Here is a 71,417-nt window from a genome sequence, read left to right as displayed (position 1 = left end):
ACTTTGTTTTAATTTGACCAATATCAACAAAGATTCTTTTAATGGTTTATTGTTTAATGTATTATATTTGTGTGTTGAAGACTATTTAATCAGCAATATATATATATATATATCCAAGTTCCAAAATTAGGTGCTTAATTACTGTTCCATTTATAAGAACTTCCTTTGAATATTGATTTAGCTAGGGACCCTGAACGATAACGTCTAAGGGCCTATTTGGTTCGTGGGAATAGGGATTTGGAATCGGCATTGGAATGGCCCATTCCGATTCTAATTGTTTGGTTGAGTAGAATTAGAATCTTATTCCATTCCAGTTGATTTCAAGTCTCATTCTGATTCCTATCTGAACCAAATAGATTATGAGAATATATCATTCTGATTCAGATTCCAATTATAAACGAACACAGACCCTGAGTTCTAATCGTCTCGTGCTGTGTTTGGGTATTTTGTGACCAACCTTGAACACAAATATATCCTTGTGGGGCAAGCATGGAGATATCTATGGATGCAATTAGTCAACAAGTTTAGTTGCAAAATCTTATGCTTTGTTTTTTTGGAGAGAGCAAATCTACACTGGATACAAATTTTGCACTCGGTTCAGTTTTGCACTCATTTGCTTATAACTATGGCTGTGTTTGGTAAGAAAGCAAAAGAAAGATATAAATTAACAATGTTACTAAGATATAAATTTTTTGGTGATCTGCACAAAAGCTAAGGCAAGTATCCACTTTGTAATTGTATAGATAAATTTTATATTCTTACTAAAAGTATTTGGTTGTGATGGATATAAACATAAATTCCAAGTCTGAAATCTAACTTTTTATATTGATCAACTTTGAGAGCAAAGTTTGACTCTAATTTGAATGCAATGCAAACATATCAAGAACAAAAAACAAATTTGCTACCATTTTTAATAGAAAAACATGTTCTTGCCAAATGCCTGAAAAACTAAACCACAGTACAAATTTGCTTTGGTTTAGCATATGAACTCTTAGCAAACACAGCCTATGGTTTGAATTCCTATGTGATGCAAAATTTGCACCTTTTTGTCTTATTTGTAGTTATTGGAAGTACAATTTGCATCTAAAAAACTGATGCAAATTTTGCACCATCTTAGTCCTGCCTTGAGCCACTCTCATATATTATTATTCATGTAAAGCAGGGGTCACATTTTTTACTTCTCATAATAAAGTTAACAAGATAAAGTCAAATTTGAAGCAAAGATATACCCGAATTTGCACTCCCTTACATTTACCCCGAATAAACTGAACCTTAAGCAAATAAATCCAGTTGGACAAGAGCTCTTCATTGTGTATTATAAAAGGGACTCAATATCAACACATGAATATGTTGTGTTAACGAGTTCGGATCAGCTGTACAAGACACTATAGCTGCACATTGGAAATATCTCAGTTTACATTCATAGGGAGATGTCTCTGATTTGTGGCTGTAGTGTCTTGTGGGTACATATGGATAATGTCTTTGTGGATAGCAAATCCAAGTTGGGTTTAATACTTAAACTGTTCATGGACTGGGTTGATGTTTAGGCCATGTTTGGTTCACTACTCTGGGCCTCATTCTTTAAATTCTTGTTCATTTTGGGCAAGAATGAATAACATAGGTCACATTCCTTTTAGAATGAAAAATCAGTTCATAGCACAAAAATTGAGGTAGCCTTCAGCATGAAAAATAATTATGCCCCATCTTGCTGATCATTTTCATTCTTTAAGGAAACTCTGCCTAAAAAACTATTGCCATAGATGTTTATTAGCGGACTACCATGAAAGTATTTTTATGAAAGCACTTTAATAAAAGTACTTTTACATGAAGGCACTTTAATAAAAGTACTTTTACATGAAAGCACTTTAATAAAAATACTTTTATAAAAGTACTTTTGTGAAAGAACTTTTACAAAAGGCACTTTTATGAAAGCATTTTTGTAAAAGCACTTTCATGCTTTTACAAAACAAAAGCACTTTTACAAAAGTACTTTTATAAAAATATTTTTACAAAAGTACTTTTATGAAAGTACTTTAATCAAAGTATTTTTATGAAAGCACTTTTACAAAAATACTTTTATATAGGACACTTGTCAGTGTGAAAAGAATTCATTTTTAGGAAAAAAAAGAATTCAAAAACCCTCACCGACAGCTTCCAAGGGTCTGATCCATTTTAGAATTCCATCTTGGGTAAGAATAAAAAAAATGAGAATTGAATCAAATATGGCCTTAGCTTTTGGCCAAAATTTGAATAAATACATCTCAAAGCCTGAGTCCAAAATAGTGTAAAATGTTCATGGGCTGAGTCCAAAACCCAGCCCGTGAACAAGTCTAGTAACACCCTCTCCCTTCTGGTCCGCTAAATAGCGCTACCAACTCATACCCTTGCAATCCGGAAAAAAAAAAAAAGGCTCTTACTCCACCAATTAAATTAGTACAATGGTCCATGGAAATGCATGAATAAAAATAGTGTGATATAATCGCGTTCACTGAAAGGGCATTGTTCAATATGTATAATTTTGTTTTAATAAAAACAAAGTTATCGCTTATGATTGAGTCAAATTTTATTGGCCATGGATGAAAGTTAGATGGGCTTGGGCTAGTTGACTAGTAGGCCCACAAAAATTGAGTTTGGTATCGACTTGTGAATTGAGATGAACAAAGGTCATGAAAAGAATCAAAAGCTACACGAAAGACATGTAAGGTCAAGACTTTCTTCATCACAAAATAGGCTCGTGTAGCCCAGGCCAAGCTAACTTGGGTCATTGGTAGCTTTGCTAAGGGTGCAATTTGGGCCAAATTGGATCCGGTTTTGGTCTAGCAAGCCCAACACAAGATAAGGGTAAATTCTCAACCTGACATTAAAATATGTAACCTTAGTAATAAAAATGGGGTCCGGTATCGATGCTGTTATTAGAGACCACCACGGCAAGATTGTTTTGGCTCGTGCTCTCAGTGGTGTTTTCTTGCTGATTTGCTTCTTACTCATGGGTTGGGCCTAGGGCCCATTATTCTTGAAGGATATACGCATCGACACTTTGATAGTTAATTACAGGAGCCTTTCTGTTTGAGTTCCCCTCTCATATTGTTGTTCCCTTCACACCCTGTACAAGGAATCATACTGCCCATATTCTTGCTAGATTTGGTTGTTCAGTTTTCCTTCAGTCCTGTTAATTTATTTGGGTTTTATTGGTCAAATAATTTTCAGTATCATCTCTTATTTTCTCTTTATTTTATTATATTTTATCTTATACTTATGAACCATCACAACCTCAAAAAATTTTAAATACTACCCTTGATCAAAGCTCTTTCGGTATCATGTCTTTCCGGCAGCATATATTCATACAAAATCGAGATGCAAATGATGCCAATCCAACAGCAACATCATGGGGTCTAGTGATTTGCACCAGCCACCAGAAGAGACACAAATACAATTTGGTGGATCCTCAATCCATACCGTTTAATATTGAAAATACAAAATATTGTCGTAAAATGGATTCGTTGTCTTTCCCTTGGGACACGTCTCCCTTTATTATTCTCTGCTCTACCTAAAACCAGAACCGAACACTCTTTACCCCCGTTTAGTCTACAGACTTTCAGACTTTATTTCGACTTCTCTGCTTGCTTCGGGTTTAAAGTGAGTGGCGAGGGCAGCCGCCGCAGAGGACAAATGGAAACCTGATGAAAAATAGGTTTCATTTGTTTTTGATTAGACCCTTCGAAGCCGTCGGTGAGGGTTTCCTCTCTTCTTCTCCTTTTTCCCGATTTTTTTTTCTTTATCCTTCGTGGCGTGGGCGTCCTCTGTTGAATTCATCATCTCCATGATCTTTTAACTTTTATAGCTGAAAGTGTAATATGTTTCTGGCCTCGAAAGAGAAACTTTGAAACAGAAGAGAAGATATGGCAGTTGCCGCACATGGGTTGTCTTCCCTAATGGAATTGGGCTTTCCCTTGTATCCTTCTCGTTCATTTCCAGGTTATCGTTCCGTTGTTTCTCGCTTCAGCTCAAGTGATTTTTTCTGGAATTCAGTTTCTTCTAGGGTCTCAATTAGCATCTGCAACCGTAAAAATTCTACCTTTATTGCTCCCAGAAGGAGTAGACTTGAGGAATTCAGGTTGTTTGGGTCGGTTGAATTGGACCGTTTTGTGACGAGTAACGACGAAGATAAAATGAGTGAGGGATTCTTTGAAGCAATTGAAGAATTGGAACGCATGGTAAGAGAACCTGCCGATGTTCTTGAGGATATGAATGACCGGCTCTCTTCCCGGGAATTCCAATTGGTGTTGGTGTACTTCTCTCAAGAGGGGAGGGATTCCTGGTGTGCACTGGAGGTGTTTGAGTGGCTTCGCAAGGAAAACAGGGTCGATAAGGAGACTATGGAGCTTATGGTTTCGATTATGTGCGATTGGGTTAAGAAGCTCATCGAGGGTGAACATGTTGTTGGCGATGTAGTCGACCTTCTTGTGGAAATGGATTGTGTCGGTCTTAAGCCAAGCTTTAGTATGATAGAGAAAGTCATTTCTTTGTATTGGGAGACAGGGAGGAAGGAGGAAGCGATTTCGTTCGTGAAAGAGGTTCTGAGGCGGGGAATCTCTTGTACCAAGGACGACGGGGAGAATCAAAAAGGAGGCCCAACTGGGTATCTTGCTTGGAGGATGATGGTAGGTTCCTGTTTTAAAAAAATTTGTTTTTCTTGTTTGTTCACTTTGTTGATTCGTTTATTAATAATTGCATAAGTTTTCCTACTTGTGTGCCAATTCGAATAAAATTTCGAATACTAAGTTCTATTTTTAATGTTTAGGTAATTAGATACCGGGGTATATGTTCTTGTTCTTTCATGCCTAGGGTAAAGGTGGGGATTCTTGTGGTGAAATTGGTTTGGCTTTAGTATTCTCTTTTTGTTACGATTAGCTGCTCATTTTCTTTTGAGTTTGTTGGAAATTTGGAGATTGCTTGAGGTTTGTTTTGCTTAGACTGTTGTGAGGTTTTATGCGATAATGTTCTAATTCCCTTCCGTCACTTCATGGTAAGCATTAATTTTATTACTTTTTTCTCCTGATGGCACTGAACCACAACCAAGAGGGTGCTGTGCAGAATTTCTTATCATTTTGGCTACAGTTTCCAACATTCATCAGAGAGATTTGTTAGTCTGGAAAAGTTTCTCTCTTCATTTTGATACATTGAGGGTTTTAGGGATTTGTATTATATTTTCAAATAGAATAATTTATTACAAGGGAATTAAATCGAACACTGTACCATTAAGGATAACATACTGGTATCTTTGGGTTCTGTTCGGCGGATTTTAAATACTCACACAAAACAAGTAATCTAACAAAAAGCAACAAGGATTACCAATGCAAGTATCAATTATATAAGTAAATATTAATTTGTGAGAGAGAACAAATGTTGGTGCTTTTTTTTTGTTGCTAGGTTCTAAACTCTTCCTCTCTTATACTTAGGTTGTATGGGTTTCCCTGTTTTTCCCTACCTTTTCTTTCAAACCAAACACAGCCTTTGTTCTTCAATTTTGGAAACAAAAAGGCAGTCTAGTTGGTTGTTAGATAGATTTGTGGAGGAAGACTGAATTTTCTCTTTGAGCAAAGAAGGTTGGAAGATGCTTGGGGGGGGGGGGGTCATCAAAGTCAAGGATTTAAATGTCATCTGAAGATTCAAAATGTTAACATCTGTCCCAGTTACAGGGCTGGAGGGGAATATGAAATCTCTAAAATTTAATATTAAAAAGCTAAAAAAGGGTAAATCTTGGTGAGGATGAGAGATGTGATATATAAGATTTTAAGTTCTGAGGGAATAGGCAAAATGAGAAAAAAAAGGAAGAAATAGCAATGAAAACATCTAATTATTTTGTTAGGTTCTTTCAAAAAATTCTTGAAACTAATGGGATCTCAAAAAGAAATTGAAGTTTCTACAGAAATGTCAGGTTTTGGATCAGGTAAAAAAATGTGGCCCAAAATCAAAATTTGAATCCTTGAGCAAAGTAGGTTAGAAGCTGTTTTATGCATGATTCTGACAGGGAGCTGAATTGGCAGCCCAAGATGGACATATATTCTAGGTATATGTGAAATGTTTTGTTTTGTGGTTTTCTCATCCTGGTTCATGATGTGAAATGTTTTGTTTTGTTTTTTTTTTTAAGATATATATACCATTTAAGTATAAGGGAAAAAAATGCCATGCATGGTAAGTTGTAGTCTCTCATGAAAAAGGTGTGAAAAGTGGCTCCATATGAATTGAAGCCTTATATATTTAGGGTGTATAAATACATATATATATATGGAATGTATCCTGTGACACTGCATTCTCGAAGCCTTACTGATTTGGTTGTTTCAATGATGAATTATTGTGGTTTAGCTGTCCAGGTTTTCTGTTAAATGGTATTTTATTATTTTTTCTATGGTCTTTCAGGTGGAGGGAAACTACTGGGATGCTGTTAAATTGGTGATTAACTTCAGGGAATGTGGATTGAAGCCTGAGATTTACAGCTACTTTATAGCAATGACAGCAGTGGTTAAAGAGCTGAATGAGTTCTCAAAAGCTTTACGCAAATTAAAAGGTTTCATGACAGCCGGTTTGGTAGCTGAACTTGATATAGAAAATGTGAGGCTTGTTGAGGAGTATCAGTCAGATCTTCTAGAGGATGGAGTCCTCTTGTCCAATTGGGTATTGCAAGAAGGAAATTCTACACATTCTGGGCTTGTTCATGAGAGGCTTCTCGCCATGTATGTCTGTGCTGGTCGAGGACTTGAGGCAGAACAACAATTGTGGGAAATGAAGCTTGTGGGCAAGGAGGCAGACAAAGAGCTTTGTGACATTGTGTTAGCTATCTGTGCTTCCCAAAAAGAAGAAGGTTCCATTACACGTTTGCTTACTAGGATGGAAGTTGCAAGTTCATTGAGTAGAAAGAGAACTTTATCATGGCTGTTGAGAGGATACATCAAAGGCGGACATTTTGAGGATGCCTCTGAAACAATCATAAAAATGCTCAACTTTAACCTGTATCCTGAGTATTTGGACAGGGCAGCCGTGCTGCAGGGATTGAGAAAAGGGATTCAACAATCTGGAAATATTGAGCCTTATCTCAAGCTTTGCAAGTGCCTCTCTGATGCAGATCTCATTGGACCTTGTCTTGTTTATCTGTATATGAACGGCTATAAACTTTGGATTATAAAAACGCTGTGAAAAGTCTAATGGAATTAGACTTGTCTTGTTTATCTCTCATACACAGATTTTCTCCTGGCATTTCTCTGTAAACTTGTATAGATGAGGATGAATGCAGAGTGGCAGTAAACATCGAGCATATCAGTTTGAACATAGTCTGGGAATTAGACTTCTCTGGATATGCTATTGTTCGGTTTATATATACATTTATAGACTGGAAGCTTGTAATACATAATAATAAGTTCCCAATATACTTGTAAACATAATAAAGCTCCTCTTTAATCAATGTAATTGGATCGTTTGGTGCATATATTTCAATATGTCAAATGTCAACTTTTTGGTTTTTCCTTTAAATAATTTTCTATTTCTTCTGCATCTCTACTCTTCATTTTTAACATTAAGAAGGAAGAAGTTTTCCTGCTTCATCATCATAGCTTTTATAAATAAACAAAGGAGTCTTTGAGTCAGCTCTCCATTTAGGGGTTTATGCTCTATATGCTCCAGAAGGCTTAGCAGCCATGGCAGAATTCTTTGACATTTATTCCAAAATTACTGTTCTTTTCTTTTTTTTTCCCAGAAATTATGCGCAATGCGTTACAATTAACCAGCTTGCAGTACTGTTTCTTATCTACACAATTAAACCAAATCTGCAGCTGCCGGACTATTACTACCGTATGCATATTTAACCCTTTAGCTAACAAAGAGCTGTTGCATTCTCTAGCTAACACTGACAGGGTCATAGGATCCCGCAGCGGCGTGGTAGGTGGAATTGTCTAGCCAGCTTCCTTACTTGGTCGCGTAACAGATCGAACGCTTTCCTCCAGTTTTGATGGGAAAAAAAAAGACTAAGTGATATGTATGGCTTTGTCAAAAGAAGGAACAAGCAGTTAAAGGATCAAGCACAATGTCAACCATACACACTATGATTTAAGTTTTTTGTTTGGTTTAATTAAACAAATCTAAGAAATTAAAGGAGCAATAGGTACAAAAAGAAAAGCAAGACAGTCCTTAACTCCTAAGTTATCTCTGTAAATATTTATGGTCCTACACTGAATCATGGGCTATATGAATAATTTGATTTCTAATCTGCGCTAACTTCATAATAATATATAAGAATCTAATTGACAAGATGGGGAATAACAGTGGCTGTAAAGATGTTGGCGAGGATCTGGTAAGTGGTTTGAGTTGGATGAACGGCATCCCAGAACACGAATTTTGAGGGATCTGGACACACCGGCGTAGCAGCGTTGCACATACCACCCATCTCCACCAGTCCCGTACCGCAGCAGCCTCGCCTTGTTTCCACAAACCCTACAAAATTTTGAACCATATATAATTGTTAGAAAACAAAATCAATAACACTGGGGTCACGACGTTCGTCAAAACAGTACGTAGTGTGTCCTCAGAACTCACCATATTTCCCAGGGTTGGTGATCATGTCCAGCAATGGATTGTAGATGTCTACGTACGCGAACCGGGTGCCAGGGAGCGTAGCTTGCAACCTCAACACTAGGGCCTGGAGCTTGGCATTGTAAGCCTGTGAGTCTTGATTCTCTGCATCATTACAAACCCTTTGCAGCATATGGCCCCCGGGGATTGGCAGGATGCTTCCAGCCGTCTCTTGCACCGGCAGACACCCGATCGGCGGCAGTCCTGATATTGAGAACCTTCGTGCTCCCATGCTGTAAAGCCGCTGCAATAATACAAATTAATCAATTTGGACCATTCTCATACATTGGGGGGGATATTATGAACAGGTTGATCAATCAATAATTCAACGTATTTCTGCCTAGTAACTAGATATATAGTTGCAGTCACTTACCATAACGAAAGACTCCAAGTTATGGAGCAGAAAATCATGGTATGCCGGTAGCGAGAACTGACCCCTCCTCGTTGGTAGATCGTAGAAGTTAAATATCATGTCATTAGTTCCGATACCGATAGCAAACAAAGCGTCTTCCACTATGCGACTGGCAGCCTCCCTCCCGACGGTACTCTGCATCCGAGCCAAGCATTGCTCGAAGTAGTGCAACTGGGTCGACATGTGAGCCACATTGGAGATGGTCGCTGTCAAGTCATCTATTCCGGTGCCGGCCGATGCAAAGCTAACGCCTGTGAGCAAGTCTAGATTGGACACTCGGGGATCCAAGTAGGCCGGTAAGAGGTCCTTGATTCCCAAGGAAGAGACCGTGAAATCAGTCATAAGCCTTCCATCAGTGAACCTCCCGGTTGCGATCTGACCGGGGAAGTCACGTCCATAGGGAGGATGATCACCTCGGAAGAGTGTTCCGAGATGGTTGTTGTTGCCGGGGTCAAGGGTTGAGTCGCCGAAAGCATAAACGGCTGATATTTTACTTGGAGCGGCATTGAGAGGAACAACCAGAAAGAGAAAGGATGCAGAGAAGATCAAGAAGATGGAGAAAGCAGCAGAACTCGTCCTCTTCAAAGTCATGATTAACGCTGTTTCTCTGTTGCCTCTTGGTTTGCCAAATTGTTACTAAGCCTTGGCTTGTTTCGAATTCGATGAATAATATGATCATAATCTTTTGAGGTCATCTATATAAAGAGGTTAAGCTTTTAGAGTTTGTGTTGGATTACCACCCATGATATTGTATTTTTGTATTACGTACGATTGGTAGTTCCTTGTTAGACTCGGATATGGAGTTGGAGTTATAAAAAGATTGAAAGCTCCTGGTTTCACAATTTAAATAGTATTCTTATTAGAAGTTTAATCGAAGGCAAAAACATTATCAACTTTTGTTTGCTAACCGGTTAATGTTAACATCTGAATCGGTTACTCCGATCCACTTTTTCTTGCACTTCACACAACTGTTACAGAGTGAATAGATTAGTAATCTACAAACAAGGCGCGTATAATGGCTACGTAATTCTTAGTGCTTATTTGAAAAATAAGTGATTAAAAATATTTGTTTATTTTGATGAAGCTTATTTCAGATAAGGTAGTATAGAATGACATGGCGGGCCAAGAAAGTCTAGAAAAAATACTTAAAAATTTAATAAACTCAAAATTTTAGCTTCACAAACACAAATAAGTGATTATTGATGTAGCCCTAACCCAAAATAAGTGATTATCTTATTGAAATAAGCAATTGTTTTTAAACACTCCCAAACTTAACCATAAGTCCTAACCTAGTCCGATTTAGGATATACTACAAACAACACGTATACAATTGGCAACCTTATCTCATAATTGGGCATGGTTTTTAAAACCGAACCAGTTAGGGGTCCGATTACTGGGTTGAAACGTCCGACCGTTCGAACTGAACGCTCAACCAGTTCTGATAGAAAAATAAAAAAATAAAAATTTTCAAAAAAAAATAAAAAAACGGTCAAAACCGTTCGAACGGTTAACTGCCCGGTTCAGTGGTTTGCTGGCCAAAATCAACAATTTTAGGGGGAAATCCGATTTTTGGGGAAAACGGGACCGGTCCTGGTTTTTCCGGTCCGGTCCGGTTTTGAAAACCATGTAATTGGGTGATTTAGCCCGTAATATACATATATATAGCTAGGGGTGAGAAAGAAAAACCAAAAAAATTGAACCGGTCGAAATTGAACAAAAAATTCAGTTAATCAAACCGGTCAATTCAGTTTCGATTAACCAAAATAGAAAACCGACGGTTAACCGAACCAACCAGTATACATATATTTATATATTTTATGTATATTATTTATATTTTTTATTTTTTATACATTATAAATTAATAAATATGCATTATATATATTTATAATATATAATATATTAATTATTATTAATACATAATATATTATTTATTATTTAAAATATAATATTTTATATATATTTCTAGTGTTTATTATATATTTATATATGTATATATTATAATATATTATAAATAATAAAAAACCGACAAACCAACAAATCGACAAACTGAACTGATGGTTAACCAAACCGGTCAACCAATTAACCGGTCGGTTTCGGTAACCCCAATTCGTTTTTAAAAATAAGCCCACAATTCGGTTAAGCACCCCTATATATAACTTACGCTGCATGGCCAATCAAGAGTTTATAATCCGTTACAACACCCAATCAGAAGTCAGCACGTCATCGGGATTTCTAACGTGTTCCACTCTTGATTGGGTTTATTGGCCGGCCCATTATACATGTCTGGTTTGTGGTATATCTTGTCTATAATGCATGGTTTGAAGTATTGATAATTTGATACTCATTAATTGATACCAGTTTTTCATTTGGTTTAATTTTTATTGTTTAATTATGACATCAAGAGATATCCATTTGATTCACTAACCTTACCACCTGAATGAAAAAACAAAGAGTTTACTTTTAGGTTGGGTTAAAAAAACATTCTTTTTTTACTTCATTAAATTATGGAATAGAGAGTTAAATAGTGGAATCAAATTGTGAGAAATAAAAATTTACGACTGTGTTTGGTTTGTCTACCTTTTCATTCAAACCAAATATAACCTAAAAGACAAAGAAAAAGAATGGGAATCAATACTTTAAGGGGGCTGAGAGGGGGGAAAGTTGGTCAATGGGATTTTGGTTCCCATTGACCAAGAATTCTATGTTCTTTTTTCAGATTTATATGTGTAATAGGAAAAGTTTATTTTCCTGGGTATCACTTGTCCGGATAAATGATACCCATCTCTTAGGTGGATAAATAACTTTTCCACCTAGGAAAAAATTGTCAACACTTAAATGGGACAAAAATAATAATGGATTTTTATAGCTAAAATGGTCATTACCTTATTTACATGAGAAATAAAAGAACATGGGTAAATACACTTAGTTGGGTAAGTGTTCCACGGGAAAAAAATTACCCAGTTAGCTGCATTTACCCAGACAAATAACTTATCAAAAAGCAAATGGAGCCCATTCGGGAGTTAACAAGAGAGAGTGGAATAAATTAAAAAGTGAGTTCAAATTATGGTTTTTTGCCTTTACAATAAAGAGACCAAATTCTAAAATAAGGATATTATCTTAAATGTAACCAAAAAGAGCATTAATTTGGTCAAAAGATTGAGTTGATTTCCTCTAGGTCCAGGGACATTTACTAGATACTTGAAGCACCAACCTTGATTAATGGGGCTCGGGTCCACAAATATTATGAGGTTCAATATGTGGCCTCTGTTTCAAAGTCCTTAGTAAGAGGGTTTAGATCTTTTTGGCCAGAATTTCACAAAGGCATCAAGGCATGAATTCCGAAATTTATAGAGGGCTAATAAGTGAATCATCTCCTTCTTTGGATTTTTTTTTTTTTCTCTTTTCCAAGTTGTCATATTCCCGATTAGTTCTAAATATTTGACTGACTAGGTACTGAAATCTCATTTCTTGTCATATCCAGATTCCAACCGAAAACTAGCTAGGGTTGATCATGGGCCGGGGCAGGCCAGGCGTAGCACTTATGGTAAGGGCTATACCCTGAGCCTAAGCTGGGCTTTGGTCCTATGTCATAAATAGGTTATAATTGATGTATAATATTATAAACTATATGACATATAATATATGCTATAATTTATACAAGTATAAACTATCATATACATGATAAATTATATGTATCCTTTTATAATATTTTATATAAATATATCATATAATAATAGACTAAAACTTCTTGTCCCGGTGTAAATTTTCAAGCCTGTTGTAGGCCTGGGCCTGAGCATAAAAGCCAGGCCCTAGCCCGGAAATTTGCAGGCTGGGCTGGGCCGGACTAGAAATTATCATCTCTTGAATACCTATTTTAAAGCACGTATCAACACAGCTTTTTCTTCCCCGCCAAAATGCGAACACGTAGCAAATAATATTCTCCAACGGTTGTGGAATCTTTTTGTAATTATTCCTCATGTGTCACGATGGCTTCGCTCGCATATGTGCATGCGTTGTTGAATAGTCAGGATCTGATCATGGTTGATGGATCTGCCACATCATCCAACGAGGATTAAGCCCGTTAAGGGGGAGAGGCAGCCAATACGGTTTCGGATATGCGTGCCAACAGATGAGGTTTCAAGACAAACGCACATCCTCTCTCTATCAGAGCCAGACACCGTGAAAGGAAGAGAGAACGAGGATCCTACTTCGTTCGACCCTCTCTCTCTCTCGTGTTGCCACAAAGTCTGAGAGTATATGCTATCAGCATCTCCTGTTATCTGATTTTAAATAAAAAACATAAAAAGGGAATTGAAATCTCCGCTTCGTCTCTGCTCCTCCTCCCCAATCTCTCGCAGAGATTCTGAGTCTCTCTGTCAATATCTACCTATCCCTCACCATTCCGCACATCTCTGCAACTAGCGCATGGCGCGCGCCACATCCATCCTACTTCACCCCTATCAACAACCTTTCCTTTCCTCTCAACCCACCACTTCCCAATCTCTTCTCCCATTAATCTCCTTCAGCACTCTTACCACCAACAAACGACTTCATTTCAGACGACCTTTCAACACTTTTTATTTGTCCTCCAATTCTTCTTCTATTTGTTGTTGTCAAATAACGCGCGTATCCACAGCTCCGGTCGAATCCGCGCCTCTCCCAGATTGTGATTTCCAGGATGAAATTGCACGTCTGCAGAGTCTCCTCTCCAGACTTTCGAGTTCCAAGAACCTGAAAGATAAGATTCGGGTGCTTGACTGTGATTCCAGAGTGAGACAACTCTTCTCTGCTCGGAAAATTGGCTTTTCTAGGGTTGTAACTTCTCTTAATCTCGATATCTATGATCTCTTTTTGCTCAAGTGTCTCGTTGCCGCCGGGCAAGAGCATGTCCTCTACTCTGAGTTTGACTCCTTTGATACTAAATACGAGTTCCACAGAAGCTCGTTGAAGAGTGCATTGTATATGTTAGTCGAGATGATTGAGAATTTGGATGCCAATAATGTTGGTAAGGTGATTAAGAAGAAGGACGCTAAAGATGGGAAGAACAGGGTCCTTGCGCCACTGAAAAAGCTCTTACGGACTTTGCGAGAGATAGAACAGTTCTATGACTGCATTGGGGGAATTATTGGGTTTGTTCTTTTCTCTTTCAATGATCGATATGGGTTAATTTTTTTATCGTTCTTCTTAACTTGGGCCTGCTTGTTGTTCTAGTGGTGTTTCATGGAAATTGTTCATGCTACTGCTGAACTCCCCTGCTTATTGTTCTAACTAGGGCCTCTGTCTAGAATCTTGGTGAATGCTTTCCTGTAATGAGATAGCTTGTAAGATTATTCTCCTACTTTCAAGTTTCAACAAGGATTTGGTAGATTATCTTGCTTTGAGGAATACAACTACTTTTTCTTTCATTCTTTTTTTAAACATTTCGGTAAGTAGGAAAGTTTGAGTTGCAACCTTATATTTTACAGTGAAGAAACTAAAGAACTTCATAGCTTTTTATCCACTTTCTCAAATTCTTTTTTCCCCCACTGGAATGTATTACTTACCAAAACAAGAGGGTGAACATTCTTTATAGCTACTTCCGAACTATTTCATTTTTGTGGAAGCAGGTTTTCTGTACATTTTGTATTTATATTGTATGCATCCATTGCAGATATCAGGTAATGGTGTTAGAGCTTATTTCCCCATCAACATCTGAAAGGCATACATTGAATTGGTCTCACCACTTGGATGAGACAATGAAATGCCAATTTCTTGAAATTCATGTTCCTAAGGGACTCGATCTTGCTCAAAATACAGAATATGCATCTCAAGCAGCTTTGTGGGGAATTGAGGTTAGCTTGATAATGATTATTTCTTGATAGCAAATACTGGGAGCTTTCGGTTAGGGTTAAAACTCAAGATGCTTCTAGCAATGCTAGTACTACTACTGCTAATATTTCATTGTTTCATTGTTTAAAGGGTTTGCCAGAAATGGGTGAAATTTATCCTTTGGGAGGCTCTGGGGATAGGCTTGGTTTAGTTGATCCTCATACTGGAGAATGTCTTCCTGCAGCCATGCTTCCTTATTGTGGACGAACCTTATTGGAAGGTCTTATTAGGGATCTTCAGGTACAAGACCTCCATTCCATTTTTTAAGTCTGTTACTCAATTTCCTTTCAATGAGATGATGAGCCTACAAAAATTGGGACTGCTCATTGTGGATGCCGAATACACAAGTTTATACTTTCAAGTAATCATATGCATGGACCTTTTTCACTATTGCAGGCTAGAGAGTTCCTCTATTTCAAAATCTATGGGAAGCAATGCATAACCCCTGTTGCAATCATGACAAGTTCAGCAAAGAACAACCATGAGCTTGTCACTTCACTATGTGAAAGGCTGAAGTGGTTTGGAAGAGGTCAATCAAGTTTTCAACTTTTTGAGCAGGTTTGATGTGGATATGAGAATTTCTTTTACTCTTCCTCCTTTCTAAACTGTAACTTATTTTCTTTGTCATATCTCATATAGTTAAGAATATGCCTCAATATATTGGCTTGTTTACTGCCAGCCTCTCGTTCCCACTGTTGGTGCAGAGGATGGCCAGTGGTTGATTACTGGACCATATACTCCAGTATGCAAACCTGGAGGCCATGGCGTGATATGGAAACTTGCACACAGCAAAGGAGTTTTCAAATGGTTTTATGGACATGGAAGAAAAGGTGCAACTGTTCGACAAGTCAGGTTAACTTCAGTTGATCCTTCTCTAATATGGCAGTCTTTTTTATTTTCTTGTTTGGCAATGCTGAAATATCCATACTTCCTTAATTGGTTTGGGGTGGCTGTGCAGTAATGTTGTAGCTGCTACAGATGTGACTCTTTTAGCATTGGCAGGGCTAGGTCTCCGCCATAGAAAGGTATGCTTTTTTATTCCAAAATTTCTTGGTCCCCAACTGTATGAAATCAATGTTTTTTGTGTGGTAAAACTTCTTAAGGCACACTGCTCTAATGAACTGTATGGAGTGTGTCAGTTTTTATTGTTGTCATTTTATTAGTTAAGCTATAACTCTGGAAGTGTTAGAATGTTGGTAGAGAAAAAGACGGAAGAGTGATCAAACTACATTGCATTCAGCTGCCCAAAAATTTCTTATTTGTTAAAGTTTAATTTTCCTATATAGGTACTTTACACCTTATTAATTGAAATAGGAGACTTAGTGGGATTTGGGAAGATATTAGATTGATGGATGTAAAAGCAAAATGGACCCAATTTCAGAGTACTCTTTAATTTATTGAGTTGACAATTACAAGTTGTGAGGTTGGATGCTATTGAGCATGAGTCATTAAGCATGTGACTTTTTTCTTTCAAAGTTTTTGTATGTGTTTAACTGACATGATAAGTCCTATGAAGTGGTGGATCATAACCATTACATAAAGAATTCTAAGTTGCCAATCTCAAATTATTGGCATGAGTGGTGTTTAAGTGTCATATGCTTTGAGATATCCATGCTGTTTTCTTTTGCTTGCAAATTTCTACTTTCCTCTAGCAAAGATAATATCCAATTATTTCTTGTTCAAATCACTTATCCTGTACTTTTGTCTAGTAAATGGACTAATCCATGAAATTTATGTCTATGGATATCAACAAGGGGAATTAACCATTTTCAGCAAGGAAGGCAATCTTGCTGCCAGCCCTCAGAATCAAATCAATAAATTTTCAAGAGCCACTGCTTCAGTTTTTACCAAAATGAAGAGCTGTTTTTTCAGACATTAGGTTTTCTTTGATGTATTAGAGCTAGATATGGAACACAGCTTTCATGTAATACTAGGGCCATTGGCTTCAGAAATAAATTATTCCTATTATTTTAATCTTGAGGGTCTTGTTTCTTGGCAGTTATTTTTGACTTTTTATATTTCATAATAATAATTTTGTTGACAAGGCAAACATAACTATTTTTGGTGCATTTCAGTCTTCATAATTGGGATTTTTTTAGTGAACTAATGATTAATTGATTATCATTATTAATTCCACCCTATTACTGATCCACTATCTATTCTTTATTAATTTATTGCAGAAATTAGGATTTGCTTCTTGTACGCGGAAATCGGGAGCTACAGAAGGCATTAATGTTCTCATTGAGAAGAAGAATCTGGATGGGAAATGGGCATATGGTTTATCATGTATTGAATATACTGAGTTTGATAAGTTTGGCATCACAGATGGTCCATTTTATCCTCATAGGTATAAAATTTACTAGCCACTTTATGTTGGAGAACTTTATAGTACAAGTATCAAATAGTTTTTGCAGATTAGGGCTTTTTGTTGGGGGTCTACTATTTCAAAATTTACACTTGTGGAAACCTCCAAAAGCGGAGATGAAAATGGTGCCTTTATCCCTGTGTTTGTTTCTTTAATGGAGAGTCTAATCACCATTTACGAATCTCTTATTGGTTTTCTCTCTAGGATTGCAGATAGAATCCTCCAACTGATGTAGCAGAGTTGTTTGAACCTTCGTTCTATAGAATTCCAACAGGGAGAGTAAAGGCATTATGGAGATCTACTAGGACAGCTATTTTATGAGATTTATGGGGGAAAGAAATGATAGGATTTTAAAGAAAAATCAAGAACGAAAGAGATGCTTATGGAAATACAACCTAGAGCTCAAAAGCATTGGAGGCCACCAACAAGAAGTCAGCTTATGCTTGTGATGGGTGCAGCATTGGAAACTGTGGACCATCAGGCATAAGAGAAGCATATAGGGATGCAAGGTGAAATATTTTTGCAAAATTTTATGGGGCAATTGGTATTTGTGACTCCTTGAATGAAGAATTACTAGCTGTTTTGCAAGGATCAAGAGTTGGAGGAAATCTAGGCATCTGAAATATAATTGTGCAAGGGGATTCAATGTTAGTACTGGGCGGATTAGATCCAACAGTCAAGGTCCATGGCAAGACGGGCACATAGTGAGGGAAATAAAATTTCTGACAGAGAAGTTGGAGGCTACCTACCATTGAGTAACTAAACTATATCAGCAAATTGCTTGGTAGATTCACTATCCATGCAAGAAGCAACTAGGGATCAACTGTTTTGGGCCCGATTGTACTGTACAGTTATGTAAAGTTATGAAGGGGTGCTGGGCACTTCTGTAAATAGGGTAAGCTAGCATTAGGGTGCTGGAACTTTTAATAAAATTATCAGTTATCCATAAAAAATAGTTGATTTTTGATAAGCATCCATAAAAAAGCAGTTTATGCAGTACATATCTCAGTTTTATCATTTTAAAGGAATTATATCTTTAGTAATTAATTATAAATAATAATAGATCTAGTTGGAGTTGATTCTTTCTTTGAAAACAATAAAATCACCAAATATGATAATACTGATAAAATTACCGCAAAGTTTTTCCAGTATAAAGAATTAAAATAGAATTTCAAAAATACAGAGATGCCATTGTTGTTGTCTCAACATTGGTGTTTGGAATATATCCCTGGCATTTGGATTTCTTTTTTTTTTAATTATCCAGACTTCATATATTTTTTCCAAAAAAAAAGAAAAAAGAGAAATCCAGACTTAATGATAACCCTTCTAGAAAAATGGAAATATCAGAATATTAGTAGGCATGGCTGTAACTACTAAGTAGGCTGCAGATAATGTGCTTATTTTGAGATCTCCTAGTAATGTTGCTGCAGTTTTGTTCTTATGCTGTTTATGAGAAGTTTTGGTGTATAGCCTGTCTTAAAACTTACAGAAAATGTTTCTTGAGGGAGGAGTTTTTGCATCTGGTTCTCATCTGAAGTTCCATGACTGGTTGGCTTACTCTATTGCTACCATGATGTCTTTGTTTCTTATTATAACCTACTAGGTTTTCTTGATATGGAACACCTCAGTATCACCGTCCAAGATATTGTGCACAAACTTTTGCAGAGGTGTCTGATGTAAAAACAATTTTGGTTTCTGTAGTTCTTCCACTAACAAGGGGCGTTTAGATTTAGATTGTCAGGGGGACCAATCAAATCTGTGAAAAGTTGATGGGATTTTTATTTTTCATCTACTCATCTATTATTGATAGTATCATTGGTCTACAATTGATAACCTTCTTTTTAGTCTTTCTGAAATGATTATTGGTCTCTCGGTGAAATTATTGAACCCATTCCTCCATGGGGTATTTTCTATTACTTCATTGCCTAGGTCTATAATTTAGTTCACGCTACACTTTATGCACATCAAGATTATCATCTATTCTATTTTAGTCATTACTTTCATTTAAATATACCTATGGTATTCATTTATAAATTCTTTCTTTGAACAGGTAATATTTTTCTTGCCTACTTTAAAAGATTACTGCAATGTCAATCCTGTTTATTGTGTTAAGTTTGCAGGAAGAGTTTCCCGCCAATACAAATATTCTTTATGTTGATCTAGCTTCTGCGGAAAAGGTTGGATCCAGTGGAAATGCAGACTCTCTACCAGGAATTGTGCTAAATCTGAAAAAGCCTATTACATATGTGGATCATCTAGGAATCCAGCATAGGTACAATTTCTATTGCTGTTTCACATTTCTTGTTCTTATATTTCGTTCATGGTTCATGCTATAGTTACCATTAGTAGTCGATCTAGACTACAACCAGTCTTGAATTTAAAAGAAAAAAGGATGGAAAATTGAAGAGAAGAAGAAGAGAAGAGAGGAAGAGAAGAAGTACATGAAGAGAGTTTCAGAAAAAGAGAGGGAAGGTTATGATTTCTGCCGACCCACTCTTAGTATTTATATAAATGTAAAAGGGCTGAATTGCCCTTATTGCTTACATGGCAAATAGAATAAGAAATAACTAATAATAAAGCTGAAATAACTACCAACTAACACTGTCATATCTAACAGAAATATTGCTTCCATACGAACACTATGGGGACCACATCAGTGGGGTCCACATCAGTGTTCTCTACAGTTATGTTATTCTTTGGTCAAGATAATCTTATGTCAAGTGGCAATATATTCTACATTTGATAGAAAAATACATTGACTATGATATAGTGACAAAATTACCTAGAATCACTCTAGGTAAGCATGCTAACTAATGCAAGTCTGATAGGGTACCTAGAATCACTCTAGGGCATGGAAATCACTCACCATAATTAGCATAAGCTCAAAAAAACTCAATAAACTTCATTGATCTTTGTGTAAAACGTCCATACATATTTATAGACTCTAGACTCATAAGAATCCTAGCAATCAAACTGTTAGACTCATCAGAATTGTAATAAGACTCAAACTGAACTGCCATTATCCTAATCCAAAGTAGACTCAATAACTCTAATCCTACTTATTCAATGACCCTGAAACTTTAAACATAAACAAACTATAATAGACAAATCGGACCATATCATTGAAGCCCACAGAAAATTGTAAAATGACAAAATTACCCCTGCTGTCCAAAAATACAGAAATACATAAACTTTCACAAAATTCCAATTGTTGACTCTTCATCTCCTGCATCAAAGTCCAACCTATGTGAAAAAGAAACATCACACATACTGAATCTAAATCAAATCATTTGATTTTTTATTGTATTGGTAACAAAATATGTCTATTAAAGGTATGGGGTGTATACAAAGAGGAGTATAAGAAAAGATGGAAACAAACCAGAAGAGAAGAAGAGAAGGAAAATGAATGGACGGAATAGCCAAGGTGCCTCCCTTAGCTATACATAATTCTTCATACATCCAAAAGGAACCTGAAGAGTGTTTCATCATTGTCGACCACAGCCAAATTCCTACTTCATCGAAAAATGAGTAGACAGAATAGCCAAGATGTCTCTCCTAGCTATACATAATTCTCCATACATCCAAAAGGAACCTGAAGAGTGTTTCACCATTGTCAACCACAGCCACAATTCCTACTTCATCGAAAAACCTTGCCCTGTATTCCAAGCCTGATATCTGTCCCTTCCTCTTTGCCTCTACTCCTAAATTTGCTTTCCATCTTATACTGCTCTTCCTATGGTTACTGTTGTTTCCAACATCTTCCAATTCAATAATTCTTTCACCTCTTTAGAGATTTGATTAGCCACAACCTCCTTCCTGAACAGCTTGTCTGAATCAATACTTCCAATTTTCTCATTATCAGTAATCTCCTAATTTTTTGTGGATCAGTTTCTTACCCCCTAATATAAACATTGGTATGCTCACACCATCCCTGATCTTGAGAATCAGCCTCAAAGACTTGGCTACTTGAACCTGGTTGCAACTTATTTCTCAATGTCCTCTTCATTTTAAAAGCTTTGCCAAGTTGTATCCCCTTTGCTTCTCTGTAGACTCCTCTATAGTTTATAGATTTCTCACCCCTATTTCTTCACTAGACATATCCTTGAATCACCACAGAAGATATCTAAACTTTTCTCTGTATCTTATCTGCATGTTCTTAATTGTTCCCATGCTCATGATGTTAATGGAACTCACTTAGAGCACCCTAGGAATTTCACCTTGTTATGTCATATATATATATATATATATATATAGAGAGAGAGAGAGAGAGAGAGAGAGAGAGAGAGAGAGAGAGAGAGAGAGTATAGCTGGTTTAGGTTGGTCATGGAATAGAAACTTGAAAGTTTTAGGACATGGACTAGCTAAAAGGAATCTATATGTTTTTTTTGATAGGTGAATCTATATGTTAAACCATAATTATGCATGTTTGTTGCAGCATACTCTGCATGGTTGGTGAGGCAGCTGGGAGCCTGGGACTGTCATCTAATTCCAATCCAAAGCTAATAATTTGATATTTTTGAAATTCGAAGTTGAGTTTTATCCAGCTGAGGAAGAATTATGTAAAATTAAATTATTAGTGTGAGCCATGTTCTCTTTGTACTTCTGGGCCCATCCCTTTTAGGGATAACTTGGCTTTATTTAATTAAATACTGCTATTTATAAAAAATGTAAAATTAAATCATTAAAGTCTGGATGCAAACACAAGAATATGTGATGGAGCAACAAGTGTTATGTAACTAGTAACCAAGACGTCAGGATTTAACAAGCATGGATCATAATCTCATCCTTTTGCTTCTGGGTGCAAATTTTTCCATGTCAGTAAGTGCCAGATGGTTTGGTGAGATCACAAGAATATAATATGGGAGCATTAAGTGGTGCAACACTATATTAGTTTCTTTTAAGGCTAACTCAAGTTTACTATATAATAATATGCTCTACTTTCTGGATTTTATGTTTTTGTTCCTTTAGGCTGCTGAACATACTCCTAGCTAAACCCTACTGCTGGTTTCTTCATACTGACATATTCAGCTTTCTACTGTATAAGTGGCTGTTCCATAATCACTTAAGTGGCTGAACTGAATGTCTTATTTGTCTGTCTTTTACTGGATAATATATTCATGGGTATGGTAGTCAATCCAACTTCAGCTTCTGCCATTAAGGAGCTCACAACCTCCTCAAAAAAACTTATCCACTAAAGGCAAAGCAACAAGTCATTCAGTTAGCCATTTTGCCCTAATGCTTAGGTTTTAATTTTTTATCATCCCATATCTCTTACAAGTTACACCATATAAACCTCAATACCCCCATTTGCTGTACCCTCTTATCATTCACTACTAAAATCCCAAAGACATGCTAATTCCTTTTTCCCTGCTTGCATTACCTAATTAAAATCCTAAACAATATTTTGGGTCTGTTTGGTTTGTGTGAATAGGGATCTGGAATCAGAACTGGAATGGTCTATTCCAGTTCCAACCTTTTGGTTGGGCAGAACCGGAATCTGATTCCCATTCCTGGTGGAATGGCATTCCCCCATATGAGGGAATTTCCGTTCTCTCCCCTCCCTTGGGAATGAGAATCCATTCCAGCCAATTCTGATTCCAGCCTGAGTCAAACAGGTGGAGGGAATAGACCATTCCAATTCCGATTCTGGAGGATTTCAATTTCGATTCCGACTGCAAACCAAACAGGCCCTTGTTGGATAGTTTAAACACAATATCCTTAACATTCTAAAACCATTAAAGAGTGGTGGGTCAAATGTTTAAATGCTCAAAGCAATAAACCCCAACTTCCCAGCCCAAATTTTAGATTCCTAAAAACCCAGAAGAAAACCTTAAATCTTTATATTGTCATTTTGTTTCCACTCTTTCTGAATCTTGAGTTTTTGATGGTGCTCATAAATAATAGGTTATGAGTTGAAAGCCAAGATTGGGAATAATTTCTGGTTTATCAATTTGTCTTTTAGCATCCAAGATTCCATCAGCTCTTTGTGATTATTTTAATGATCTTTCCATGTTGTGGAAGAATGATAATCATATCTCTTTTCTACATGGAGTTATAATTTTTTACAAATGTAACAGTATAATCTTATTAAGTTTTGGGGTGTGATATTCATTAAGGATTGATCTGGGAGTGGCCATTTGTGTAAAAAATGCCACACCCCTCCCAAGACTCTGGATAGTTGGGACCAAGATTGGGTAGTAGCCCTTAGTTATTTTCCCTTTTGGTTTGGTCTTGTTTACAATAGTGCATCCTCCTCCCCAGGAATGTAAAATTTTTAGTTATTATGTTTCAGTGATCAATACTGGGATGATATGCCAACTGCTGCTAATTGAGGCCACTTTTATCTGAAGTCTTCTGTCTCAGAAAGTATAACATAAGTTATTACTGAATATATTACATTTTGATTAATACCAATGCCCTAATAAAGGAGATCTGTTATGGAGAACCAGAATAATATTTTTCATTTTTTGTATTTGACTCATTATTTTTCCATGTGACAGTGTTTCTGGTGGAAGATTGGAATGCACAATGCAAAATATTGCAGATAACTTTTTAAACACATATTCATCTCGGTGTTATAAAGATGTAGAGGGTATGACATGTTTAGCTTATGAGATCTTTTTCCTTTTTTTCTTTCTAGCCTCTCAAAATGGCATATTTTTATCCATGCTAATGCACATCATTCATGTGATATGTCTTAACAGATGCATTGGACACCTTTATTGTGTATAATGAACGAAAAAGGGTTACTTCATCTGCTAAGAAGAAAAAAAGAAATACAGACAAGTCCTTGCGCCAGGTTTGGTTTTTGAACTTCTCAGTATTTTGCACTAGCTTTGGGAAGAAATAGAACAAAATTCAGATTGAGGCACTGAATCTGTATACTGAAATGTAAATGTTATCAAATAATAATTATTATATTTCTCAAAGGATAGATCTTGTCTGATAACTTTATACCTTCTAGAGATGTAATTTATTGGCAAGATTGATGTGATTTTGATTCTTCATGAGGTAGTTGAAAGGGTGATGAACTACCTTCGATCTTTTTGGACATCCACTTTGTAGAAGTGTAAAGGAATTAGATACTTCATTATATATATATATATATATGTATGTATGTGGTGGCATTTTCATTCCCATTTAGATCACTGAAACTGATTGTCATCCGGAGTTTGTTCACCTCAGATGGTGAATATTGTAGCAGGGTAAGTGGTGTTCATTGTAACCATCTGGGGTCTTGGGAGTATACTGGATATGGTCCTAACCTTATGGCATTTTTTTGCGAGTAGCCACTCTCAGACTTGAAACTGCATTCTCGTGCTTGTCAACCTGACAAAGTATGAATGCAAATGAATATTTCAAATTTCATTAAATAAAATTGTTAATGTAAGGTGTATGGGCTAATCTGAGACATTTGTAGTCATGCCCATGTTGTGTGTGTATGGGCATATTTAAAATGAAAGGTCTGGATGTAAAAGCAGTCATTTTATTTCTGCTTAACTTGAAATTATAATTTCAAGATGACATGAGATCTTGAAGTATTCTCTTCTGAAAAGAAAACCAATACACGTTGCTTCTGAGCTGATGTAAGAATGGACTCCCATTTAACCCTCTGTTGGTGACTTTTATTCCCAAATCAGTTCCTCCGCATACATCAAATTATCTACTGCTACTTACTTTCTGAATAAATTAATCTGAAGGCACATCCATTTGATTGACATCATTTTGTTCTTCACAATGGATTTTCCAAGAAAAGTGCTTCTCATGTGCAAAGATAGATAGTATCTATTTATTTCATATGCTTCAACAGTTCAGCAACATAGTCTTTGTTTAATATCCTTTCTTTTTTGTAGTAAATCTAACCCCCACGAATTTCTAAGATAGTCATTATCCTTAGAATAACACCATGATGTCAGAATTCCATTGTTACTCTTACCCCTGCTTCTAAACTCTTGGATTAAAATATACCAAATTGCTATTTCTTATCATTGTAGAAATTATCCTTAGTCCAAGGTTCTGATGGAAAAACATTCACCTTCTACTTTAATCCCTGCAGTGGGTATTAACCATATCCTCTTGACTGTCATGTCAGTTCGTGGTTTGCCCCTCAGTAATAGGTGGTATTTGTCATGTCTCTGGGACCAAAAACCCTTTAAATCTGTATGTCTCACTCTTTTTGTAATATCAGACATCTGAGAATTTCCAGTGTATATATATGCTGAGATACATATCCTGTAAGTGTTCCTCCAATGCTAACATTTTCAATTTGGAAATGTTGTGCAGACCCCAGATGGCTCACTGTTGGATATTATACGCAATGCAGCTGATCTTCTTTCCCACTGTGACATAGAAGTGCCTGAGGTGTAGTCTCTGGAAACTGGAATAGGACCTGCATTGTTGTTTTTAGCCTCTTCCAGTTTATGTGTAACATGGTGCTCTAAAAATTATATCCAAATTTTCTTTCTTTGGCTCTGTTATCAATTTCTTGTCTATTTATTCTTCTCTTAGTTTTTTTTCTTTTTTTCTTGTAAGATTCTTACATGTTTTTTCCTCTTAATGTTTGTCAGATCAAAGATAATGATAAATATTTCCATTCTGGACCACCATTTCTCATTCTTCTCCATCCTGCATTGGGTCCACTTTGGGAGGTCACCAGACAAAAGGTAAGCATGCAATTTATCAGTTCATTCTAAAATTATATAATGCAAAATCTTTCTTGGTACGTATGTGTTTGTGCATGTATATATAAGTAATTTGTCAAATGCAAGAGCACTAAAGAATTTTGCTTTCAATTATATTAGTCATACCCATGCCCTTAAGAACAGCTTTCTGTAATTTGTCTTTAGCCTATTTTCTCTGACAATTATTTTCAAAACCATACACTTTACGTACCACTGGGAGAAACCCATGGACTTGCTTTGACTGTCTGTAATTTCAGTTTTATAGAGGTTCCATTTCTGATGGATCTGAGTTACAAGTCGAGGTTGCTGAATTCTTGTGGAGAGATGTTCAGGTAGTTAATGTCAAGTAGACTTTGTTGAGGCATACCTAATCTCTACATTTTTCTATATAAGCTTGATTGTTTTTCCTCATCAGCTGGATGGAAGCTTAATTGTTGTTGCTGAAAACATTATGGGCTCAACTAGGATAGATGAAGCTGGTGAACCCATACTAATTTATGGGCACAGGTAATAGAATCTTCCCTCTACTTTTCACTTTCAATAACAATGGCATTTGGGAGTTGATTATCTGAAGATAAGGAATATATGATGTTTGGTATTAGGTGTGGAAGATGCAAATTACAGAATGTCAAAGTATTAAATAGGGGAATTGACTGGAGCTCCAGTGAGAATATTTACTGGAAGCTTGATGTTCAGCGCTTTGAAGCATTAAAGGTCATACTGCATGGAAATGCTGAATTTGAGGCCAAAGATGTAGTTCTACAGGTAAGCATACCAAAAGAACCATCACTTTTGCATGTTATGTCTGGAAACATTGTGAACATGAGAGGTATCGGGGGCATCATCAGAACATGCACAGGATATTTCTTTGGATCAAAGATATCAAATTCAAGTGGATTATCTCAATTCAAGTACCTAAGTTATAAGTTCCATGTATTGGAGACCACTGCTATGCATATAAGGCTGCATTTGGAAATGATGCAAATGGGGTGTAAATCCCGGTTCAGGGTAAATTTGCACTCTGGTTCACTTTTTCCTGTGTTTGGCAACATTACATTTATGCATTGACAAATGACAGACCAATGCATATTTACATTGATAATAAGATGTAAAAGTACATCAATAAAAAAGAAGTAAATTTGCATTCAAGTGGGCTTTTGATAAAAAAAGCATATGCTTTATTGGAATTCATGTTTGCATCCATTACAGCTAAAAGTCTGTTTGGTAAGAAGGTAAATTTGTCAGTGCAAAACTAACCCAATTTTGCAATTTATATAAACCGTTTTACACTACATATTTGCATCATTTCCAAACGCAGCCTAAGGAATATCCGGTAACATGATGAAGACGAACATGGAAAAGTTAATCCCAACATCTTAATACCTTACCTAAAGATTCACTGGATTCAATGATTTTTACTGTCCAGTCACTGACACTCTTATAGTCTGGGGAACAATGTAATGCTTATAAATTGGATTATTGCAATTATCCAATCAGGTTGATATTTGATTAGGAGATATCCCAGCTTGGATCTGTAGAACAAGGAACCAGATCCTCTAATGCACCATTTCATTATAATCTAGTTATAATTTGTAAATGGAAATAATTGTTTATAATACTTCATTATCAATGACCTTTTATCTTTGCCTAAAGTAATAAGTTAGTAAAACTTCTTTCATCTATTTTACCTATTCCAGGGAAATCATGTATTTGAAGTTCCAAATGGATACAAAATGCAAATTACAGCAGGAAATTCAGGTGCTTAAATCTAAATTCCCTTCAACTATGCGGCATAATGTCTTAGTGCAATCTATGACTTTTGAGTTTCACCATCAACAACTCTTAAGTAATATTTGGTTTCACATATGCATGTTAGTTTTTGAGCATTTTAATTGTCATTACATACAAACATTTTATCACTGTTTTTATTGACTTAACAAGAGCAAGCTTTGTTAGACTTAACACTCAGAAAAGCCTTGGATTTATATTGATGATATCTGTAGGAAGACATAGCTGACACCCATCTGTTGCTGAGCTTTGGTAGACTTCTTCTATATGTTTTCTTATATTCCACTGTGTTGATCTCTTATACTTTATTCTTTATGTGCTTTATTTTGCTGAGCTTTTCTCTTTGAAAGAATTTTGAGACAATTTTTGACTATTTAGTCACATGTATCTTGTCTCATTTGGCTGAGGGGATCTGATCTCGAAATCAAGTTTCAAGATTTCCACAATTTTTTGTTTGTTTCTCTGACCTTTTCCCATTTGACTACATCTATTTCTATATAGAAGGGGCAGAAAACAAAGTTTAGCTGTACAAAGGCAGAAATTTTACTGAAACTTTATAGATTTACAAATTTTCTGCCTATTATATGGTGAAACAAATGGGGCATTTGAAGTTTAATGTTTCTTAAAAGCATCGGCAACTCATCATTTTATTTACTACTCCTGGTGGCCCTCATTTCTGGTTATGGTATGAAAAGATTTTGACCTCGAATTGATTATACAAATCATTATCCTCATCTAAGCCTTATGGGGTTACCTTAACTATTTGAATTGATTATTCAAAAATCTTCTCCAATGATGTTTTGCATGAATTTCAAATAGAACTTAGAAGATTTATTATTTTAAATTATATCAGCACAAAATCTTATATGGTTCAACCCTTGGTGTATAGAAGGATGTGCATGTATCTATATATCTCATTTTATGTATTTTTTGAATCAATACAATTCTGAATACTAACCTATCAAAATGACAAAAAAAAGATTTAATTATGATAAAAGATGGTTTTAGTTATGACTAGTTTTAGGTTTGATAAGTTTTTTGCTGGTGGTATTTGGGATTAATTCATGTGAAAGTTATTCTTCAAAGAGACTACCACTGTTGCATTTGAATCAATTCTATTATACTGGACAATTTCTACATTGAAATATTTCCACTGTTAAATTAAAAAACAAAATGTTAAACATTAGGGTATTTTTACTCGAAACTAAAAAAATGCTTTATCACTGTGGTGCTACCATTAACAATGCCTACTTATTTCCTTGTAGGAGATCTTTCTGGTCGTTTACCTTAGGCATTGTCTTGAATTTTTATCTTTTATTGTAAACGTGTCCACTGTTTTATTTTCAGTTATATTTTAACCATAAAATTTCCTGCTTGAATGAGCTAAGCAAATTATTCCTTTGTAATTGCAATTCACAATTCAGGCTTCTCAGTTAGGTTAGACCCTATAGAGAAGGGTATGATGGATTGCGGAAGCTGGTTCTGGAAGTACAAGTTAAGAGGCACGCATATTCAGTTGGAAATGATAGAGCTGTAAAGTACTTACTCGGCCTTTTCATCTCACCTTTGTGAATCGTGGTTCACAGACTGACTGAAAGTCGGCTTCACATATTTGGCTCATTCCACTTTGATTGGTTAAACACAAGTTAAACCTTTCGTACTGTATTTTTTGTATGTAATAAGATGCCGAGTCATGTACTTGAACACATCATGTGTTGCTCATGTAATATAAATGTAAAAAGAAAAGAAAAAAAAAGAAAGAAAAAAAACTGGATTACTTCTGATACAAGTATATATTGTCTTTCTCTTTGAAGGGCTTCCAATTTGACATTTACCCTTTTCAGTTCTTTTCTTTTTTCTTTTTTTTTTTCCAGGTAGGCTGAATAGCAACAATCTCTGTTGTATTCTTTTCCCACTTTCAGGATGATCTTCCTTGGAGCTGACTTGTCAGGACATGGAGTCTTCTGAACTCCGTAATGCTGGATAATCCTACTATTCAATCGGTAGTTTTGGACTAATACTGGTTTATGCTTATGCACTTTAATTGACTTCCATTTTAGTCAGCATTGCATGGATGCGGAGTAAAGGAATCAAATCCGATGCATCTGTGAAGTCTTTGATTCAGTAAGATGGGAAAAGGACTTGGATGTCTTCTTAAAAATACAGGCTAATGCAAGTTTGAGCAACACTTGTTTTTGCCATTTGTGCATTTGACCTTGTTTTATCCATCTCTAACATGAATTTTCAATAAGGGCCGTCAATGGAGCAGATCTGGGACGAATCAGGTAGACCTGGCCAGATGGCCCGAAACCAATAAGAAAACACCCCAGCCCAGCTCCCACCACAACCTTATGGCCTATAGGGTCCGTGAGTATAAATAATAGACTCAGAAACGACCCTAGATTTTGACTGAATAGCCTTTAGACTGGTTATTTGACAATAAAGTTGTCTATTTTTGTTCTCTCTTCTCAAAATATCTTATATATCTTATTCCTATCACCTGTAAAATGATAAATTTTAGACATTTTATTTGAAATTGTTATAGGTAAACCATGAGAACCATATAGCAGTATTGCATGGATATGGATGCAGGAGTTGGAATCCGACACATGTTCAAAGAGTCTGACTTGAACTTTGCAAGATGAGAAGGCATGGTCTTGGTATGCATATTTATATGTATGTCATGTATACGTATGTAGTTTACATATATATGTGCATATATACAAGACCTTCCTTTTCCTCTATTTTATTTTGACCTCGTTTGTTTTCTGAGAAGTGGGGGCGGATAAGTTGGTAGGTCTCTTGGAAAAGAAATAAATCTACGTCGGTGATTGTTTTCCAGTATTAGTGGGTCTCACAGAACATAACAATTCTTGAGCAGTTCATTTAGCTGGGGACGTAATACTTTCCTCGGATTTAGATAAATTATTTATCCATGGGCACCAAAAATCACTAATACTTGATAGGACAATATTATCCTTTCAATAATGTTTTTTTTTTTTTTTATAAATCAGTCATTATACATCTTGAATAAAAGAATATTAAAAAGTGCTCTTATCCAGATAAATATTTCTCAAGAATTATTTGCCTAGATAAGTGCATTTACCTAAATAAATCATTTACTGCAAAATGAACAAGGCCTTGATGTTGTTTGCCAACCCTTGTTTCATTGGGGATTGATTTCTTTCCCAAATTAAGCTGTATGGGTTGGGAACTTTTTCTTCTTCTTCTACGCGTAAGTTCAAAAACCAACACAGGAGCATGAATTTAGTAAATTCTTACACATTTGTTCTCCAAAGTCCAAACAAATAATAAAATACGACAAATGTGAACATAGTAGCAGTAACATATGATCATTTTAATAAAGAAAATTTATGGCTAATTACCGTTTTTTACTTATATTTCAAAAAAACAAGAAAGAAAATTCCTGTGTTATTTCCCAGGTGTATTATATAGTTGGGCTGCAACTTGGGCTGGGTTAGCTGGAATAAACCCTAATCCTTCAGATTGGGTTGACAATTGGGTTAAGGTTAAGGTTGGCTTTGGCCAATCTGCTCATTTTAGGTTGGGTTATGATTGGACCCTTTTGGTAATTTGATGCAACCGACTCCAATTCTTTGCTATTGTATATATGTATTATAGTCCCACTACATACTATCATAATCCATTTGTCTCAACTCTGAAGCCCCAACTCTACTGACAAATTTCCATTGATAATTTTCATTTCATAATTTTGTGTCTTACTAGTTGATTTCATGATTTTAAATTTTAGATTGGGCTTAGAGTTTGGATTGGACTGGATGAGGATTAGGGTTAGGATTGGGGGTTCAGAACCTCGGGCTGGGCTAAGGTGGACCTCAGTTGGAGCTAACTTTGTTAGGCTTATTATACATAGGGGGCGTTCTTTTTTTGGATTTTGAGAGGGGGGAAGTTGGTTTGACCAAGAAACCCATATTATTTTTTCATATTTATGTAGAGACTAAGGAAAGTTTATTTTCCTAGTGATCACTTACTCAGGTAAATGATACCCATCTCCTAGGTGGGTAAATAACTTTCCCACCAGGGGGAAGTTGCTAATACTTGAATGGGAAACAAATACCCCTTTTAATATTGAATTTTTATGGTCAAAATGGCCATTGCCTTATCTACATGGGAAATAAAAGAACATGAGTTAATGTATTTACCTTGATAAATATTTCCTGAAAAACACTTACTCGGATAAATACATTTACCCGGATAAATAAATTACCAAAAAATGAACGAAACCATAGTATATGGTGACTTAGTGAGAGAAAATATCTGTATAGCAATCTAGGGCTATCCATGTTTGTTCGAGCCTTTATTAGAGGAAGAACATCTGGAGCCAAGCTCTTAAAGAAAAGGAATGCAATGTGAGTTTAACAACAAACACATGGGCAATCTCGTCTCTTTGGTTCTTGCACAGCCCCAAAAGAAAAGTTAGGGTTAGGGAGTTCTCCTGCCCATTAATGTGCGTACGGACGGACCTTTTCTTCCAGTATTTGGTATTATCTTTCTAATGCAATTTGAATTAGGAAACCATCGCACAATGCCATTAGAGGCTTAGCGCTAGAATGGGCTCACTCCATAGTCAAAAGATCAAAACAATGCAAGAGACAAACGATAAAATCAACAACACAAATAGCAATAATAATATAGAAACAAAACAGTTAAAATAATCAAGACCATTAAGCAGAAGTACTGGAACAAAGATGTGGCAACAATCACAATCAATGTTCATGGGGGTTTGGTTGGAATCAAGGAGCCAATCCATAGGGTCCATACCCATGGAGTAGAAATCAAGGAGTACTGGATCAAAAGGATCCATACCCGTGGAGTTAAAGTCAAAGAGCGGATCGAAAAGATCCATGCCCATAGGGTTGAAGTCAAGGAGAGAATCCAGGTTAATAGAGTCTACTTGAAGAGTAGATCCGATGGCAGCAGCGTCAACCCAGTATTATAAGAATCTGGGTTCGTGGAGTAGGAATTTTGGGGAGGATCTAGCGTCGGGGTGGGTGTAATATTACAAGAATATTAGAAGGTGTTACTGAATTAATTTCATGGAGTGGATGTGGGTCTGGCATGGAATTGGAGTTACTTGGGGGTGTTCCTTTTTAGGATTTTGAGAGGAGGGGAAAGTTGGTCAATGGAATTTTGGTTTTCATTAACCAATAATCCTATGTTCTTTTTTCAGCTTTATGTGGGGATTAGGGAAAATTTATTTTCTTAGATGTCATTTACCCAAGAAAGTGATATCCATCTCCTAAATGGGGAAAGTTGCTTACACTTAGGGCCTGTTCGTTTGCTCTGACGTTTTACCATTGAAAGTGCAAAAATTACATTAAGAGGTATATTAGTATTAGTGAACTTTTCTTTCCTCCGAACTCTAAATGTAGAGTATTGTTCTGAATTTTGAAAAATGTCAAATGTCCAATTTAACCCCATATAAGAGAATTTTTATTTATCTATATAATTCAATAAAGAAACAATATTAAAAATTATTATAATAAATATTACCCAATATTAATTATTAATAATGATTAATAGTAATTAATTAATAATAAATTAATGATTAATTCATTAATTATTAATCACTAATTAATAGTTAATTATTTTTATGATTAATTAATACTTATTATAACTATTATTAATAATAATTGATTAATTAATTAATAATAAGTAATAATAATTAATTATTACTTAATTATGAATTATTATTAATTAATTAATGAAATATTATTACTAATTAAAAATTAATTAGTAGTTAATACTTAATATTTCATAATCAATTAATAATTAATTCAATAATTATTCATCACTAATTATTAATTAATCAATAATTATTTATTTTTATGATTAAATAATACATATTTTTTAATAATTAATTAACTATTATTAATAAGTAATTATTATTTAATTTTGAATTATTATTATTATTAATTAATGAAATATTATTAATAATTAATAATTAATGAAACTGTATGGTGATAATGAATATTGTAATTAATTAATTTCTATTAGAATATTAGTATAATATATTACAATGAATATTATAATATTAATAATTAATTTATAATGTTAGTAATATTATATGGTTATATTATAATATTAGTATTATGAATATTATATTATTACTATTCATAATTAATAATACTATGTAATATAAATAATTATTTGTTTCATTATAATATTATAATACTATCCATACCCGTGGTCTTATTAATAGCACTATAAGACGACAATGAATAATATAGTTAATGAACTATTATTATAATAATAATACAATATGAATATTATGGTATATTATAATATTATGGGGAAAATAAAATATTATAATATTATATGTATATTGTAATATTACATTATAATAATATTATGGGGAAAATAAAATATTGGTGGTGAGTCCAATGGGTCTTCATATGAGATGTTACAAGTGAATTGAGCATTAAAGGGGCAATATGGGTAAAATCTATTAAAATAATGGCCTGAGTCATTTGTACTTTAGCTATAATTAAACTTTAGTGTTAAGAGTCACCGAATGCCTTTTTAGCGCTGAAAGTGGTATCAAACCACTTCAGCATTAAGAGATCAGAGGCATGACAAAAATGCCCCTTTTAATAATGAATTTTTATGGCCCAAATGATTATTATCTTATTTACCTAAGAACTAAGAAATAAAAGAATATGGATAAATACACTTACCGAAAAATGATCTGGGCCTTGAATCCAGATGAATGCTATTGTCTTGGGGGAGCGGGTCTACTGTTGGAGTGATCAACTCGACCATCTGCGTCTGCTGCTGCAGTTGCTGTTGTAACTGCATTTGAATCCGCTCTTCTTGCTGAAGTTGCAATTTATTCTCTTTATGTAACTGTTGCTGTTGCGACTTTTGTTCCTGATCATGAAGCCTAAGTTGATGCTCCAGCCTCTCTTGTTTTTCCTTCGTCAAATCTTCGAATTTAGCTGCGTCGACCATCAAACTGGTTAACCATTCGTGACAATGCAGGTGAATTAGTATCTGTATTTGATTGGTGATGAGAATACAAACGTTGCACGTCGCTAACGCCAGTGCACACTTAGGGTCTTCTTGTTCACTTCTGTGTCATGGCTTCATTGAGTCCCAGCCTCCCAAAGCAATCGAAAAGCAAAAAACTACTTGTTTATCAAAATAAAAAAAAATAAAAAAAAAGAACAAATGTACTTCCTTCTTCTTCACGAATCGAATTAAAACTCTGAAAAATGGACAAAAAAAGAAAGAAATAAAATAAATGGGGTCATTGAGTATACTCTGCATTGTGCATTCTCACCATGAAAAACCACTTGACAAAGGATTGGAGCTAGCTTGGTATCACTCACATTTTGAAATTGAAAATATTTAGTAAAAGCAACTGGGTACAGCTACACTTAGTCTAGAATACGTCTCTGATGTAGTAATTGATGCCCTCTTCCTCTCTCCGATAAGAACTCATTTGTTTTTAATTAACTTGGACGCTGAAAATACCCGGTAGTATATAACTAACAACTTCAAAATATTTATTTGATAGGGCTAGTATAATGTAATGATCACAGAGTTGGTGATGATCGATCAGACACTGTAAAAAGTTCTATAACTTCGGCATAGATGAACTAAATCGTCGATTTAATATCTTTGATGACCTGTTGGATGGGATCAGATTACCAAATACTACTGTTGTTATATATTGGTTGATCAGCAATTGACTCACATTTTCAAGTTACTAGCCACTGCCGCGAAAAGGCATAAGCCTCAGGTTTTGTTCATTAATTGTTAGTGGAATTCATTATTAAAAAGAAAACTTTGAGGCTAAATTGAAAATGCTTACAAGTAAGCTTAAAGCAAGAAATTTTAAACTAAAAATGATTAGTTTGGTGGGGGGTACAACATTGGGGCTATTTGTTTCTAAGAGAATCCAGAAGTGTTAATTTTCTGCTGGTTTTGCTGCAGTAAAAAGTAGTATAGTATTGGGGTACTACCCCTAGCCTCTCTATTCATAATCCATTAGAGGCCGAGCAAATCAATTTAAGCCCAAAGCCCAGTATATGAGATAGAAATTTGTTTTTGACAGGCCTCGAGATTACTGGAACTTGTTGAATATCTCTATATGTTGAGATGAAATCAACAAAAAAAAGTAAGAACCTAGCAAAGCAGGTTGATCCAGAAATTCTCTTGTGGAGGACAAAGTAATAAAAAATTATAGGGTAACGATTCATGTCAAGTTCGTGAGGTTCCACCTGGTTCACCTTGTGTGTATAATAATATATGCTTGTTGCTGAAGTTGGTAAATGTCATAATCCTCTCTCGAATAAGGAATCTTATAAGTTTGCAGTGTTATTAGACCGGGGACTCGATGAGTTGTATGCTCAATTGCTCATGGCCTGGGATTTTCTCTATAGTTGTTCTTGGGCATGTAAATATTAGGACCAGCCATTTGGCCCATCCTATGGCAAGAAAGAGAATCCATCCACCCCATTCCACCATGTGGTTCTCAGCATCAACCTTTCTTTTTTTTTCACTATTAATTAAATACTTTTAGATATATCAAACCAACAGCGAACAGTGATAACCAGTTCATAGCTAGTCATGGGTTCAAACCATCCTTTCACAAATAGAGTATCTTTTAAATTAACCAGCCTGTTCTCTGAACTATGATAGTACAATCTTCGAAGGAAGTTCTCAATTTGGCTCTATATATATAAGAACAAATTAAACATTTGGGGTGCTTTCTGTTTCACTGATTGAAGAGGGAGGTACAATGTACAAGTGTAGAGAAAAAAGAAAGAGGGAGGTAAATGAAAAGGAGCAGCAAAAGTAGTAGTTCCTGCCCATGCTATTCTCTAAACATGTTAAAAATTATGACCTCAAAAAAGCAGTTGTGCCCATGGAGTAAACAAAACAAACTTTATTACATAAACTATCGGCATCTGTCAATGGATCAGCCTGAAACAAAACTGGCTAAAAACCCTCCAACATTCAATTGGTAAAGTTTGAGTTGTGGGTTCAAATTCCCTGAAAGAGTGCAAAAGAAAGAGGGAGGTACTGAATGCTGGTATAAAAAAAATTAGCTGGCCCATGCAGATCTCGAACCTGCGACCTTCGCGTTATTAGCACGACGCTCTAACCAACTGAGCTAATAGGCCACGTTGGCATTAGAGGTCTAACATTATATTTTCTATTTGTAAACATGTAATCCTATTTATCAATCTTTTTTGGCAAAAAAAAAAAGATGCAGTTGGCAGTTGGAATTCCAATAATAGTATATTTGCACGTTCTGGGCAAGGTTTTTAAAACTGACCCCGAGAATGAATCGGTTAGGGGTCTAGTTCCTGGGTTGAACAGTTCTGACAAAAAAAATAAAAATGATCAAAATCGTTCGAACGGTTTGAACAGTTAACCACCCAAATCAACGGTTTACTGACCAAAATCAACAGTTTTTAGAAAAAATCCAGTTTTCTGGAAAAACGGAACCAAACTGACCGGTTCCCAGTTTTTTCCAATCCGACTGTCCGATCCATTCCAGCTTTGAAAACCATGCTTCTGGGGTCATCAAAGGCAAGTTGGCAAGAGTTGACAAAGCTTTTGGAGGCAGGAGGCAACAACATAAGCAACATCCTTTCAGCTAGAGGTCCCCTTCAAACCCAAATGCTACGGCTCCAACGTGGCCTTTCCATTGCTACTTGCTAGACCCTCCTTCCTCCTCCTCTGTTCTTCCTGATGATTTTCGTATTTCAGATGTCATCACGAGGTCTCTCCCACGGAATCGTCTTCAGTCAGGGCAAAGCCCGTTCGAGTTAACCAATGCCCAAGAATCAAACCCCGTTCATTGTTAACCATTACCTAATAAACCAACTAGCTACGATGGTGGCGGTGATGATGATAAAACATAAATTTTTCAATCGAATAGAAAATTATCCGGGCAACATGGATTGGATTCCAAAATGTTGAGTGTTGGGTATGTTTTTGGCCCCCACATGGTCCTCCATACCCTTCAAGTATAAAGAGGGACAGAAGCAGAAATTTTTTTCGTTCATGGGGGCAACGTAAAGAAAAAATCAAGGAACAAACAAAAACAAAAGAAAAATGATGAGAGCGGATTTGGCCCTTCAGTGAAAATATGACACCTGTCACCTCATGCCAACTAAGTGCAGTCTCTTGACAACTAGGTAGCTCGGCACTTACAGGCAGCCCAGCGTCTTACAAAGAGCTCGCCACTTAGGGGCAGCTCGGCACTTACAGGCAGCCTGGCGTCTTACGAAGAGCTCGCCACTTAGGGGCAGCTCAGCATAGGTAGCTCGCCATAGGCAGATGGCCACTCCACAGGCAGCCTGATGTCTTACGAAGAACTCGGCACTTACAGACAGTTCGGCATAGGTAGCTCTCCACTTAGGGGCAGTTCGGCATATCGCAAGAAGATCTCTTGCCTGACAACCATACCTAACAGATCCGGAGACCTGCGCCCACGTCTCTTGTCAGGCGGCGCCATGCCTGCCAGCCTTGAGAGCTGTCCCTTGCCTGGCAGAGCCGTACTCTGCAACAACTGCTTGCACCAGTCACCTCAGCTCTGGCAATAACGGCTGTGGTAGAGAGACAGAGGCTGTTACGCCTGATTTGATAGGACACCACTATATAAGGACTCCGACCCCCAAAGATAACGGAGATGAAAAATGGAGTTCTCGCAGGTTCATCGGCTCCCGCCAACTACAAGGAGGAGCAGATCATCTCATGCAGAGGACAGTCGGGTTGCACTACACTAGGAGGCTCGCCAACAAGGCAGCGCACCCAGCAGCTCATCCAAGGAGCTCACCACCAGGGAGCTCGTCACCAGGTAGCTCACCACCAGGGAGCTCGTCACCAAGTAGCTCACCACCAGGGAGTTCGCCACCAGGGATCTCCATCATCCTTTGAATCACAAGCCACTTGGAAGCAGGTCAAATGACGAAGTACTTAACCAAAAATTGATACATCGCGAAAAAAAAATTGGTACGTGGCCAGAAACGGTTATATCAATTGGCGTCGTCTGTGGGAACACGCTACAAAAAGCTAAGTTCTCATCCTACAAAAGCTAAGTTCTCACCCTACAAAAGCTAAATTCTTATCTTACAAAAGCTAAGTCCTCTTCTCCCGAAAAGCTAAGTCCTCACTTTTTAAGAAATTGAAACTCTCGCTTTATAGTTTACATTTTTTATGAACTCAAAGACTATGCAGGGAGCTAACAAACTAAGTAACTTTACTTTCAATTTGGATAAAGCCTCATCAGTCTTCTTCGCAAGGTCCCCCATACAAAGATGAGCTCTTTGTGGCTTCCGCGGGAGTTGGCGGCCAACAGACTACATAGGCACCCTTACTGGTCGAGCCTTCCAAGGCTCCCATGTGAGCTGGCGACCTAAAGTTAGTAGTGCTGCCCCCAAAGGTCGAGCTCCTAGTAGCTTCTTGTAGGAGTGGGTGACCGGCATTACGAAGCTAATGCAGCGCAATCATAGCTCTAAGGCACCCACCTGGTCAGCTCGGCACCTCATTGGTAGCTCGGCACCTGGTTAGCTTGGTACCTCGCAAGCAGCTCGGCACCTAGTCAGCTCGGCACCTCACAGGTAGCTCGGCACCCGGTCAGCCTGACACCTCACTGGTAGCTCGACACCTGGTCAGCTCAGCACCTCGCAGGCAGCTCGGCACCTGGTCAGCTCGGCACCTCACAAGCAAAGCCTACGGGCTACATTACTGCTTAAAACCCAGTCGCCTCTTCGGCACGGACAAAGCCAAAGAAGAGTGGACTACGAGTCGCTCCCAAAGCCTACGGGCCACATTACTGCTTAAGACCCAATCGCCTCTTCGGCATGGGAAAAGTCAAGAAGAGTGGACTACGTGTCTCTACGGGCCACATTATTGCTAAAAACCCAGTTGCTTCCTCAACATGGGCAAAATCAGCAAAAGTGAACTATAAGTTGCCCCCAGATCCTAAGGGCTACACTAGTGAATTGGCAGAGACCTCCTCACCTTATGGGCAGCTCGCCACATACAAGCAGCTCCCAAAGCCTAAGGAATTGGATCAGCACTTACTAGCTCGTCGACTTACGGGCCAAAAGAAGAAATCTACTCCCTTCGCTGAGTTACACTCTGGCACCTCATGCCAACTAAGTGCAGCCTCTTGACAACTAGGTAGCTCGCCACTTAGGGGCAGATCGGCACTTATAGGTAGCCTGGCGTCTTACGAAGAGCTCGCCACTTAGGGGCAGCTCGGCATAGGCAGCTGGCCACTCCACAGGCAGCCTGGCGTCTTATGAAGAGCTCGGCACTTACAGGTAGCTTGGCATAGGTAGCTCTCCACTTAGGGGCAGTTCGGCATATCGCAGGAAGATCTCCTGCCTGACAACCGTACCTGACAGATCTAGAGACCTGCGCCCACGTCTCTTGTCAGGCGGCGTTGTGCCTGCCAGCCCTGAGAGCTGTCCCTTGCTTGACAAAGCCGTACTCTGCAACAGCCGCCTGCACCAGTCACCTCAGCTCTGGCAGTAACGGCTGCGACAGAGAGACAGAGGTTGTTACGCCTGATTTGACAGGACGCCACTATATAAGGACTTCGACCCCCAAAGATAACGGAGATGAAAAATGGAGTTCTCGCAGGTTCATCGACTCCCGCTAACTACAAGGAGGAGCAGATCATCTCATGCAGAGGGCAGTCGGGTTGCACTACACTAGGAGGCTCGCCAACAAGGCAGCGCACCCAGCAGCTCATCCAGGGAGCTCACCACCAGGGAGCTCATCACCAGGTAGCTCACCACCAGGGAGCTCGTCACCAGATAGCTCACCACCAGGGAGCTCGTCACCAGGTAGCTCACCACCAGGGAGCTCGTCACCAGGTAGCTCACTACCAGGGAGCTCGTCACCAGGTAGCTCACCACCAGGGAGCTCGTCACCAAGTAGCTCAACACCATGCAGTTCGCCACCAGGGAGCTCCATCATCCTTTGAGTCACAAGCCACCTGAAAGCATGTCAAATGACGAAGTACTTAACCAAAAATTGATACATCGCAAAAAAAAAAAAAAAATTGGTATGTGGCCAGAAACGGTTACATCAAAAAACAAACAAGAAAATAGAAAGCTTCGATTAGCAATTGAGATGATTTTTAGATTAGAGCTTTTGTTTCTTCTGTATAATAAAAAGAAAGGTAATAATTATAACAGAAAAAATTACCATGCACCTAGTTGTTGGTAAAATACATTAATACCTTCATACGGCCTAGGTCACTTAATTTGTTAGGGGGCCATGTTCTACACAAATATAGAGGTTGTTTGGCATGGAAGCGTTTCAGGCCCATTCATTTCTTTAAAAATCGCCTGATGGTCAAAAAATGTTTTTGGACTGTTTGAACCAAAATCTGTTTAGTTCTGTTTCATGCCACATCAGCATTAAAAAAAACGTTTCAACTAGAATCGGCTGTGAGTGCAAGCTGTTTTTCTTTAGTGTTTTTTTGTAGTTGACATTATCCCGTGCTAAGCATGTGCATGGGATGCACAAATATGTTCTAATCTAACAATTAAAGATTTTAATACAACAAAAATATATTGAAATCCATTCATTATTCAACTAAATAAAATTACAAATTTTATTAAAAAATTATTCCACATATAAATTATTATTAAACAGCTATTAATCATTGAAATAATGATTAAAATGCTATTATTACATTCATCAGCTTATTTTTTTCCATAAAATCCCTCTCAGACATCTTACCAAAACTTCCTACATCAAATCTTTTCCACCACCTCCATCCTCTTAGACCACCCTTAACCCCTTCCATTTTCCATAACAGAGCCTACGTTTCAGCTGTTAATGTAAAAATAAAATAAAACAAAATATAACAAGCAACAAATAGGGTTCGGAGGAGACCTTCCCTTGGTGGTAGAAACAATAGGAAACAAGTCCAGTGACGGTGATATTGGCTGCAAAAAAAAAAAAAATAAATGCTAGTATTACGACTCAAACCGGAAACAAGTCCGGCAATGGCGGACCGGCAAAAAAATCTCCATAGATTACCTTCTTGCAGATCAGGGTCGAGAAGTTGGTGAGCTTCACAGCGGTAAGAGAAATGAGGAGGAAGAGGGAGAAAAACCCTCTTGATGGGTTTTAGGAGGGTGGTTGTGTTTATGGTGAGATGTGATGCACCGTAACACTTTTAATCTGACGTGGCTAGTTGCTAACAGGATGGACAAACATTTTTGAATTGGCAGTGTGATTCAAGAAACGTCAGAAAGTCGTTTCAACTAAAAAGTAAATTCACAAATCCCAAGGCAGAATCATTTTTTGACTGTTTCTTCATAAAATGCCTTTCCCGATGCATTTTTTTGCCGATTCCGTTTATTTGCTGATATATCATGCCTGCCACCTCAGCAGAAATGGAACGCTTATAAAACGCTCCAGTGCCAAACACCATCATAGTTAAATATAAATAAAAGAAGGGCTTCTAAAAACGATGAATTGCATTCGCTTACATGTTATTAACAAATTATTACAAAGTACTATTAACAGCAGGACACACGCACAAGGCATGCTATGCAGCTGAGGCAGAATGGAAGACACTCCTAACAGGGCTTGAGGAAGCAAGAATGAGAAAGATACCTTCTTTGGCAGTTCTGTCAGATGCTCAACGAGCATGATGGATCTTGTAAGCAGAAAGATAACAAGTTGCACTTGGCAGGAGAAGCTATATCTTGACCAGATTTCCAGCTTACTCAAATGTTTTGATCAATGTAATATATATTATGTAAATAGAAAGGAAAATGATCTAGCTCATAGTTTAGCTTATAAAGTGTGTAAAGAGGGAAATTCTAGACAATTCCAATTCCCTCTGTTCTTCGTTTTGCCAAACAAAAGAAAAACAAAGAAAAAGAAAAGTTTCCTATTTTTAGTAATATGAAAGACAAAAGTGGAACTTGGTATGGTGAAATAAGAATCTTGGTGGGAGAAGTTGTTGCTTAGTTAGCAAGATAAGTAAAAAGAAAGACTATAAATTGTAGAATTCTGGTATGTCCACAAGAGAAGGATGGATCAGGGAGATCCTTGATGCAGCCCGTTGATGGTGCCTTTGACCTTGGAATCTTACTAATACCAAAGTAGCATGCAGCTCATGGGACTCCCAAAGCAAGTCAATTTGTCCGCCGCTTTCACTTTTCAGTGAATAAAAGCATGAATAGCACAAGGCAGGAGAGGAGCTACCAAAAATTGAAAGATTTGCTACAAGAAAAGCATAGAATAGAAGCCAACGTAAATACATATATATACCTGTAGTTATATACTCTTCCTAAACTGATCCTAAATCAAGGGACATCTACATTCTACCCTTTTGACTATGAGATGATAAATCGTGGAAGTCATTTGGATTGGTAACTTTGTATTTCAATAATCGATAAGAGTGAACCCAAGTCTTCGTTAGCGAGCAACAAGAGCAAGACAGCAAGTACTACAGAAGTACAACCGAACCTCCTGAACTGCGAATAGTGTCGCTGCTAGAGTAGAGACGTAGACGGTAGAGCTTGCAGGGCAGCCTTGCACGATGGGTGTATTATTGCCTTAAAAGGAAATATCGGGAGACAAAAAGCTCCACATGTGAATAACCCGAAAAAAAAGCACGTTGTATATAACTACAGATGGCATTTTGTACGAGTATTGAAATCTCAAAAACCAAGCAAATGGTTCCTGACGACCTGATCTGAAAGCTCATTGAAGTTTGAACTACCAATGGAGAAGGTCCATTAGATTCCTCCGGCCTGGGTCCTGGGCAGTCCATGGCGCTTCTTCATCTGTGTCACATTTTAAACAAAATGCAGAATCTCTGGTTGGCAACGATAGCACTCTCCAAATACAAGTTTTGTTCTTGTACACAAATCCTTGCTTTCTCATTTTGATAAAACATGCAACAGTAGACACTGTTGAATGATATCACCTGCTCGCAGCATCACTAGCACTTTATGACATAAATACCCACAGCTTTGGTGTCTTAAATCTTGAAATTGACAAACTTTGAAACTAGACAAAAAAGTAAAGTTACACAAGCTAAGTTGCACCTGAGAGTCGTAAATATACGTGCATGTACAAGTGTGCCCCTGTGAACGTAGAAATGACATGGGCATACCGTCTCAAATGGGTCAAAACTCAAAATAACTGAAAGTGTCTGCCTGATGATGTGTGTTGTTTGCAGTCGAGATTTAAAAGGTTGAAATCTTTTGCACGAGCCATCTGCTAGTTATACTCCCAACATGAAGCTTTCCCCAGTCATTCCAGCTATAATTTCTTCCCTGTTGAGCATATGGGAAGTTAAAAAGAAAGAAAAAACCACTTTTAGAATCTAATGAAAGAATAAGTTAAGGTTAGCAGCAGCATGAATTTTCACAGTAGTAATTTCAACTTACGATTGGGAATTTCTAGAAATGGAAAAAAAAAAAAGGTTCACTAATCACTACCACTAATACTATGTCCTATCCAGCGAGAAACTGGCACGGATATGGCACATAACAATCTCTTCTTGTAACCCACCAAAAACTCGGTAATCCAGCACCAACGATGCATTGGAAAGCAAGAATAATCCAATGGAAGGATGAATGACACAAAACCAACTAAAGAAGTATATTAACACAGAGATGTAATTGCCATCATGATGACCCTAAAACTTGAATTAAAAGTTACTATCCCTGCACTAAGAATGATGGGATATCTCTATCAAAAAAATAATCATGGGATTTTATTTGGAGATGACCAAGTAGACGCTTGCTCAAGGATGTAGAGTAGAAAAAAGAAATAAATAGAAATGTAAAACAAAATAAATAACAGCTAAGAAAACAGAAAAGAATATGTAGACAACAACCACTCACACAAATGTACATGTAGAACATGGTGCCTCATGGTTCATGATGCAAAATCAAGTTTTATGGGCTAGGTGAGACACTTTCACTAATGGGAATGCCTGTTTATAACATATTTTGGTTAATTATTTACACTTTATAGAGAAACCCACACAACATCAAAATCGCTCAAGACTGCGGTTCAATCAACAGACAAGTCACACCTTTAATGAGATGGCATTCCCAAGCGTAGAAGATGCTGTGTTTATTTCAACACATGGAATAATTTTGTGTTTGTTTTCCTTTTCTTATCAGCAACAGAAATCTGGAATTTTATTAATAAAGTATGACGAAAACCCCCAAATTTAGAAAGTGTTTCAAATGGAATGAACCAGTACAAACCAAGGCTGTTATTCAAACTAACAGGGGTGATAACACAACAACCAATTGCCCCATATAATAAATGAAAAAGCAGTTTGATGATGCACCAGTCCAGGAATCTCCCATTCAAGTTCATGCCTGCCCACGCTTCCTCTAGCCAAAGAATCACCAAAAACAGTAACCACCCTATAAATCCACCTCAATGAACCATTCAGCAGATATGCTGACATTTTGGCTTCTCTAAGAAGATGTCTGAATTGCCATAGGCCTTCCTCCCTTGGAAGGCATCCATACGATGACAACTAAACAGTGTCCTTCATAATTAGACTGCTTAACCAAATTGAAGTTATCATGGAGAAAAGACAAAGTACCAGCTCCAAGTTTCCATATCCCACTGTACTCAAAAACTGTATAGTATAGAGACTAGAGAGTCACTATGGTTCCTCAAAGATCCCCCAATCCTGGATTGCCCAAAGAACAACCATCAAAATTGAATTTAATTTCAGACTCTCTGACGGAGGGCCAAAATCTGCTATAAAATGAGTTCCATGCCAATTCATGGGTCCCACTGTAGCAACTGGATGCATGAAGAAGCACTTACAGGTCTAGCGTTGTTAGATACACTCAGCAGCTGGGTAAAAATCTCCTCTTTTGGAAACTTTGAAGAAAACAGCGTTATTAGATCCACTCGGCAGATAATAATCTTAGTTGCCAAGTTTATTATTCGTCTGTGCCATATCCAGTTTTGAGTTTATTTAGGGATATATTTACTTACTTGTAGGTCATATTTAACGATTTAAAAAAGTCAATAATCTATTCTGATAAGCATATTTCACCCTATGAGCCTACAAATAAGGTGGAAACAATTGTAAGGAAATTAGAAAAAGAATCACATTTAGGCTAGAGGGTGGAAATTCATACCAGAAGCTCAACCACTGAATCACATAGGTCTAGTCATCCATAGATGAATCTATCAGACAATCAATGCACAATAATAGTGTTCCCTATCATTTTATTGTGTTAAAGAATTCATATAATCCAACTTCATTTTCCAAAACAATCCATGGCAACCCAAGTCATAAATAAAAGTTTTTTCATAGCAAAGCAACTCCTTCTAAACTTCACTTCTCATTGTTCAAGCTCTTTTTGAGAATGCAGAGCTTCAACCCCACCCCACCACCCAAAAATAAATAATGGCCAGTAATTAAGGTTCAGTTATTCTTGAAATTGGAACTATTCAAAACAGGTTAAAACGATTGACCAACGACCAATTTCTGGAATCTAATTGATTTTTTTATGATTTTAAAATCGGATAACCAACTTTTTTGATTGGCAATTAATTTATTAATGGAAATTGTGTAGTTGTCAAAATGATTCATATACAAAATAAGGAAATTAACTTCACTCTGTGTAGCCCACTTTCATCCTCTTTTGCTCACCTTTTTTGCTGATGTAATGGGTGGTGTGTGCCTGAGAAAATAAGAAACAATTCACATTGAAGAATACATTGATGAATGCCTTCATTCCAATGGAGTGATGATCACTTCTCCAAAAAATCAACCAACTGCTGCAAAACTCTCAAATATCGTTCTCATTAACAATTTGATTTTGACCATTATATGGTCAGCAAAAAAAAACATGAAAGCAAACTAACAGGGGAGAGCTATAACTGCTCAACAATTTGCTCCACTTTCTTGCTTGCTTCCAACATTTGGAATATTTACTATGCTAGAAGATCCTTTTATCTCACCTCTATAACTGTTGGTTCTAATAATTATACGAATCTTCTTTCTGGAGTACTAATACTATCAGTTTCCGAGTGCACCAAAAAATTTTGATTCATTTCTTACAATATCCATTTCTGTGAATCACTATGCAGCATCTGTAAAAGGAAGCCATACCCAGTTAAAACGGAGTCTGGAGATCAGGATTGTCATGAACAGGACAGACTTGCTATTATGATGGCCCAGCAGACTAGCTTCAAGCCCCTTCTGAATAAATTCCCGGAACTGACCTCTAAGGTCACAAACTGCACTAGGAGAATGGAAAGTGTGGGGTTAAACCAAGGTTTAAAGTATCGATATGTATCATAGTGTATCATGCGTATTGTATCGGTATCCAAGGTCACCTAAACCCAAAATATTGACAATTAGAGGATATTAACAGTTTCAGCTGTTAACTTCCATCCTAATAAGCCCATTTTTAAATAACAAACTGAAAACCAAAAAAGAGTATCAACCAATCGATATGCACAATACGCACTTTTTTGATATCAAGCAAATTGATAATTTGAACCTTGGGTTATACTGACAAATAGGTTGCTCCACAAAGCTAACTATATCTCCAGATCTCCAAGAAATATGCATACATTATCTTCCACTTAGGCCAAGTGATTTAACTGCTATCAGACTGTAGCCAAGTCATGAGAATAATAGTGTAAAAATGAAATGCCATGTTCTGCACTTTGTCAAAGCTCAAAAGCCTTCACTATGAACAAAAACTCTCCATAAGAGTTCATAAAAGCAAAGTTCTTTAAATCAGAAACCAGATCATGCATAAAAGATAATCAGAAGCAGCTCAGCTTCTCCTCTGACAGAGATTACACCTTTCATATCAGCACATGGTGTTTGTCTCTCTTCCCACAGCACATTACTTGTGTGAGATAAGAGGAGTGTTTTGGCCAATAAAAATACTAAGCACTGGAATAATATGGGTAGAGCAAAAAACGGAACAGATAGCATTTCCCTAAGAATATGTACAGGAGGTATTCAGCAATCAAATCATTGAATGAAGTATTGATAACCCAAGCCCATCTGGTATAGGAGACATTTCAAGAGACAGCAATGACTTGATACTTGCTCTGTTCTTGGGCCCTAAAGGCAAGAAGACTCAACAAGGACTGAAGTGACCAAAGCACTTCAAAGCTTAAGGCTAGCAATAAATTTGAATCTCAGGAATCTAAGTATTGAAGGTGACTCACAGGTGGTAAATAAAATGGTCAGAACATAGGCAGCTCTCACAAGTCTGAGGAGGCTAAAAGTTTTGAATTTGAAGGTGGAAGTGGAAGGGGACTAAGGAACAATCACAGCTTTTGGCTCTTCACAAATTTTCAAAAGGCACACGCCTACTTGCCGCTTTTTCCATTTTTTTGAGTCTGGCCGCTGGGCCGGGGGCTCCGCCCCCGGATCCCCGTGCCACACCCCTCGAGGCCAGCCCAAACAAGGCCATGTTAGGGTCTTAAATTCTTAGTTTTCACACAAAAAAATAGTAATTTTATAGTTTTAATTGCTTTTAAGAAGATATTTTATTAGGGTGAATGAATGGACAACATTACCAAATAGGGGATTCTCGAAGCTTCGGTAGCGGCTTGTAGAATTAGGAATGTAATATGTCACATTAGCTACTTGATGCAATTAAGAAAAAAAAAAAAAAAAGATTGTGAGTTTTATATGCTTGAAAATGTTTTATATGTTTGATTTCATTTTTAACTTCCCATTTGAATATGCTTTACATATTATATTTATGTATTTTAATTTTAGATAATAGGTTTTTTTTTAACTCAAGTTTATATTTTTATTAATATTATGTTTTATAATTTTTTGCACTTTTTTATTTTTAGCTTTTTTTTTAATTTTGCGCCTTGGCTCAAAAAGGCGCACGCCTCGCCTTGCGCTTTTAAAACACTGAATAAAACATTTACCATTACTCATAGAAAAAAAGGTATTGAAGGTGACTCTAGAATGATTGTTGGTTGGCTAATGAACAATAGTAGAGCCTCATGGCAATAACGGAGCATTATTGGGGAGATAAAGGAGCTCAAAAATCATGAATGTCCCAATGGGTACATCAATCAGAAAAAATTGGATGATGCTTTACTAAACAAGGTGTAAACAGAAAGATTTGGTGGCCTTCTCCAGATGGCTTGTTTTCCACTAAATCCTTCTATAGTGTGTTGACTTCTAGGACAACTAACTCCCCTTCCCCACATAGAAAGATTTGGCTTTCTGTAGTCCCCCCAAGAGTGTGCTTCTTTGTTAGGGAGGCTTATTGTGGCAGTATTAATACTTGTGATATGATTCTGAGAAAGAGAAAAAGAAACCTTTATGTTGCTCTTCATATCTACGTTATGTGCATGAAAGACGGGGAGTCGTGTGGTCACCTTCTTATAAATTGTGAAGAGCCAAAAGCCTCTGGCAATTCATTTTGGACACCTTCTATAGAGGTAGTTTTCACTGGACCCCTCCAAATTCAGTGTCTGGCCTTCTCTTACAATGGTCTGGATAAGTGTTTTAAAAGGCGTGGGAGGCATATGCCTGGAGGCGCAATTCATTTTGGACACCTTCTATAGAGGTAGTTTTCATTGGACCCCTCCAAATTCAGTGTCTGGCCTTCTCTTACAATGGTCTGGATCAGTGTTTTAAAAGGCGTGGGAAGCGTACGCCTAGAGGCGCAATTCATTTTGGACACCTTCTATAGAGGTAGTTTTCACTGGACCCCTCCAAATTCAGTGTCTGGCCTTCTCTTACAATGGTCTGAATCAGTGTTTTAAAAGGCGTGGGAGCCTCTAGGCGAGGCGCTCCCAAAACACCTTGAGACGTATGCCAGAGGTGTTGGTACCTCTGAGGCATACTCCTCAGGTGCAAGAGGTGTATGCCTCCTGCGCTTTTTTCATGAGGTGTGCTAGAGGCGTACGCCTCTTGTGCCTCATGCACACCTGATATGAAAATACAGGAAAAAAAAAAGAAAAAAAGGAAAGGAAAGGAAAGGAAAAGAAAAGAAAAGAAAGGGAAAGAAAAGGAAAGGAAAGAAGAAAAAAAAGAGAAAAGGAAAGAAAAGAAAAGAAAAGGAAAGGGAAGGGAAGGGAAAAAAAGATAAGGAGAAAGAAAATGGTTTGCCCCCTGCCCCTTCGGCTGGGGGGCCCTTCGCTTCGACAAAACCCCCCCCTTTGAACTACTGTTATGCATCTTTATTCTTCTTAATATAAAAGATTTTTATTAAAAATAAAGAAAAAAATGAGATCCCCCCTTCCTCTTCATCCTCCTCCTAACCCCCCTCCTCTTAAGAAGGCTTACGCCTCCTTGTGTTTGGGAGGCTTACGCCTCTTGCATTCTGAATTATGCCTCACGCCTCTAGGTAGTGGAACGCCTCACGTCATGCCTCCCCGTTTTAAAACATTGGTCTGGATGTACCTCAAGTAAAAGAGGTGTTCTCTACGGAAAGGCGATCATCCATGCAATTTACTGGTGCATTTGGGAGGAGAGCAACAAAGAAATTTTAAAGATAAGTATTCTTCCTTGGATGAGCTAAAAGGAAGGGTGCTTTTTCAAATTAACTCTTGGATGAAGGTGTCTAGTCTGTTCAGAGGTATCTCAATGGGAGATCTAGAAAGAAACTTGGGGCCGATTCTGAGCTCTTCAAGTTTAGAAAGAGTTCTCACATTTCCTGTGACTCCCAGACATCCTGCAGACTTCATCCTCCAGTTTGATGGCAGTTGCTTTAGTAGACTTAATCACAGAGGTCAGGCTGGTATAGGTGGCAGAATTTTCACGTCTCTAGGCACTCAAGTTTGGGCCTTCAGTGGCCCCATTGGAGAGGCTGAAGCTGTTGAAGCTGAGGTACAGGCCCTGCTGACGGGGCTGAGATGTGTAAAATCCTTGAACATCTCCAGTTATGGTGGAAGGTGATCCAAAGGTAAATGAAATCAGGGTTATTCAATCACCGATCCATTGTGTCTTCAGGTGGATTCCAAGGAATTTGAACTCAGTAGCAGATGCTCTGGCGAAATCTGGAGGTGAGCAGGACTTTTTGTACAGCAATATACAGCTTCCTCTTTAATAGGTTGGGAAGGCTTTTTGTTTCATTTTTTGTTTTGCTTCTATTTGATCATTCTCATATACATTTTGTATATCCTTCCCTTGTTTTAATGAAAGTTTCCTTTACTCAAAAAAAGAAAGGTGTAAACAGAAACCGGCCTTATTGGGAAATGGAGGGATTCTGTGATGTAAGCAGAAGTTGTAATTTGCGGGGTGGGGTAGGTGGCTCTTCTTTGTTATTCATCAAAAAAATTGATGAATATTTTTTTTGGTAAACGAATGTTTCATGTGGCTTCATGTAGCGTGTACATGTATTTGGGAGAGGGCCAGAAGGTTAATTGGGTCGTCAAAGAAGGCAAAAGGAGTGATCCAGAATTTTCCACCCAGCATGATGGCTTTGGGTCCAAAAGGTTCCACATTTTCTTCTCACTGACCTCTGCTCATGGACAAATTTCAGCTTCACGCCCCTTAGCACATGACCCAAACAAGCCCTTGCAGGAATCTATTGAAACTTTTAACATCTGGTACAACTTGAGGAAAACCAAATACAAGGTAGGATATATTACTACGAAGGTTCCAAACCAATCATAGTAGTAAAATGTGAAGACTCGTGTAATGTTATAGAATATTCTTGGCTTACAGTTTTCCAAGGATGGTTGTGATTGTGTGCAATGAGGCTAAGAGTAAAACTTACATTAGGTTGGATTGGGAAAATATTAAATTTTAAATGGTCCTGACCCTAACCCTAGTGCAATGTAGTTGAAATTCTTCTAAGTGAGGCCCTGTTTAAAAGAAAATGGGGAAAAAAAGAAAAAGAAAATATTCTTTTCAGTTCAGCCACTTAAGCTGCTATCAAACAACCCTTAATTTTAAAAACATATCATTTTATGATTGATCAATATACAAGTAAATGAAGCATAACTGTAAACATCTCACAAAAAATTCCCTTCTTCAATTTCTATGCATTAGAATGATACCAGTTGGGCCTGCAAGGCTGCAACGAGAATCTAAGGCAGCACTTAGAATGATAACATTGGACCAGCAACTAGCATCTAAGGTAGCACTTGGTAGCAGTTTCCTTGAATATTTATGGCACTTCAGGAACAGAAAAAACAATTGTTTTCTGCTCCCATAACACCTGAAACATTCCATTGGAATGTTACCAAGCACCATCATACTCTATCTCGATTTTTTCCATTTTCCATCTCTTAACACAAACATTTGAAACATGCTAATGCCCCATGTGAATATGGCAATTTTTCATACACCTTATGAATATAGTAGAGATAATAGACACAAAAAAAATTGCCTACCTAAATACGTGATAAGGCTATGAAATAGAAATATTACACACAATAGCACATTCATGTGCAGTTGCTAAACCACTCCAATGATATGCTTACCCATTGTGCCCCTCACCTCAAGCCTTGCAGGTACTAGGCACACCAAGCAAGCACCGCCCATTGGCTGACACAAGACACTATCTTAGTGCTAGATGACACTTTAAGTACTCAACTCATCCTTTAGCAAACAAAGCACAATAACCTTCATAAAGTTGCAATCTCAACACAACCTCAATTGATTGTAGAGATACATATACACATAATTACACATGACACACAACATACGTATTACATACATATATGCATGTGTCTATATATGTATTTATGATTGTTTTTTCTTACTGGGGCACAGTTTTCCAAACAAGCATATAACTTCTATGGCAAAGGAAACTCTGCCAACATTGTTAGATGGAGTGAAGGTGTAGTTGGGGACCATGGAGATTTTCTCATCACCTCCATGAACCTGGGAGGTTTTGGCTTTTATTTCAATCCAAATTAGATAGATTCTAAGATCGTTAAAATCAAACCACAAATGGCCTAGCCAGATCAGATGTGTAGAGAAGCTCAACAGCTGATTAGATTTAATTGATGTAGGGCTATATGGTCATATTTTTTGTACATCATTTTCACAGTATATTCATTTAAACATTCTCCCCACTTAAATTCTATTGACACTCAGCAAACAGCATTTATTAAAGAAAGATCAACCATAAAAACCAATTCTTGAACTTGTACAGCAACATCTCAATCCCTAAATTATTTCATTGGAGGGGGGCTAGTATATAGTCATTATGCTTACCACTTAACATCTTGGCATGTGCACCTTTCTACTCTCATAGTCTGATAGTTTTCAAGGCGCCAAGGCGAGGCTAGGCGATAGGGGGCCGCCTTGTCGCCTAGGCTAGGCGATGGATTTTTTCAAGTGAAAAATACATATTATAGGTAGTTCCCTAGGTTCCATAACCATTTTTCCTTAATAACTATCCATAATTTTCATAAGAAAATTATAAACTTCATGTTTATGTCTAGAAAATCAAATTTTGGCATGTGCACCTTTCTACTCTCATAGTCTGATAGTTTTCAAGGCGCCAAGGCAAGGCTAGGCGATAGGGGGCCGCCTTGTTGCCTAGGCTAGGCGACGGATTTTTTTAAGTGAAAATACATATCCTAGGTAGTTCCCTAGGTTCCATAACCATCTTTCCTTAATAACTATCCATAATTTTCATAAGAAAATTATAAACTTCATGTTTATGTCTAGAAAATCAACATATTTATGAGAAGAAAAAGAAGAAAGAAAAGAAAATTCAAAAAATATGGGGACTGAACCCCTATTTTTGTTATAGGAAAAGAAGAAAAGAAAAGGTGGAAGAAGAAGAAGAAGAAGAAGATGTGGAGGAAGAAATGTGTTGATTAGACAAAACTTTAAGTTTTTCCCTTACTTATTGGTTCAAATTCTGAAGTCTTTGAGGGTTCAATACAGCAGTTAGCAATGTTTGTGTTGATTAAACCCTAACAAATAAGAAAATAATAAAAAAAATAGTTTATAAACACAAAAAATGAATATTTTTGCTTAATAATGTCTATTTTATAATTATACTCTCAAAAAAGTAACAATTTAAAAGTATTTTATAAGACACAATACAAAACTGCTAGGTGACTGGGCGAGGCAAGCCTCCAAGGGCGCCTTGTCGCCTAGGCGCCCACCTAGGTTCGCCTTGACAACTATTAGTCTCATGCACATCATCTTGGGAAGTTCATTTTGGCCTTAATTTTTTTTTAATTTGATTTTTTCTTTTTTGCTCCAAGGGGCTACACAGGGGGGGGCAGCAACAGTAGTTCAATATTAATGGCCTGGAAGTGGAATGGTATCACAAAGTTCTTAATAAGCCAAAAGTTTCTTTGGCATCCAGCCATCCACAAAGTTAGCCTTTTCAATTAGCTTTTACTGATCTGTCTTCTTTTCCTTCTAATTCCCTTGTATGGGTTTCTTCACAACCAAAATTTTTAATGTAGGATAAAGACATGATATTGACAGATTTAATATGTCACAAACATTTTCTTTGCCTTCTAAGCCCCAGTCATCATTCTTCTGGTGTCTACAAACAGCAATCACATGAAACAAACTTGAAGCTGATGGTTCAGGAAATTCAAACATTTTTCCCAGATCAATTATGAACTTTAGCATACTTGTATGCAAGCAACAAGCTATGATACCCAAATATGGATACCAATATATACACAGATATAGGAAAAGGGAATACAACATTTAAATAATCCCTAACTCATTCACATAAGGATATCACATATAATATGCAAATAGCATGCTTTTGTATATAGTTTTTTGAAGTCATGATATTCTCAACATTTATGTCATGTCAAACTTAACCAAATTCCTAAAATGTACATATTTTATAGTATGATTTGTTAAATGATACCATTTTATTTATTTTTAAAGTGTTAATGGTATTGAATATGTCTAAAGTTACAACTGATACATGTAGTATCCAGTGACCAATGTCAAGCTGGTCCATCATATCCCTATACAGGCATGCTAGGCATGTACTAAATGGTTCGCACACATCAGATTCTGACAGTACATGAATTCTTAAGGGAGACTTTCATATAACATGTTCCTTTTTCCTCATTGCTTGTTTGACATAAATGAACAGCAGAAAACCTATATGATGAATTATCTATCAAAAAAAAAAAAAAAAGTACATGATGAATACCAGTTTTCCAGTAGAACATTACCAAGTGAAAATAATAAAAGTTACAACTTTTTCTACAGGTATGAGATGTTAGGCATCAAAATATATGGAGTGTTAATAGTACATACTTTTATTTAAATATGACTGCTAGCCCATGTTAGTATTGCCAAGTCAGACTACCGGATATGTGCCGGATTCTGAGTTTCGTGTCCCTGTCCTTGCAATACTGACGGCAAGAGGTTATACCGGATTCAAAGATATATCATAAATGGCAACCATTAAAAGTTAAAACAGAATAGGAACAGGGAGAATTCTCCAGTAAAAAGGTAGCTCCACTTTTTAATTTCTTCAATTTTCATAACATTTTTGAGTCCTCATATGCCCCATTAACATCTATGACATACTAGGGGATTGAAGGATTTCAATTTGGATTGGGTAGGGGATTGAAGGAAGGAAGGTAGAGAAGATTCCACCCTAAAAACAATGGACTTCAATCAACCAATCATTAAACTGCGAATTGTCAAGCTCAAGCACGGGAATAATCAAGACAAAGCAAGCAAGGAGAGGAGGCATGGAGTTCACCTGTGCCGGAAGAATACTTGGGGCGCTTCATCTTTTCAAGCTCAAGCTGAGCTTCCATAAACATATGCATCCTCTGGAACTCGAGATCCTTGGTGAACTCCATCCTCTGTCTCTCCAGCTCCATTATCTGCTCTTGCTTCGAACTCTCAATTCTCTCGTAAATCTCGCCGAACTTAAGAATAGCCCTCGCCAACTCCCTAAACGCGGCTGCATCGGATGAATCTCGATCTATCTGACGCTTCTTAACGCTTTCATCAAACACCATATCGTCATCCCTTTCGTCACCGCTACCGCCTCGAGAACTCTCGGTAGAACCCGCGGAGTTCAGCTTAGACTTGGAAGAAGATCCACCAGAATACACTGCAGCGTTAGGGTTAGGGTTTATCTTATCTTTACTTTGCTTAAGGGTGAAGGAGACGGGAGCGGACTTATGAAAAGAAGGAAGCGGGTGTGGCGTGATCTTCTTGTTTGTCGCCGTCGCGGTGGTGCCGATTAGCTGATCAAGACGGGAATAGAAAGGCCACTTCGAAGGACCGGGCTTGGATTTCTCGAGCTTGTACTTCTTCTTCAAGGTGTCGATCCGGTTCTTGCATTGGATATCCGTTTTACGTGACTTAAGGCCATCTTGACGGCCATTAACGGCATCGGCAACCTCCTTCCAGTCTTTCTGACGGAGGTTGCCACGGCTGAGATGTAGATAACGGTTGCCCCAAGCCTCGATTAGGGTTGCGGTTGCGCCCTCACTCCAGCAGTCTTCCCGACCACCTCCACCGCCACCGTGAGGAAAAGAGTGGAGCGGGTGATGGTGGTGGTGGGGTCGGACGATGTTATGAGCAGCGTGGTCGTCCATCGAGTCCCGCATCATCAGCTAATAAGCTCAGCTGGTGTTTCCGAACAAAGACCGTCGCTGGGGATGATCGGAACGGGAGGGAGGTATTCCGGGCGGTTGAATGTGAATGACAACGTTAAGCGTTGGCAAGAGATAGAGACGCTAAGGTACGCCGGAAGTGGAGGAGGGGATTAAATTGGGATGGAGGAGAGGATAAGCATCAGGTTCCGTCCCCACCATCTGAGCGTGAGGAGCAGAAGAACGCCGTCGGCCGTGCATCTGACCGACGATAACGTCACTCGCACACTTAAGAGAACCGACGCGGGCCAAACGGTAGTCAAACCCAAACGCACTCTAGCCTCTCCTCTCTCGCAATTTTGTTTGGCCTTAGCATTTCGACTTTTCTGATTTTTCTGCCGTTGCCGTTGGGCAAACACTGGATAGTTCGGGGAGCACTGTAGTTACGACTGCACAGCTATCCAACGAACGAGGGATGAAGATTCTTATCAAGTCCAAGCGCTTGAATTGCTGCTTCGGACGATGATGATCGTCTGATGAGGAGGCTTGTCGTCGAAACTCAAAGGGGAGGGTTTTAGTTGGTATTCGGGACTTCTGGGCTTAACACGGAATGGGCTTAGCCCAGAAGAATCTCCTGGATCCAGATTCTGATCACTGGCTGTGGCTGGCCACGTTTGCTGTCTGTCCTGCTGACCGTTCAGGGTAAAACATGACAGAAGATATTTTCTCTTTCCGTTATTTACTTTCGGAACGGGCTTCTGGTGGACGAGACACCGTTGACGGACAACATCTAAAACGACCCAGGGCCCAGGCCAGGAATCTTCAAGGTGGCGGCACCCCTGACGGTCCGACCGGATCAACGTATTCCCGTTACACCGGCAAGTTTTGGCTCTTGCGGTTAGAATTTTCCTAATTCCTACCACAACTGGGCATCTGATTTTGTTTTAATTTTTGGGTAAATTGATGAAACCTTCCTTTTTAAGCTCAGTTTGGAAACAGTATAAATGCAAATATGTACAGTGTAAATAATATAAAAATAATAATACAAAATATAAGGTTTTGCACTCTACATATTTGCATTTGTACTCCTTCCAAACTGAGCCTAAGTTTTCAATCATTGCTGAAATCTCTCCTAATTTTGGCAATGGCAATCACCTCCCATAACTTTTAACACAGTTTCAAGAATACCCTCTTAAAATCCTCTTACAAGTACTTTGGGGGTAGTGTCAAGTTAGTACTTGAACCTTCAAATGTGTCAATGCATTACCCAAATTTTCAAAAAGTGTCAATTTAGTCTCTACTGTTAACGGTCCGTCAATTATCTTATCACGTGATGACATGTGCAATTTAAAATTTTTTAAAATATCAAAACTACTATTGAAAACAAAACACTGTTCATTGTCTTCTACCTTAATACTGAACCATAATAACATTGAGAAAGCAATGCCTTTGATTTCATGATAGCTTTGGATGGTTTGAAAGTCATGGTGAGATGGATTTCCGTTGCTATTCACATACTAGTCATCCTCGACCATGGACTTGAACATAAATAGAGAGCCCATCTTGTCTTTATTGTCTGCTCCTCCTCCGACGTTGTTCCTGGTCCATGAAACATCATCTTTTTGTCTCTTGGTTCCATCCCAATGACACCATTAACCCTTGATAGCATTTTTCCTCTGCTTTTCTTCTATAGCTAGGTTCACTAACAGATTTAAAAGCCTTCGAAAGAGACAAAGAAGGGAATCCTCGTAGAGAAATAGAGATAGAGGTGGACCGAGATGTCGAGAAATAATTTGAAGGTGATTGAAAGGTTTTAGGAGAAAAAAATGGAGGGAGAAAAATAGTGGGAGAAAGAGAAGGGCTTATGTTGATTCGATATTGAATCGATCGATAGATTAGGAAGTGTAACAAGTTTGACTATTAATCCTTGTGTTGGCTTGAACATTTGACAACTGATTAAAACAAATAAATTTGATAAAAATAGAGAATGATAGTAGTATTTGGCTACTACTACCTCAACTGATTACCAGTGGTGAAATGGTGGAGAGAAATGGAAGATGATGTCGCGCGATCTGGCTCCTCTTGCATGTTTGATGATTCGGACTCTGATTCAAATTGTACCTTGTCAGGCCGAGCTGGTTTTGTTCTGCAAGAGGAAGAGTTAGAGTGCCTGGGTTGTCTTTACCTGGGGTGGGCACTCCGATGCTTAAGTCAGAGAGTGTTTGAGAGTCTTTAGAGCTTGTAATCACGCATACCTTCACAGGTAGAAATGAGTGTCTTATATAAGCGTCAGTGGTCTAAGCCCTCTTACAACGGGTCTCATCTTCTCGAGGAGTCGTTTCCGCTTAGTCAAGTGAGTTATTACGTTGGTTATGAGATCTGCGTGAGTAACTCTAAGGTGTGTGGTGTGGTAGGCCGGTCTAACGGTTGATGCATTAATGTTTTGGAGATCTCGAGCTGGTAACGTATCTTCAAGACAAGTCAATGGGCTCGCCTGGCAAGTTGCCATAAATTCCTACAACTCGGTCGATCTCTATGGCAGGTTGTCATAAGTTGAGAAATCTGTTAGCTCGACCTAAACAAGGTGGAGGTCGGCCTGGGTGAGGTGCTTTAGGACGACTTGTCAGGCCAATTCGCTTACTCAACGCCAAGGTGTCATTTACAAGCCACGTGTCGCAATGTGATTTGGAGGACCAAATTACCCCTCATAAGAAGATAAAGGGGGCTTGGTGTTAAGTGAATTGACAATGAAAGAATGGCTAGTCATTGCTATTCTATGGAGAATGGCCGGTGCTGCAAATAATGATGTGAAATGGGGGGTTTAGGATATCATCAACAAGCTCCAATGACTCCAAATTGTAGGGCTATATTTCCATTGGTTGTGGGATGTTGGAATGTAGATTGATTTGGGGTTGCAGAGCAAGATTGTCTCACTGCTGCTTTAGTAGCGTTTTCATGGGCGAGGATGAAATAAAGCTTGGTGGTGGAGAGACCTGAATAGAGATTCAATAATGGAGGTTGTGATATTACTTGGTTCAATTACAGTAAAGAGGGAGAGGTCCAAAAAAAGGGGGAAATGATGATGTAAGTGAGACAGAGGGAAAGAGATGAAGAGGAGAGGGGAGAAGAAAGAGGACATGAAGAGAGAGAGAGAGAGAGAGAGAGGAGGGGGAGTGGGTGAGATACACCATGCATGTTAGATGAACAGGGGAATCACAACCATAGGTAAAGGGCATTTTTTGTCCTTTTATATGGTATTTAACGTTGTTTAATGGATTTGGACCAATTTGACACTTTTTGAGAGTTTGGGTATGCAATGACACATTTAAAAGTTTGAATACTAACTTGACACTACCCCCCAAGTTTAGGGTACTAAAGTGGAATTTTCCCAAATCCAAAATACCAATGCTCAAATTTGAAAAATAAATAAATTCTTTCTAGATAAGAGATTGGACTTGGAAGGGCTTGGAGTAAGATTGATATAAAGAAAAAATTTAGAAAATAAATATTTTGGTAAAAAATAAATGCATAGTGATTTTGAACATTTTGGTGTTTCTTATTAGACGATTCTAACAGAAGCTATTTGCAACTATATCATAAAGTACAGAAGAGAAGATTGCCGGTACAAAATTTTAGAGGAGATTTCAGCAACAATCAGAAATTTTAGGAGAGGTTTTAGCGATCCTAATGTTTTAAACTAGGGGTGCAACTTGGTCAGGTTGAAGGTCAACCCAAACCCGACGCTAAAGAAACTTGGGCTTGACCCAACCTGAAGTTAAGCTCAAATTTATCAACCCAGGCCCAACCTGAGCTAACCAATACATACAATTTGGATTTGGCTCGGGCTTGGAAGGGTTGGTGAGGTTTGAAATTTGAAAGAATTTATATATAGAGAATTGATTGAAAATATGTACAAATTTTAGAAATGTGCATGTAGAAATTCTGCATGCTGCAGTGTAATTTTCCGTTTTTCTTTTATTTATTTATTTTTTTGTTCTATCAGACCCCGACTGCTGAAGCAGTTTTCATGGCCTCAAAGCCCACACACACGCAGCACTGTGTGGTGCATTTTGATGCAGGTTGGTATTCCGGCCCAGTACCGATTATTGTTATTTGTTTGTTGCCGTCCCTTCACTGTCTAATAATAGTAGTACTCTCACCAATCACCAATCACCAATCACCAATCACCAATCACCATGTAGCAACTAGCCAACTTTAAACATTAGTCGGTTGATCAGTTACAATGTCAGATGCTAGATCAAAAGTCGGTGATTTTACAATTACATACACCAATCACCATGTAGCAATCCCGGAGGAATGTCACGAGTCAAATCCATTTTCATTCACTAATCGAATCAATCAATCTAAGTCATCACAATGACTTTACAATTACATACACCTTCCTATATATCAAACTTTTGTCGGTTCAGTGCATCGCATGGGCCTTTCTTACTAGTTATATCACCATACGAAGGAGTCCGCGTTCTGTGCACCCGTGGGTGCACAGGACGCGTGAACCCGTCAATCACAAACGCCCACGTCAACATGTTTAAAATCTATTAACTTTAACGGACGTTTAAGCTGTTAGTTAAAGAATCCGGTTGAACCGGATACAAAAAGGCAAAATACTTGAAACACATTACACTATTCATCCTCCCATGCGTTCTCTTCCTCCTCTTCTTCTTTCATGTGTTTTGATGTCGACGATGGGCTTGGGGATGAGTCTGATCTCAAGATCCAGACTCGAAACTGATATCTTGGAATGAAGACGATGACAGTCCCTGCAATTGGGTAGGATTCAAACGCGACCCCAAAACCAACCGGGTCTCTGAGCTTGTTCCTGATGGATTCTCTCTATCTGGGTGTCTTGCCGAGGAGTTCTCCAACTGCAATTCCTTCGCAAACTATCCCTCTCAAACAACAATTTCACCGGGACCATAAACCCAAGTCTTGCACGACTTGAGGGCCTGCGGGTCATTGATCTTAGTGATAACAGCCTGTTAGGACCAATACCAGATGAATTTTTTCCGGCAATGTGGTTCTTTAAGAGAAATATCCTTTGCGAGGAACAACTTGTCAGGACAGATCCCACAGAATTTGGGCTCGTGTTCAACCCTCGCCACTCTTCACTTCTCCTCCAATCAGCTATATATCTGGCCTGTTGCCGTCTGGAATCTGGTCCTTGAATGGCCTTCGATCACTTGATCTTTCAGATAATCTACTAGAGGGCAACCGCTCATGCCTTTGTGGTTCTGCTGTCAACCGCTCATGCCCTGCCGTCCTTCTGTGGTTCTGGTAATCCATCCCTTTGTAGTTCTGCTGTCAACCCCTCCTCTGTTTCTGGTAATCCATCCCTTTGTGGTTCTGCTGTCAACCCCTCCTCTGTTTCTGGTAATCCATCCCTCTGTGGTTTCTTCTGTCAACCGCTCATGCCCTGCCGTCCTTCCCACCAAATCAATTGTCCTTAACCCTAACTCATCTTCTGATTCCTCTGGCATGGGTTCGTTCTCTCCTAATCTCCGTCACAAGAAGATCATCCTCAGCATCTCTGCCCTAATTGCAATTGGTGCTGCCATCGTGATTGTCCTTGGTGTGATTGCTGTGATTGAAGAAGAAGAAGAAGAAGGAGGAGGAGGGGGGGGGGAGGAGGAGGAGGAGGAGAATGCATCAACTTGATTTCGTGCCGCCGTCGGTGGCTTCTGTGTTCAGTGAGATCGCCGGTCGCAGGTGGATGCTTCTGGTCTGGGGGTTGGCGGAAGAAAGTATGGAGGATGAATAGTATAAGGTGCGTTTTTAAGTTTTGTGTCTTTCTATGTTCGGTTCAACCGGATTCTCTAACTAACAGCTTAAACGTCTGTTAAAATTAGTAAATTTTAAATACGCCGACGTGGGCGTTTGTGATTGGCGGGATCACGCGTCCAGTACACCCACGGGTGCACAGAACGCGGCCTCCATATGAAGAAATGTATTCGTATGGTTATTACTTGGTGTAACTTGTGCAAATCACATGCTTCTCTTCTGAATAAAAATTTGTAGCTGTGGGGTGCAAGTTCAACTCTTTCATCTACACTACAGTAGTTATTCTACTCATATATTGCCCAACAGAGAAGACTTGGGCCCCGTTTGGTTCGTGGGAATAGGGGTCTAGAATTGGAATTGGAATGGGCTATTCTGATTCCAATTATTTGGTTGGGCGGATATTCCAATTCTTGCTGGAATGGCATTCCCCCATTTAAGGGAATGGTTATTGCCCCTTTCTTGGGAATGAAATCTCATTCTTGCTGATTTTAATTTCTATTCTCATTCTTGTCTGAACCAAACAAACTATGGAAATGGACCATTCCGATTCCGATTTCGGAGGATTTTGATTCCTATTCCGATTCCAAATACAAACCAAACGGACCCTTGAGGCCTTGATTTTATTTGACCATTGTAGATTGAATTCATTCCAAATAAACTCAGGTATTCTAATTTTGAGATTTTTAAACTCGTTTTTTAAATTTGAATACACACACACACACACACATATATATATATATATATACCATTTATAAAAATGAGAATGGTTAATTTCTACTATTGCCCCTCAGTCATTATACCGAGATTTTTATGACACAACAATTCAAGTGAGGAATAAAGATATGATATTTTTATTTGTTTCTATTACCATATATAAAAATGAGAATGGTAGATGGGTAATCCGATTATCTATTTCCATTATTACCCCTCTTTAGTCATTGTTATTCCAATTGTATTTTATAATATTATATATAGTATTTTATATTTTCATTATTGTCCCTCCTTAACCATTGTACCCTAATTTCTCTATAACAATTATACATTTCTATAATCTATAATAAAAATGAGGATGGTAACAATGTTTCATCAAAAAACAAAATTATACTTTCCCTTTTTATAGGGATGCAAATGGATTGGATCGGATTCAAATTAGGGTATATCCAAATCCGATCATATCTCACAAATATTGATATAGATTCGAATTCGATAAGGATGTTGGATATTCGAATCTGATCCAATCAGATTTAATTTTTTTAAATACAAAATTATTAAAAAAAGAAAATATAACAATTTAAATAAAGAAAAACAAAAAATGAAAGTATTTTTCAACTATTTTCATCATATATACATGTTTTTTATAAAAAAATAAATAATATAAGAATTATAAAAAATATAATACAAATAACATATTGGATCCTATTGAATTGGATAGGGGTGATCCAAATCCGATTATCCAATCCAATCTAAAAATCCATAATGAAGATATCCAAATCTGATAAAATAGGACTAGACATGATCCCTTTTCACCCTTTATGTTTTTTGTTATTCCAATATTTGGACTAATGCCCCATAAACAAATAGTTTTAAAATAAATAGGATTAAAACTGAACATATGATATGATATATATATATATATATATATATATATAATTTTAATAAAAATAACAATAGTGATGTTCCAATTTTTGGTCACGTATCAGTTTTTTGGGCTAAGTACCTCGTCATTTGGTTTGCTCCCAAGTGGTCGATGACTTAGAGGCCGAAGTGGAGCTGCCTAGTGTAGCGCAACCCGGCTACTCCCTACAAGAGATGATCTGCTCATCTTTATAGACGGTAGACCTGGTTGATCTGCAAGAATTGAATCAGAGAACCCAGGGTGGCTTACCCGGCGAGGTCACTCCGATGGCTAAGTTAGCACTTAGTTGTGAGTAGAAAATGATATTAGAGAATGAGAGAGCTAGAGAGCAGAGATTACCCCTCTCCTCACCCCTGGGGGGTGAGGCCTTTATATACTGGAGTCCTCGCAGGTTTGGTGGAGTAGTTCCTGGATTCCCACTGCGATAAGATCTGTTTTTGTGTTAGTTGGGGATAACGCCACCAACTGGTAAGGTTGCCCATTTCCGCCTGAATCGGGGAGTGGGTGAGCTAATATAGCCGTTACAAGGTATGATCCGTAAGACGTGGGGTATGATGGTGAGATCCTTGAAATTACCACACGGCGGTTGGTCTGACTGGGAAGCAAGCTGCCCGTAGGGTGCCAGGCTGCATGGTGGCAAGCTGCCTAGTGGCGAACTGTCTATGAGGTGCTGAGCTGCTTGGTGGCGAGCTGCCTGTGAGGTGCCAAGCTGCCTAGTGGCGAGTTGCCTATGAGGTGTCGAGCTGCCTGTGAAGTGCCAGGCTGCTTGGTGGTGAGCTACTTGTGAGGTGCCGAGCTGCTTGGTGGCGAGTTGCCTAGTGGTGAGCTGCATGTGAAGTGTCGGGTTGCACCTAGTTGTCATGAGGTTTTAAACAGTGTATGCCCTTAGCTCCAATCAGAATGATGCACCTTATGACATTTATTGTAAATGAATAAAGCACATATTTTGATTCATGTTATTGTGGTGTGTTTCTGTGTAATACCCTTAAACTGGACACATATGAGACTTGTGTTAGTTTAGAATGTTCACAGCTGTTGGATAAGTCTGGGGAGATTTATCCTGCCAAGGCTGACACTGATGTGCCACCAAGTTGGTTGGGGTAGCCTGTCTCAGCTGCCAGGGTGAGACCCGAGGTACATGTAGTGTAGGTTTACTTGAAACTCTAAACCGGAACAAATTTCTAGTATTGCCCTGGACCTTGGAGATTGATGGGCAAAACTGAAAAGTTACACCTGACCCCTACACTCGATTATGATACTGCACTAGGTGTCGGATTGGGTTGTCTTTGATATGCCAATCAGTGAGATCCTTAGAGGGGGTCAAAACTTGGGTATGTTGGGGCAGTCTGAGAATTCATCTGAGTGGGTGATCATAGTGACAGGATCAGCTCCTTTGTCGGACAAAGGTAATGATCGGGGATGCACTCTCTGATGGAAACCAAGACTGCCGGCAGCTGATTTCAATCGTTGAAATTTGTTTTGCAAAATATGTTTATATATGGATATACATATATATATATATATATATATATATTATATATTATGGTTACAAAATGTTTGCAAAAGGTTTTAATTCCCGGGATCCATGTGAGTAGAGAGTGCAACACTCTTCCTTGCAGCCGAGGGAGAGGTCCTCTCTTGTCGGGCAGTGTTTGATCATTATGGGCTGAGAGGTTAAGTGTAAGACTATTGAGGGTAATACCTGATGGGTTAATCTTGCATTTGCCCACAGTCCCTGGGTTTTTATAAGGTGACTTGGCCTAGGGACCACTTAGTATAAGTGTTGGGCTCGTTAAGAGCCCATGCCCATGTGGCTGATGTGTAGATCAATGTTTGGGTCCCACGCCGTACAAAGAAGCCCAACTGGGCAACAGTTTGGAAGGCTAATGAGCACATAGACTTATTGGGCCTAAAAGCCCATTTCGAACTGGTCTAATATGATTAGTTAAACAAGGACGGATATGGGATTTGGATCAGTAGATAGGATATGGAGTTATCCCTATCCACTCAAAGAGTCTAGATCCAAATAGAGATTTGGATCTTGAAACCTCCAAATGAGATTATGAGAGCTGATCTAATCTGCAGATAAGATAAGGATCTATCCTTATCATTTAAAGAGAGTCCAGATTCAAATAAGGATTTGAATCAGGAAACTCCTAATGGGGTTAGGAGCTGATCTCTTTAAGTCTATAAAAGGAGGAGGGGCCGAACCATTCAGGATATCTCAAAAACCCCAGACATCAGATCTTACATCACATAGAGAGAAGACAACAACAATGTGACTGCGCCATCTTCTCCCTGCGTTCTCCTCCAGTTGCCGCCAATTGCCAGTTCGATCTCCATTCTTGTAGAAGCGATCAAGAAAAGTTCTTGATATTAGTCTTTGGAGAAAGGCTGATCTGAAGTCGTGCTCACAGCCTCCATCGAATTCTTGCTGAAGGATTCGGTTCTTGGGAAGAACGCTACTGATTCTGCTCCACCCTACATTGTGTCATCTTCAGTGGGGGCAGTCTTTGGAGATTTCTTTGGGCGTGAACACCTTCATTGGGAGTTACTGTTACTCTGTATTAGGTATATCCCTCTCCTACCTTTTGGTTTCAGATCTGGTTCGGTTTAGGTTCAAGATTGATCATTGAAAATGCATATTTTCTAAAACATGGAATGTGATTCCTAGATGGGAGAGAGAGAAATTTTTGAAATTTCGCTCAACCTACTTGCAAGGTTTGGCCATCCATATGATGGATCTCTCATCCCTTCAGTGGTATCAGAGCCAGGTTCAAATCTTGAACCGAAATAGACTAGATCTGAACCTACGCAAATGGGCAGAAGGCGTTCTACCCGATTTGCGCAAATTAGGGTTTTTCTGGGAAATCGGTTCCTAGTTAAAGGGCGAATGATATGAAAATATTTTTTTATAAATCTGGAATATATTTAGAATTGTTCTTTATGATTTTCTTGATTTATGGGCTGTTCGTAGAAAGGAGATCGAAATCTTTATTGGCGCAGGATATCTGCGATTTGCAGATTTTTACATTCTGGTCTATAATTTTTTTTTTTTTTTTAATTTTAGATTGAATGTAAAGGTATTCGATCTGATGTAATATTAATAGAAAAATTAGGGTTTTTTCTATTTATTTTATTCCAAGATCGAAGTTGGATGCGCTGGAGAAGGAGAATTCACAGAAAGAGAAATCACTATCTGCGATTTGCCGTTTATGAATCTGAAAACTGTGATCTAACGATTGTTTTGCAGGTTTGAGATGTGCAAACAACCCTGTTACTGATTCTTGTTTATTCTTTAATCAGTAAATTTAATTTCAGATCATTTTCTTGAATTAATTCTTTAATTAAAAATCAAACCCTAGACCCATTCGAACCAGATTGGTCCAAACTGGTTGGACCGAATCTGTGGTTCGATAGGAGCTGTTCTCAGCCCTAATTTCCCACTTTTGGATCAAGGGATTGATGTTTAATTGTGAGACTTAATTTGGCCACACTTGTAAGGCTCAATTTTAAAGAGTTAAAATTGCTAAAGCCCACCAACTACAGAAAAGCTATATGGGCCGAATTGCTTAATGCTATTCAACCCATATACCTAGATAATATTAATCAGTAATATTATGGTTTAAATTGGGCTTTAATGATGGGCTTTACGGATGTTAATTGATTGGATCAATTCTATCCTTGCATATGATGTATGGATGTGTGATGTGCAACGTTCATGGGCCATAAGCACTTGGCCCACGCAAATACGATAGTGGCTCTTGCGCACACCATGGCTGAATGCACATCATTGCCATGGTGTCCTAAAGATCATTGGATGATCTCCCTTTGTAGTGGGCCCCACACCTCCCTGAAGAGGATCCGTGCGGAACCCTATCTGTTTAGGGCCCATTGAAATTTGGCTTTATGAAAGTCAGTAGGAGCCACTTCGGTTTGACCTAAATTAAAATAGGGCGTAACTTTTGTTTCCTCCTACAATATGAGAGCATGTGACAGGGGTGATCCAAATCCGATTATCCAATCCGATCTAAAAATCCATAATAAAGATATCCAAATCTGATAAAATATGACCAAACTTTGAATCGAATAGAATCATAATCCCTTTTCACCCTTTATGTTTTTTGTTATTGCAATATTTGGACCAATGCCCCATAAACAAATAGTTTTAAAATAAATAGGATTAAAACTGAATATATGATATATGATAACAATAGAAATAAAAATAACAATAGGAATGCAAAATAGCAATATAATTTTAATAAAATTAACAGTACTGTAGAAGCAAGCCGTTTTAAAGTAAGACTAAAACAGAATGTATAATATGCAATGTTAATAATAATAAGAGTGCAGATTAAGTTTACACTTTTTGGACTTAAAATTGTTTGGACTACGGACCCCTAACAATTTTAAAAATCTTGATCAACTGCTTAAAATACTTTTTGCCACTCACGTATTTACCACAATCCAAAATTGTAAAGTTGAGAGGTATAAATTTATCCAAACATAGTCTTAGCAAATGATGAATTTACATAAATCATGGAAATTTCATCCTTCATATGAAGATAAACATAGTGGGGGCCATGAAAAGATGCACACATCATCCGTGAATGCTCTTATTAAGAATTGATTATATCCCACGTCTGTAAATCAGAAATACCAGTGTAAGTATCCCATATGAATCCAACTTATTGACATGTAGAGGTAGGGGTGGCGATGGGTATCCAATTAGGCCGGATCTTTTGCAGACAAGACGTCGTGTCCAATGGGCTACAAGCAAAGACGTTTTTACTTCTTCTTATTGCACACGTGTTGTTTGTATCAGATCCAAAGCTATCCAATTACCCGAGTAGATGACTAGTTGGGACTAAACGGTACGGTCTGAGTCCACAAAACTATGCATCCGGTCATAATTAGGCCTAACTCGGGTCAATAAATTAAAGATCCGATAACTATTGGGTCCAATTCCAGTCCGATCAATCCTTTGATTTTTGATATTTATTAGAGCATTAAATTTCATGGCACACTTTGAAAATCATATCACGGCATATAAACTTGATAGGTGAAATTCCATGGGGAATGGATATTGTCTCCAAATACCAAGAAATAAGGACCTTCAATTTTGTAGGAAAGAAGAAATGGGCTGCAAATGTATTTGGATTGAATCAGGAATATAAGATCGGTTGTGAGTTGGATCCGTCTAAATCAAAATCAATTTGTATAGATTGGATGGATTAATTATAAGACATATTGGACCAGTCCAGATTTAATGATCCCAAAGTGTTTCTTAGATTTGATTGGACCTGATCCATGATCTATCTGTAATATATTTATATAGGATTAGGTTAAATTGAACCAATATCTATTCCGTTAAGAATACAAATGTCAATCTAAATTAAAACCAATTGGAACAGATTGGATGATCTAAACATTGAGTTGGACTAGTCTAAAATAGGCTAAAGTATTTATTAGATTGAATTGGACCTGTTTCATTTGTAATGGACACATACTGGACCAAATCTGATCCAATTGACACCCCTAATCAGATTTGTATTGGATAATGATTAGCGTTGCTGAATCAAGTTCAACATAATTAAAGTATTATTAATAAAATAAATTAAAGGTAACTTTATATTGTATATCACAATCTGGGAAGAGTGAAAATACATAGTGAAAAAAATACTGTATACAAAATTTTGCATGGAACATATTCGTATTTGCATTCTTTCGAAAATAAGTTTTGTGAACACAATGAAATGAAAATAAATTGTGTTGAAAATTGGACTTATAGATCTTTTGTAAGAAAACGATATACATAAATATAAATAGTTAAATTGGATCATATTCCTTCGAGGGATTGATTATGATGTCCGAAAGACATGATATCAGAGAAACTTATAACCAATAATCAAGTGACATCATAAAATTAGTAATCAATCAGGTGGATTTTTTATCAAAATTCAGGGGATATTGTTATTGGTCAAAACCATTCTGATATTATCATGTCTTTCGAGCATCATAGATGATTTTCCCTTGGTTCAGTTATAAAAAGATCGAATCTGGATGACCCATAAATAAATTAAATTCGAATTTAAATTTAAATTCAAATTCAAATTCAGACAAACAAACAGATACCATTTGCATCACTGAAAAAGAAAGAATATGAGCAGGAGATTTCAATGATTTGGCAATGTGCCGTGCCGTTTTAAGATGGTAATGGAGCTGATGGACATTATTCAATTCACGGGGTCTTTGTCTCTAATAATGGCCGTGCTCTGTGCATTGCATTTCATATTTCAGGTGGAGAGAGATCCAATTTACTGACCGCTTTCAATAAATAAATTTACTGATCGTATTATCAAATTAAAAACAAAATCAAAAGAAGGGAATGAAAGGGAGAGAAGATTTCAGCCACTGATGATCCAACTTAGACACCCAGAAATTCGAGCAAGGACGACATTTTAGTTAATATATATATATATATATATATATATATATCTAAAGATAGCTGGAAGAGAAATGCATAGGAAATCATCATCTTGTCACATGGTGGGTCCTTCGATTCATCCGTGTGCTGTTTAATTTGGAAGACGTGAGCCACGTTACACTCGGGTTGGATTATTCGGGAAGAGGGAGTGAGAGAGACTGAGGAGAGGAGCTCGAGAGAGAATATGTTTAATTACTTTTACTTCACTTGCATGCGAAATGCCATTGTACAGTTTACAGGATCTTAAAAAATAAATGGTTACACGTTTAATCAATATAACAGAAGTGGTTACATAAACACCTCCAAACGGTACAAGGACGACAATGCCAAGAAATAAATAAATAAATAAAAAACAATTTAATTACAAAGAAAAAAGAGAACCGAAAATATTTGGTAATTTTCCCAACGGCTGCCGTACCAAAAAAACCTATGGTCGCGAATCACCAAATGGGGAAATCTTCTCTCAGGGCATTTTGGTAACTACAAACTACACATAGTGCTTGGTCGTTGCTGCTTGAAGACGAAAAGGGAGTGAGGAGTGAGGAGTGAGGAGTGAGGAGTGAGGAGTGAGGACAGACAGCTTCCTTCCTCCTCACTTGCAATTAAGGCTCCGTTTGTGTTTACCACAGTACCGTTAAAGTGCTTTTTCCCAAGTCGTGATAATTAGCTTTCTTGCCTTTCTTCACTTTCACTTTGCTAGTTGCTACCGCCGCCTAGCTACCTGCTTCTGCTTTTCTAATGCTCCGACTCCGGACTCCTCCTTCCCACTTATGTTAACTCCAGCCTATTCTGCCTACAATAATATTCCGACGACTACTCTAACATGTTAGGAAGCAATTAACAACACGAGCCCGCCACCATTACAAGACGAGTGGCTCTTCTCTTCCCCAACCGGTCCGCTGGTGATGATCACTCAATACTTAACTTCGTTGTTGGCTCGAAGTCGCAGACCACGATCACGTCCTTGGCTTCTGCCAAGGGTGAGAGCTTTTCTACATATATCTGGCAGTTGGTGGACGTTGTCTGAACCGGCCAAATCGTGGGTGGGACGTAGTCCGGGTCGTTCTCGTTCCCATTCTGGCGATTATGACTTTGATTGCGTTTGAGGTAAACGCACAAGAGGAGAAAGAAGAGGAAAAGGGCAAAGAGGATGACCAGAACCAGCATCAGGATCTTGCCGTCTGCTGCAAATCTCTTGTCGCCGGAGAAGGGCACCTCAT

At 37.8% G+C, this 71,417-nt stretch overlaps 4 protein-coding genes, 1 long non-coding RNA gene and 1 other non-coding gene across 16 annotated transcripts in view; 2 read left to right on the top strand and 4 right to left on the bottom strand.

Moving 5' to 3' along the window:
* Positions 1-3,499: 3,499 nt before the first annotated feature.
* LOC104597311 (pentatricopeptide (PPR) repeat-containing protein) lies at positions 3,500-7,483 on the top strand. The gene is made up of 2 exons (XM_010258781.3): positions 3,500-4,661; positions 6,421-7,483. Exons 1-2 carry the CDS (start codon positions 3,900-3,902, stop codon positions 7,192-7,194), a joined length of 1,536 nt encoding a protein of 511 aa, XP_010257083.2. The 5' UTR covers positions 3,500-3,899; the 3' UTR covers positions 7,195-7,483.
* Positions 7,484-8,184: 701 nt separating this feature from the next.
* Positions 8,185-9,676, bottom strand: LOC104597364 (GDSL esterase/lipase At2g40250-like). Its single transcript, XM_010258834.2, has 3 exons — positions 8,996-9,676; positions 8,587-8,866; positions 8,185-8,484 (listed from the first exon to the last, which is right to left on the bottom strand). Exons 1-3 carry the CDS (start codon positions 9,623-9,625, stop codon positions 8,291-8,293), a joined length of 1,104 nt encoding a protein of 367 aa, XP_010257136.1. The 5' UTR covers positions 9,626-9,676; the 3' UTR covers positions 8,185-8,290.
* Positions 9,677-13,326: 3,650 nt separating this feature from the next.
* UGP3 (UDP-glucose pyrophosphorylase 3) lies at positions 13,327-29,772 on the top strand. Of its 3 annotated transcripts, none has more exons than XM_010258784.3 (17): positions 13,327-14,163; positions 14,685-14,865; positions 14,993-15,142; positions 15,299-15,460; positions 15,582-15,754; positions 15,861-15,927; positions 17,083-17,249; positions 19,381-19,539; positions 23,768-23,859; positions 23,972-24,066; positions 25,551-25,628; positions 25,835-25,930; positions 26,206-26,280; positions 26,364-26,455; positions 26,551-26,713; positions 27,646-27,706; positions 29,611-29,772. In XM_010258784.3, the coding sequence occupies exons 1-17, from the start codon at positions 13,460-13,462 to the stop codon at positions 29,661-29,663; spliced, it is 2,568 nt and encodes an 855-aa protein (XP_010257086.1). In that variant the 5' UTR covers positions 13,327-13,459; the 3' UTR covers positions 29,664-29,772. The 3 variants fall into 3 exon arrangements, with proteins under 3 accessions (XP_010257086.1, XP_010257085.1, XP_010257084.1); XM_010258783.3 differs by lacking the exon at positions 29,611-29,772 and adding an exon at positions 29,170-29,570; XM_010258782.3 differs by lacking the exon at positions 29,611-29,772 and adding an exon at positions 29,161-29,570.
* Positions 29,773-36,835: 7,063 nt separating this feature from the next.
* On the bottom strand, positions 36,836-36,909 carry TRNAI-AAU (transfer RNA isoleucine (anticodon AAU)). The gene has a single exon. It is a non-coding gene; the product is annotated as a tRNA-Ile (tRNA).
* A 6,387-nt stretch (positions 36,910-43,296) lies between these two features.
* Positions 43,297-56,837, bottom strand: LOC104597314 (sequence-specific DNA binding transcription factor). Of its 9 annotated transcripts, none has more exons than XR_016082660.1 (4): positions 55,429-56,833; positions 46,884-47,011; positions 45,584-46,549; positions 44,007-45,443 (listed from the first exon to the last, which is right to left on the bottom strand). XR_016082660.1 is itself a non-coding variant. In XM_010258785.3 (3 exons), the coding sequence occupies exons 1-3, from the start codon at positions 56,291-56,293 to the stop codon at positions 43,969-43,971; spliced, it is 1,083 nt and encodes a 360-aa protein (XP_010257087.1). In that variant the 5' UTR covers positions 56,294-56,837; the 3' UTR covers positions 43,297-43,968. The 9 variants fall into 9 exon arrangements, 7 of the variants coding, with proteins under 7 accessions (XP_010257087.1, XP_088754649.1, XP_088754650.1 ...); XR_016082661.1 differs by lacking the exons at positions 45,584-46,549; positions 46,884-47,011 and adding exons at positions 52,199-52,262; positions 54,975-55,072 and having other exon boundaries at positions 44,007-44,058; positions 55,429-56,827; XM_010258785.3 differs by lacking the exon at positions 45,584-46,549 and having other exon boundaries at positions 43,297-44,058; positions 55,429-56,837.
* Positions 56,838-70,435: 13,598 nt separating this feature from the next.
* Positions 70,436-71,417, bottom strand: part of LOC148801921 (uncharacterized) — a 2,055-nt gene continuing 1,073 nt past the window's right edge. The window contains exon 2 of the long non-coding RNA XR_016082767.1: positions 70,436-71,417. This exon is cut by the window's right edge and continues 299 nt beyond it. This is a non-coding gene — a long non-coding RNA (uncharacterized LOC148801921).

This window comes from Nelumbo nucifera, chromosome 2, assembly GCF_055504915.1.
Source record: "Nelumbo nucifera cultivar China Antique chromosome 2, China Antique-T2T, whole genome shotgun sequence".
Classification (NCBI taxonomy): domain Eukaryota; kingdom Viridiplantae; phylum Streptophyta; class Magnoliopsida; order Proteales; family Nelumbonaceae; genus Nelumbo; species Nelumbo nucifera.
This window is presented reverse-complemented; position numbering and strand designations above follow the sequence as displayed.

Bases quoted from the DNA above. Each gene is read 5' to 3' on its own strand.
- LOC104597311 (XM_010258781.3), top strand. From the start codon at position 3,900: ATGGCAGTTGCCGCACATGGGTTGTCTTCCCTAATGGAATTGGGCTTT. The intron at 4,662-6,420 runs GTAGGTTCCTGT...ATGGTCTTTCAG, and splicing joins ATCTTGCTTGGAGGATGATG to GTGGAGGGAAACTACTGGGA.
- LOC104597364 (XM_010258834.2), bottom strand. From the start codon at position 9,625: ATGACTTTGAAGAGGACGAGTTCTGCTGCTTTCTCCATCTTCTTGATC. The intron at 8,867-8,995 runs GTAAGTGACTGC...GTATTATTGCAG, and splicing joins ACTTGGAGTCTTTCGTTATG to CGGCTTTACAGCATGGGAGC. The intron at 8,485-8,586 runs GTGAGTTCTGAG...AAAATTTTGTAG, and splicing joins CACCAACCCTGGGAAATATG to GGTTTGTGGAAACAAGGCGA.
- UGP3 (XM_010258782.3), top strand. From the start codon at position 13,460: ATGGCGCGCGCCACATCCATCCTACTTCACCCCTATCAACAACCTTTC. The intron at 26,714-27,645 runs GTAAGCATACCA...TACCTATTCCAG, and splicing joins CCAAAGATGTAGTTCTACAG to GGAAATCATGTATTTGAAGT. The intron at 27,707-29,160 runs GTGCTTAAATCT...TTCACAATTCAG, and splicing joins AATTACAGCAGGAAATTCAG to GCTTCTCAGTTAGGTTAGAC.
- LOC104597314 (XM_010258785.3), bottom strand. From the start codon at position 56,293: ATGATGCGGGACTCGATGGACGACCACGCTGCTCATAACATCGTCCGA. The intron at 47,012-55,428 runs GTGAACTCCATG...CTCCTAGTGCAG, and splicing joins CAAGTATTCTTCCGGCACAG to TTTGTGACCTTAGAGGTCAG. The intron at 44,059-46,883 runs GTATGGCTTCCT...TATGCTCAACAG, and splicing joins CCAGACTCCGTTTTAACTGG to GGAAGAAATTATAGCTGGAA.